Below are 72,089 nucleotides of genomic sequence, written 5' to 3' on the forward strand. Positions count from 1 at the left end.
CATTTCAATGTGATCCCAAACTTTTGAACGGTAGTGTATATATATATATAATCCGGTGAGTCAAGTAAATTCTTTACAAGACAGAACAAGCCTGTTTCATGCCATGCCATAAGCAATCATCAGCTGTGTGTGTGTGTGTGTGTGTGTGTGTGTGTGTGTGTGTATTGTAACGTGCATGGATAAGAAGACACACTGGCCGCTGGCTGGCGGGTCTGACGCTTAGTCGAGCGGTTGGCGATGTCTCCTCCGGTGCAGGCGATACAGGTTCGCGGCGGGGATATTCAGTCCATAAGGGTCAGACCCGCCAGCCAGCGGCCAGCATGTCTTCTTATCCATGCACGTTACACTACCCCCCTCCTTCGGGAAGCGCGTCCCCGCGCTTAAGCATATCAGCTCCTTCACGCCTCAGGGCGCATACGCTTCCGACGGCCTTACGGTCGCTCCATCCCACTTCTGACACCAATGTAGCGAATTCGGGGGGACAACGCAACCACAGTTACTGCCGCGGCCGGGAGGCGAACCCGTATCGCCCGCACCGCAGGAGACATCGCTAACCGCTAGACTAAAGGGTCAGACCCGTTAGTCAAGCGGCCAGCGTGTCTTCTTATCCATGCACGTTACAATATATGTATATATATGTATACACTACCGTTCAAAAGTTTGGGATCACATTGAAATGTCCATATTTTTGAAGGAAAAGCACTGTACTTTTCAGTGAAGATAACTTTAAACTAGTCTTAACTTTAAAGAAATACACTCTATACATTGCTAATGTGGTAAATGACTATTCTAGCTGCAAATGTCTGGTTTTTGGTGCAATATCTACATAGGTGTATAGAGGCCCATTTCAAGCAACTATCACTCCAGTGTTCTAATGGTACAATGTGTTTGCTCATTGGCTCAGAAGGCTAATTGATGATTAGAAAACCCTTGTGCAATCATGTTCACACATCTGAAAACAGTTTAGCTCGGTACAGAAGCTACAAAACTGACCTTCTTTTGAGCAGATTGAGTTTCTGGAGCATCACATTTGTGGGGTCAATTAAACGCTCAAAATGGCCAGAAAAAGAGAACTTTCATCTGAAACTCGACAGTCTATTCTTGTTCTTAGAAATGAAGGCTATTCCATGCGAGAAATTGTTAAGAAATTGAAGATTTCCTAGACCGGTGTGTACTACTCCCTTCAGAGGACAGCACAAACAGGCTCTAACCAGAGTAGAAAAAGAAGTGGGAGGCCGCGTTGCACAACTGAGCAAGAAGATAAGTACATTAGAGTCTCTAGTTTGAGAAACAGACGCCTCACAGGTCCCCAACTGGCATCTTCATTAAATAGCACCCGCAAAACACCAGTGTCAACATCTACAGTGAAGAGGCGGCTGCGGGATTCTGGGCTTCAGGGCAGAGTGGCAAATTAAAAGCCATATCTGAGACTGACCAATAAAAGAAAAAGATTAAGATGGGCAAAAGAACACAGACATTGGACAGAGGAAGACTGGAAAAAAGTGTTGTGGACGGATGAATCCAAGTTTGAGGTGTTTGGATCACAAAGAAGAACGTTTGTGAGACGCAGAACAAATGAAAAGATGCTGGAAGAATGCCTGACGCCATCTGTTAAGCATGGTGGAGGTATTGTGATGGTCTGGGGTTGCTTTGGTGCTGGTAAGGTGGGAGATTTGTACAGGGTAAAAGGGATTCTGAATAAGGAAGGCTATCACTCCATTTTGCAACGCCATGCCATACCCAGTGGACAGCGCTTGATTGGAGCCAATTTCATCCTACAACAGGACAATGACCCTAAACACACCTCCAAATTGTGCAAGAACTATTTAGAGCAGAAGCAGGCAGCTGGTATTCTATCGGTAATGGAGTGGCCAGCGCAGTCACCAGATCTGAACCCCATTGAGCTGTTGTGGGAGCAGCTTGACCGTATGGTACGCAAGAAGTGCCCATCCAACCAATCCAACTTGTGGGAGCTGCTTCTGGAAGCGTGGGGTGCAATTTCTCCAGATTACCTCAACAAATTAACAGCTAGAATGCCAAAGGTCTGCAATGCTGTAATTGCTGCAAATGGAGGATTCTTTGACAAAAGCAAATTTTGATGTAAAAAAAATCTTATTTCAAATACAAATCATTATTTCTAACCTTGTCAATGTCTTGACTCTATTTTCTATTCATTTCACAACATATGGTGGTGAATAAGTGTGACTTTTCATGGAAAACACAAAATTGTTTGGGTGATCCCAAACTTTTGAACGGTAGTGTATATATATATAAGCTTTTAGGAGGTGAGCCTGATGACTAAGCATTTCATTACCACCAGTGTTTGCCACCACTGTATTGTTGCGCATTTGATAAATAAATCTGAACTTAGAAAAAGGTAAACAATCGCCGTACATGGATGGATGCTGTTTGTTAAGATCTTCATAATAGAAATGTGTTTAGACTTAAAGATTTCATGAATTCTTGATACATGGCAAGCTTGGTTTATAAAATATAACTTCCACTTAACATTTATTGGAGTCAGGGTTCTTATAGACCCCATTATTCATCTTCTGGATTGTCACCTTGCCGTGGTGGAGAAGCTTGAGTGTATCAATGATCCCAACAGCTATGCCGTCTGGAGCTTGACTCCTGGTAGGGTCCCCCAAGGTGGATACAGTTAAGGTCAAAATTATTAGCCCCCAAGGAACTATGGAACATTTCCCTAAAATTCTGCCCAATGTTTGCCATGTCTGAATGTAAAATAAATCTTCAGGTTTGCTTTATACCAAATGTAGTGAAAATTGAGGTGGTCAAAATTATTAGCCCCCATGTGATTTTTTTGCTTTCAAAACACACCTGAGCAATCAATCAGCTTTCAAACCTCACCTAAGTAATCAATCAGCATTGAACTTTACTTAAGGGACTCCAATAAACCGGGCTAGTGGCACTTGAACACTTGATTGAGAGGGACTACTCTTAAATTCTTGGTAAGAAGTAATTTCATCATGCCAAAAAAGTATAGACATCAGTCTGGAACTCAGAAAGAAGATAGTGGATGCTCATCTTAAGGGGGAAGGCTATACTCTTATTTCCAAGCGTTTCACAGAATCTATAACAGCTATACGTTGCATCATTGCAAAGCACACGGAGACAAATTCTGTTAGAAACAAACCTGGGCGTGGTCGAAAGTACAAGATTTCAAAAACTTTGGAGGGGAAAATAATCAGAGATGTCAACAACAATCCCCGGATCTCTGCCAAGACGATTGTTGCTGAACTGGCCTCTTCTGGACTTGATGTTTCAAGGAAGACTGTAGTGAGGGCTCTTCATCATGGTGGGCTTCAAGGTCATCGTCCAAGAAAACTCCATTGCTCACACAGCGGCACATCAAAGCTAGACTGAAGTTTGCCCGTGAACATTTGAAACATGGGCATGAGTATTAGAAGTCTGTCCTTTGGTCTGATGAGACTAAACTTGAGCTGTTTGGGCACATGGACGTTGCTTTTGTTTGGCGAAGGAAGGGAGAGGCCTTCAATCCTAAAAACACAGTTGCCACAGTTAAACATGGTGGTGGGAGCATAACGCTGTGGGCACAGGGAACCTTGTTCAGGTGCATGGTGTAATGACCTACTTTTCACTCTCACAGATGATAACACCATTTCTGAATTAGCTGTGGAACTTCGGCATGTTTATTTCGCTTCATGCATAACGTGCACATAATCCGACTGACTCTCGTCTACCTTCCCGCTCCCGTGGCTGCTCTGTTTACTATCCCATAACTCCCTGTGTCCTTAAAGGTGTATTCCCCTAATACTGAACATCACACATGGGATCATGAAGAAAGATTATGTTGACATTTTGAAGGATAATGTAAAGAAATCTGCTGCCAGTCTAGCTTTGGGTCGCTGCTGGGTCTTCCAGCAAGACAATGACCCGAAGCATACATCGAAGTTAGTCCAAAACTTTTTGAAGGACACCAAAATCAAGGTCCTGGAGTGGCCCTCTCAGAGCCCAGATCTCAATCCTATTGAATCTATGGTGGGAGCTCAAGGTTAATGTCCATGCTCAAAAACCACACAATTTGGATGAGCTGGAACAATTTGCCATGGAAGAATGGGCTAAGATCCCTCAAGAGACATGTGCCAACCTAGTTAGGAACTACCATAAGAGGTTGTTGTCAGTTGTGAGTCAGAAAGGTTACACTGTTGACTATTAATTGTCAGAGGGCTAATAATTTTGGCTTTGTCATTTTTGTTTTTTCTTGTTTCAGTTCAGCCCATCAGTAAAATATCTTAATCAAGCTTAGTGGAGATTTTGTCTTTGTTCTTTTGGAAGCAATTAAACTATAAACACTTTTGGTTATGATCATTTCCATAGAAAAGGTAAGGGTTTTGTTTGATTTCATAAAGGGGGCTGATAACTTTGACCTTAACTGTAGGTCAAGTGGGAGGTTCTAGACAAAGTGCAATCCAACAAATGACGGAAGATGTCTCCAGGTCACAACAGCAGTGAAGGCAGATGAAGGCTACAACAGAGGGTGGTCCCCAATCGTCTCGGTTCACCATGCCATTGGACTCTGGCCACCCCCTGCCAAGGGCCGTGTGGTGGCTGCAGGCACATCAGCCACTCTACGTAAAAAGCTGTCACGCACAAGCGTTCTTCCATTACACGGCTCGAGTATCGGCCTCTACACCCACCTGAGGACTGACCCAGAGAGAGGACGGTCATACTCGACTCCGAGTGACTGCCGATGATGATGATGAGACCTCATTATGTGGGCTAATCTATACTACATTTGAGCATTTTAAAGCAAATACTTGAAATACTTGGCAGCAGAGACTTAAGAATTGGTTAAGACCTTCTTTCATGGCCACATAAAACTGCTGCGAGGGGACGAAAATGTGTGCTGACCCTACCCAGTCACTCGCTGCACATTGTGCGTACAAAGAATGGATATGGGCACGTCTTGTGGACCCTATCATTTCCATTGATACTGTGTTTAAGAAAGAAAGAAAGTTACTTTATTTTGTCATTGTACAGTCATTCAGTTACAATGAAAGTCATCCTCTCCATTTAACCCATCCTATTTTATAGGAGCAGTGTGCTGCTGCAGTGCCCGGGGACCAACTCCAGTTCTTCTTTCCATTGCTTTGGTCAGGGGCAAAGACAGGAGTATTAACCCTAACATGCATGTCTTTTTGATGGTGGGAGGAAACCGGAGCACCCGGAGGAAACCCATGCAGACACAGAGAGAACATGCAAACTCCACACAGAAAGGACCTGGGATGACCTTGGGTTCGAACCCAACCCATAACCATCTTGCTGTGAGGCAACAGTGCTAACCACTGGGCCACCTTGCTGTCCATAAATGATGCATATTCCCAAACCAAATTGCATCTTATCAAATAATCCCAAACTAAATGACACATGGCAAACCCGGAGCCTCTGGGACCCAGTCAGCCTGGCCTTCTGTCACATGTTTGTATCCTGGACAAAACATGTTAGCAGTGCTGTTACCTGCTAATATATTTAAAGCCTCAAGTGCCATGTGAAGTCACATATATAAGTCACATCTGACACCTCTTACAGTGGACCTTATAAATATATATATGAATATATAGTAGTATATAAAATTGATGTACTTTTAATTTTCATGGCCTTTTGTGGTTCTACTGAGATGGGAGTATGACCTTCAATCACCCCCCACACACACACACATGCACACACACAAAAGTCAAGCTCCCCATAAACTCTCAAAATCTCCCAAAGCTTAGTTACATATCGTTCCCTGAAAATGAAATTTAACTAAATGTGATCAAATAAAATAAGCCTACTGTATGAGGACATTAAGTCTTTAATGCAGACGGTATTAATACTGGTCATAACCATTTTGCATGTAAAGTTAAGGCTGATCCCGAATATCAGATACTCTTTTGACAGGTGTGGCAATTAAAACATGATTTCAGTATTCAGAGCTTTGATTTTGTTTCTGCACGACCACGTCAGAACTTTTTATACACAGTAGCTTGGCTACCCTGTAACATAGACTATCTCAACTGCACACTGCGGTGGAGATTCTCAGTGCATGTTCACATGATGGGGAGATGAATCGTGGAGGAGGGGGGACACTTCGGCTGAAATGAGAACGGTGCTTTTACACAGCTCACAGTTGGTGAGACACCAGGGCTAGCACCGATACATTGCAGGACCCTGGGGTGTTCTGTCTCTACATATCAAAATTTGATTGGCTGATGAAACAGTCACTAAAGTTGTAATCAGTTTGCAGATTCGGGCTTCGACAAAAGGCTAGCAATACCACTAGTGCTGGTCCAAGAAGCTGTGATGTGTTTAGATGAACACAAGTAATTGAATTCAGACACATTTCAGGAACACTTCAATTTAACTATGAAAAAAAAAAGATTATGATTTTGACAGGGCCAGCAGAGAAGGCCCTGATGGCCCTGATGGTCCTGACAGCCCACCGCTGACTATACTACACTCCACTACACTACACTACACTATACTATACTATACTATACTATACTATACTATACTATACTATTGGCATGGTGGCCCAATGGTTAGCACTGTTGCCTCACAGCAAGATGGTCCTGGGTTGGAACCCAAGGCTGTCCCAGGTCCTTTCTGTGTGGAGTTTGCATGTTCTCCCCGTGTCTGTGTGGGTTTCCTCCCGGTGCTCCGGTTTCCTCCCACCATCAAAAAGACATGCATGTCAGGGTTAATACTCCTGACTGTGTCTCTGACCAAGGCAATGTAAAAAAGAATTGCAGTTGGTCCCCGGGTGCTGCAGCTGCCCACTGCTCCTATACAATAAGATGGATTAAATACCGAGAACAATTTTTTTGTAACAATACAATGACAAAATAAAGTGGCTCTCTTTTCTATACTATACTATACTATACTATACTATACTATATTCTGTTATGCTATACTATACTATACTGTACACTGCTATGCTATACTATATGCTACTATACTATGATATGCTATACTATACTATACTATATGCTGCTATGCTATACGACATGCTACTATACTATACTATACTCAAGGCTCAGTGTTTTCGCTTTTCACCGATTTTCCCCGAAAAATACCCAGATTTTTTAAAAGGAGCAGATCGGTTTAAACTGCTTTTCATCCGGATTTTATGTTTCCAGGGATCCAAAAGTTGTTCCTGTTCATGTGAGGTTATGTAACAGTGTCCTCTTGTGGCGAAATTCGGCATGCTGGATGGCTTTGAAAAATAAAAACCGAAAACGCTGAGCCTTGACTATACTATACTATACTATGCTATGCTATGCTATGCTATACTATATACAGGGGTTAAAGTGGGATTTGGTAAGTGGGGGATCTCTGTATTAGAGAGGTGGGCAAAAGTGCGGGAGTGATAGGTAGCTAGCTAACGTTAGGCTAGCTAACCACTGGTCCAGTAGTCCCGACGTTAGCATTGTTAGCTAATAATAGCTACCGGTAGCTAACGTTTGCTAGCTAGTTAGTTATTTGAATGAAAATATTGAATGGCCAGAGCTAAGGTTGGACAAACATAACCAGCTAGCTACCGGTAACGTTACCGGACGCTACCGATAGTTAGCTTGCCTAGCAGCATTCAAACAACTAGCCAGCAACGTCAGCAACTAGCTAGCAACGTTACCCGGTGGAAGATAGCTAGTTAGCTAGCTAGCTAACGTTACGTTCGCTAACGTTAGTTGCTTGAATGAAAACCACAGCAGAGCTAGACAAAACTATTGGAAATACTATTGGATATACGCTGAAGATACTCACTCTTTATGCCCCCCAATCCAGGATAATAGTGAGGGTAGCAGGTTGACGCTCTCTCGAGTCTTGTCTGCCTGGTGCGGTGAACTGACCCTGACCCGTGTGTGAAGCCAGTCTCTTTTGATGTCAAGTCTGGTGAAGCCACACAGCAGGCAGGTGCGGGTCACGTGAGGACGCGATATCATTCAAACTTTTAGAAAAAGTAAAGTAGTATAAAAATAGAAGAACGACTTTATTTGCGATTTATTTTGTAATGCTTGTGAATTGGCTGCATCATGTTTTTGTTTTAAATTTTATTGTGACAAAAAGGTTGAAATTACTCCTGTCTACAGAGTGCCGGATCTCAGCTCCGGTTGACTTGGGGGAGGAGGGGAAGTGCCGGTGTCGGGATCCGGGTAGCTCCAGCCCACTTTAATCACTGACTATATACTGTTATGCTATACTATATGCTACTATAGTACTATGCTATACTATGCTATGCTATACTGGTTATTTCTTTTGTAAAGCACTTTGTAACATTGTTTTAGAAAAGTGCAATATAAATAAAACGTATTATTATTATTATCATTATTATTATTATTATTTCTTTCGTGTTTCCTGTTTTACATCCTGTAGAGCCGGGTCCTAACTATGGACCTGAGGCACTATAGGACAGATGTCACTTGATTGACAGTACTCGTCGTAATATGTGGGCTGTTCTGAGTAGGGCAATCTTCAGGACTGCATGGATGTTGATGTTGCCTGGGATATGGTTGGTGAACTTTTCTATTCCCTTCTTAGAGATCCGGTGACCACTGGTGTTGTTTTGGTCTTCATACCCCACATCCTGTTGATTTCAATCTCCAGGTCTTTGTACTTGGTCAGCTTCTCTGTGACTTTCACTGAAGTGTTTTTTTCAGATGGTATTGCCATGTCGATGAGCATGCAACTCTTTTCCTTCCTGTCCTTGACAATGATGTCAGGCTTGTTGGCTTTTATCTCTCTGTCAGTGTGGATGGGCATATCCCAGAGGATGGGTACATCATTGTTCTCAGTGGCCATTTTTGGCTTGATGTTCGTACCACTTCTCAGTCATTTTGCTCTTGTAACTCCTGTAGATTTTCCAGTGCAGGTATGCTGCTGTCTTGTTGTGCCTGTAGATGTACCCGGTCTTTGCCAGTTCCAGGCAGCCTGAGACAACGTGGTCGATGGTTTTTTCGTACATTCCACAGATACTGCATTTTGGGTCTGTTCCAGCTTTGATGATATGATGGTGATAGAATCTGGTTGCCAGGCTCTGGTCTTGTGCAGCGATTATCAGGCCCTCCGTCTCTGCTTTCAGTCCGGTGCTCCTCAGCCACTGGTGTGTCTTTTGTTGGTCCACATATGTGTCTCTCATTCTTTTTGGGTACTTCCCGTGCATTGCTTTGTCCTCCCAGGTTTTTTGCAGTTGCTACTGGCCATGGTGTTTCGCCTTCTGCTTCACTTGTTTGCCATCGACTGTAGTTGCCTCATTTTCTGTTGGTGGGGTTTTTGGGACATCAAGCTCTTTCTTGAATTTTCTGGGACATCAAACTCTTTCGTGAATTGTATTATTATTATTATTATTATTATTATTATACTATATGCTACTATCAATCAATCAAGTTGCATTTTATAGCGCTTTTCTAGCTGCAACAGCCACTATACTATACTATACTATACGCTATGATATGCTATATGCTACTATATTATACTATACTATACTATTGTTGCGCTTAATTGTATCATTTTACATTCGTGAATGTATGCTCATGTGCAGACTACCAATTCCTGTGTAGCCTATACAACTGGGGAATAAAGTAATTCTGATTCTGGAGATCAGCATATGCATACCAGTTGTTCAAAAACTGTTAAAACTTTGACTGTGCATATTTGTGATGCAGATTCCCAGGACTGAACAGCTGGGCATGTCATTTGCATGGGATTGGAGTGAAATAACAATCCCCTCCCACTGATCCTCCACACTGCACCGTCAGCCAGGCAGGGCTGAGCTGACTTCAGTACCGCGGAGAGCAGCCACGACACTTCCACCGAGTCCACGGCAGCTCTCCAGATGAGCCTTCACCAGCCACTCATCACTTTGGTTAAAACTGAGGGGGAAAACTCACACTTACTATGTCTTTCACCAGCCGACCAGGGCCACTTGGCTTTTATAGGTAATTGAGCTTTCTTGTTTATTCAATGATGAAATCATTGCCAAATAAAATAAGTTATTTTTCTCTTTCACAGGTCGTTCTGCAACTCGGTGATCCTCAAGTGGACAGATCAAGTTTAGGCAATTTTATACTGGATAGCATGAAGTAGCCATTAAACAGGAAGCGGAAAGCTTGTTGGAAACATGGCCAGCTTTAACCTCACAGATGAAGGAGGACAATCCTTCCAGTATTTGGTTCACAATGTGGAGCCTCTCTACAAGGAATACAAACCTGTATCCAGAGACATCATCCAGCTGCCCAAATCGATTATCTACCTCCTGATGGCCGCCCTGATTGTAGTTGCTGTGGCTTATGCTATTGTTGGTCACCTCATCAAGGACCTCATGCTGGACATTACAGGTATTCACTTTAGAAATGTTGATTAATTTGACAAGTAAAAAGCTTACCAGATCAATGAGCCTTGGAGCTCCTGGTAACAATTATATATGTATATGTTCATTGTGTTTTTGTTGGATTCACCTTTACCTTCATCTTATAAATTTACCTGATGTTCTTACTTGTTGCAATTTGAAATGAGTGAGCAAAACGTTCAGGGTCTTGCTCAAGGACACTTTGATCGGATACACAGGGCCAAAATCAGGGATTAAACCCATTAGCTTGCAGGAATGGTGCCATCTCTAATAGGTTAGGGCAAAGATACAACACTTACTTTAAAAGCACATAGTAAAAATGTCTTTATGCATGCTCAATAATCCAGGAAAGAAAGTAAAAGAAGGTTGATTCAGTTCATCTGGAAACGCTGTATCCAGATGAACTGATTCAACCCTCTATGACACAGTAAAAAGCTGAACCTTTACATTGGCCACATCTTGATAAGAATGTAAGCTATTTTTGAAGGTGGCATGAAGTAAAGCATGTGAATTGTTTGGCATTATCAACGAAATTCTTCATCCTTCTTCCTCTATTGTTCTGCAGACTGCTTGTTGGGCCCCTTGGAAGAGGACCGCATTAAAGCTCGTGAGATAGCTGGGGTCATCCCACTGCACATGCCCCCTAACCTCACCCACTCCCACCCAAATGCCTTCCACGTGTGGGACCAGGACGACGTCATCATCCACATGACCCCTCCATCTGAAAGCCCCCAGGCAAGCCCTCTGATGGCTGTCATCCCGTACATACCCTCATTTTTCCCCACCCACCTCAACATTGGCAGCCCCTCCTACAACCAGCCCATCCCCAAAGAGAGCGAAGCTTGACATGACGTCTCCACACACACACACACACGAGAGCCATTGTAACTCACGGTCATCAAAGACATGCCGCTCCCATCCGGATTCGAATATGGTTTACTTATTCCTAACGACATGGAGAGCCTTCGGCACTTCAACATTATACACAAAACTCTCCCAGCTCTTCTTTTTACTCAGTTCAGTTTTCCTTTTAGCCGACTCACTGGACATTGTGTCACACAGCTGAAAAAAAAACTTATAATTTCTCCTAAGATAGGATTTAATAAAATCAACTTTACTAAGAGGAACTGGAAAAATGAATCGGTTGCTTGGAAGGTTCACATGAAAGTGTACCAAGCAAACAAAGAACTGCACACAGTAACTTCAAAGAAGGTTGAATCAGTTCATCTGGATACAACATTTATTTACAGATACATATCATCATGTATCTGTCAATAAACATTGTATCCAGATGAACTGATTCAAACTTCTTTGATTTTCTTATCTGGATTATTGAGTATGCATAAAGACACACAGCAACTTGCATGTTTACCAGCAAAGTTGCGTGTTAGCATACCAGTTTGGTTGGAGGCAGACAACACTGACCAAAATGAATGTACATGGGGGCGACACGGTGGCACAGTGGTTAGCGCGATCGCCTTACAGCAAGAAGGTCCTGGATTCAAACCCCAGGGTAGTCCAACCTTGGGGGTTATCTGGGGTTGTCCTCTGTGTGGAGTTTGCATGTTCTCCCCGTGTCTGTATGTCTTTCCTCTGGGTGCTCCGGTTTCCTCCCACAGTCCAAAGACATGTAGGTCAGGTGAATCAGCTGTACTAAATTGTCCCTAAGTGTACGTGTGTGTGTGTGTGTGTGTGTGTGTGTGTGTGTGTGTGTGTGTGTGTGTGTGTGTGTGTGTGTGTGTGTGTGTGTGTGTGTGTGTGTGTGTGTGTGTGTGTGTGTGTGTGTGTGTGTGTGTCCTGTGATGGCCTGGCGGCCTGTCCAGGGTGTCTCCCCGCCTGCTGCCCAATGACTGCAGCAACAGGCTCCAGCATCCCGTGACCCCAATTGGGATGAGCGGCTTGGATAATGGATGGATGGATGGATGGAATGTACATGGATGAATTTAATGTTGGGCATTGTTGGACTTATTGGTTACCTCACCTGGTATTTATCTGCTCCATCTGACCAACACAGAAGCTAATAGTTGACATAGTGATGGCGTATGATTTTCAGAGGATGGAGATTTGGGATGGTTCTGTAAAGCCCTCTAGGTTTTCACTTCTTGATAAGGACCAATTGATAGTGGAAAGCTTTACAGGTCTGACAGCATACATGACCACACTTGCTGGTACAGCCAACAGGATGGCCTTCACTCATTAACTTTCCATCCATTGAATCCGTGCCAACTTGGCATCATCCTCATCTTGTTGTGTCATTCTGGCACAGTGTGCTGTCTTAGGCTGTGCTGTTATACTTGTTTGGATGTAAGCTATTTTACATGGTTTGAATAAGTTTTAGGAGTTCATATAGTCTCAGAGGGACAATGTTCAACATAGATCATCAGATTTTTTTGACCATGTGTCATTGAACTTCTTATGAACACACAGACATTAAAAATAATGTCTTAATGATTCTGGTAGTATGATGGAAAATGCTATTGCACATCCTATAGGCACAATCTCAGATATACATTGCAATAATGAACTATACAGCGTATTTATATTTTATTCGAACCACAAGGACAGTGATGGAGGAGGACAGCATATACATATACACCCCACTGGATGTTCATGTATTTGGAATGACTGGACAACTATTTCAACCATTTCTGTGCATTTTGATGACTGATAGTTTGTCAGTTCCCATGTCTCAGTCTCCTTCTGTTCCCAAAGACATCAAAGGAGGACTGAGGCCTTCCATTTGCAGGATTATTTCAGGTGATAGACTGGCGGGATGACCTGAGCAGGGGTGTATATGCTGAGGTGAGCTAGCCTAGCACACCTGAAAATGAGAAATTAAGAAGAGCTTGCATGGACAGTTTTGGACAGCCTCGACTTTTAGATCAAATCATTTATCTCTGTTAAAATCTTAGTGTGATGTTGAAAATGTACATTTAGCATGCAACTGCAGATGACATGTGCCTTTCTTTTTCTCTGTGGGTCTACCATTGCCTGTTAGCTTTGTGGGAAAAGGAAGAGCAGGGTTACACAACTCACACTAAACTGGTTGACTGAAGTCCCCTATTTAATAAAGACAGGTTGACATGTAAACGTATTCAGATTTAAAAACCACATAAAGGCACTGCCAGAACCCAAACATGGATAGTGTGTACATTTGTCTCTGTCTCTAAACAAAAGGATTGATTTTGCCTTTCCACTTCCACTTCTAGCAGAAGGACCAAAGTATTAACACGGTCCATTTTACGTTATTTTCCTCTGATATTTTCTAGGGACATTGGAGTTGAATGGTACAAGCGCTGCTCCTTCCATCTGAGAAGCAGCAGTCTCCTGTATTGTGTGGGAGGCAGATTAGGAAGGGAAGATTACCGCTGCAGCTTAACTTCTAATGCAGCATCCTTTTATTACATTTGAGCCAGGGAATTAGATGATCGGCTCTATCTGAGTGGAGGAGCTCCAGACACTTCACGCAGGATGAGGACTTAGCAAATGGGGAATTACTATTCTAGTTGTGGGAGATTATTGATTTTGAAATAGATCTTTTTTTCTTTTTTCTTTTTTGCCAAGTAAATGATGTAGTGTTGGTGAGGCCTGCCTGTTGACTTGGATTTGAGCCGAAAATAAATCAGGAAGCGTTTCAGTGAGGATTTTCAGGAGAGAGAGAAGAGCTGGTGCAGTAATGATAGCCAGTGCAAAGCACAGGGAGTCAGGAATGTCCTGCAGGTATCAAGGGTGCATCACATCTAGTGGAGGTTGTTGGGTGCAAAACTGCAGGATTGGGCTGTTTGTTGCCGGAGATATATTCTTCACAGGATGCTTGATTATATAGAATCACACTAAGGTTAATAGTGGTCTGGGCAAGAATAACTGTAGCGTTATAATTGCAATAAAGAGGGCTTTTACTGTCCAGGGGAGAACTCTTATGCTTGGGATAAGTTTGGAACAGTGAGGAGACATCAAAATGCAAATATAGGTGTGGTGAAAAGGTAAACCTATAGCAAAAGAAAGGTGGAGTTGACTGACATCAACATTACAATGGTAGATGTAGTTTCAGGTTGCAATGATAAGAGGGACATAGTTCAGAGAGGCAAGAGGTACTGTCACTGCAATAGAAATATAAATATAGAATATAGAATATAAAAACATCTCGGAAACATCTCCGAATAAGAAATCAGAATCAGAAACACTTCATGCACTTGCGCACATGAAATTAAACGAAACATAATTTCCCCCAACCAACAGCAGTGCAACACAAAGACAAGAACATATATATCCAAACTAACACATATATATATATAAACTTAAAAAAAATCACTGTCCAGGAGAATGAATGCCAGCCAGGATGACTGTCGGAACTGCTGGTCTGCATGGGCTAGCAGTTAGCTTAGCCTGTCCCGCTTCCACGTCTGTCAGACCGCCTTCGGTGTTTCCTCCCCAGGTGCAGCTCTGGTCAGGGCCGTGGTCCCTGGGCCCACAGGATGCAACAGACCAAGCCCCCCCCCCAGCCGACCCAACACCAGCTGCCCCAGTCAGACACCTTCGACACACCTCCCCGCACTCCACACGATGACACTAAAAACACAGCCAAGGTTAGGCGAGGCTGCCGCCAGACCGCCCTCGGTGTTATCGGAAATGCCGGTCTACATGGGCTAGCAGTTCGATTATCTCAGTTCAAACTTTGTATTAACAAAACCAGCAGGTGTAATGACAGCAAGCCATCATGCACTGCTGACTCCACTGATGTCCACTTACCAGGAAATAAATAGCACCATACAAATTTATCATCACAACAACAAGTTTTTTTGTTTGGTTTTTTTTTGTTGTTTATTTTGTTTATTTTGAACGTTAAAAAAATAAAATGTATAATAAAATAAAACAAAAGAGAAAAAATCAAAACAAGCAAGCAATATCATCATCAAACATTTGTTTTAAATCTCGGCAGTTCAAAAAGGAGTAGGCAGAAGTTAAAAAAAAACTTTTCTAATCCTACCCCCTTTTTCTATTTTAGTATTTCAGCAGTGAACTGTGTGATTTAAATGAAAACTCAACCATCTACCACCAGTGACCATGACGTCTATCTAGTAAACCAAAACCAAAGACCATTCATTCAACACAACAAGAACAAAGCAAGTGCAGAGCAACATCAAAACAACTCAAGAACAACTCACACAAGATGTCACAGCTCCATCCCATATCTGTTCAAAATATTATTTTTAAAGAGTCTTTTAATTTTGATTATTGATTCACATGTTTTCATTTCATCACTGCAATTATTCCATATCTAGACACCTTTGGTTGTCACACAATGATATTTTGCATCTGTGCTTACTGGGTTTTGTTTAAACGTACATATTCCTCTCAGGTCATATTACTTTCCCTCAGCTGGAACAACCCCTGGATACTGTTGGGTACTTTATGATTTAATGCTTTGTACATGAATTGAGCAGTTTTAAAGTCCACCAGATCTTTGAATTTTAGTGTTTTTAGTTTGATAAAGAGTTGGTTTGTTGGTTCTCTGCAGTTGGCTCTGTTTACTATCCTTATGGCTCTTTTTTGAATAATAAAGATTGAATCGGTGTTGGTTTTATATGTGTTTCCCCACACTTCCACACCGTAGGTGATGTATGGAGGTATGAGGGAACAGCACAAGGTGTAAAGTGAAGCATGATTTAGAAGATCTTTGACTTTGAATAGTTTTGCAATTGATTTGGATACTTTGGCCTTGGTATAATTTATATGTGGTTTCCAACATAATTTATTGTCCACTATTACCCAAGAAATTTAATTTCAGTCACTCTTTCTATTTCTACATTGTTAATCATGACTTTCTTGATTGAGTTAATGTTATGGTTACCAAAGACTATACATTTTGTTTTACTTAAATTCAATGTTAGTTTGTTAGCATCAAACCATGTCTTTAACTTCATCAGTTCCTTTTCCACTATATCCAGGAGTTGATCCAGATGATTCCCACAGCAAAATAAATTTGTGTCATCAGCAAATAAAATGGTTTTCAGAGATTCAGACACTTCTCACAAATATTGTTTATATACAGAATAAACAGTAATGGTCCCAACACTGAGCCCTGGGGGGCCCCACATGTGACTTTCAGTTGGTGAGACTTGAAGTTTTGTAATTCAACAAATATATATGTATACATATAATACTCACCTCATTAAAATGCCTTTTAGTTATTTATGTTTAAAAGAGGATATAGTTTGCTAGTTGTCTTTCTTCAGGCACTTTAAACAGCGGTGCTCTCAGAGAGACACTGCTGACAAAATATTGCTCCAACTAGCAAAAGAGGATTATTGTGATGTTAATAAAGACTTGAGAAAGGTTGGAAAGGTTGGCATCAGGAGGAAGGAGGACATCAGAAGTCTGCAGAAGGAAATGAAAAAAAACTGTCTAAGGTTATCTCACAACATTGACACTGAGTTAGGGATGCTAATTCTGTGACTTTAATCTTATTTCTTGATTAGTCTTTCATTAAAAAGTTAATTATTGGATTTCCAGTTTATCCCACTGATAACAGTTTATGTAAAGGTTACACAGTCAGTGTTTAACATGAGGAACATGCTGCATCTCGGTGTAACTCCAAGTTTATTTTATTTCCTATGAAGACGAGAGTAGAGAAGAACAGTTGGAGCAACTCTCAGAACACATGGTCAGATATCTCACATCTTATATTAAACCCACTTTAAATATACATTGTTCACTATGTACCGTGATGTGAAATCAGCCTTTTAGAGTGCTCAGTGGTATCTGGGACATTTTGGGATAATCTGCAGAGGGGATTTTAAAGAGGAACATGTGAGTGTGGGATTACCGGCAGCAGTTTAGGACATTTGTGGTAGGTGGTAGGTGTGGGCCAAGCATCAACTCTCCAGCCCTTTATCAACCATATCAGCATCTGTAAGAAAGCATGCCACCCTTTTCTGAACTAAATGAGGGAAAATATACTGGACTCTCTGTACATGGTTCACTATATACAAAAGTCACTTTTAGTGTGATCTGAAAAACATCAGTCATTGCAGATCAGCTGATCTGATCCAAGTAATATGATGACTGACCTTCTCAAAAAGTTTGATTGAACCCTGCTTTGATGGTGACCAGTTTGATCCCTAAATCAGCCAATCAGCCTCATCAACAGTCATGCATCCTGTAACATCCAAGTGGGAAACAGATCTGGATGTTATTTTCAAGTTCAATTAAATATCTAAAATGTTTGAATCAAATTCATTTAATAATACAAACTGATCAAATACTCATGTATTTAAAATGTTTCCCCTTCAGTTGTAACAAAGTTTGGTCAGTGTTTGATTTGTTCACATGCCGTACTTGTGCTGGTTTCTTTTTTTAAAATAAATTTATTTCTAGTTTTTCCCCTTATCCCACCCAATTAACCCAATGGATATGGCCGGAACTCTTGTCGAATAACTCCCCTGGCTCACGTTTCCACAGGAAGGAGATAGTCGTAACACCAGCTTCCTTCAAACTCGTGTCGGCTGCTTTCGCCATTTTACACGCTGAAGCCTCGCATGGATTGCATTACCCTCAAGCCGCGAAGGAGGCGTAGGGAGAATGCTTTCGGTTGCTTGGCTGCAGGCGCCCGGGTGGGCCAGAGGGATCGCTGGAGAACGACGAGTCCCCGAACACTACACCGATCTACACCCACTATCCCTCGGGTAAGGGTGGCCTAATGAATGCCTTACCCCGTGGACGCTCTGGCCGTGACCACTTGTGCTGGTTTCTTGCCTGTGACAATAGTGATACGAGTTCTCAAACTGCTGGGGACACCTTGGAGCCCCCAGTCCATGAAACTTTAGACTCTGGGGTTGGAGCTTCGAAGGGTCCTCTTCATACCCTCCTTTGCAAAGATCAAAGAAAGTTGAAACAGTTCATCTGGATACAACATTTCCTCCAGATGAACTGTTTCAACTTTCTTTGTTTTCTTACCTGGATTATTGAGCATGCATTAAGTCCTTTGCAAAGAGTTTCTTTAGGCACCTGATCACAGTTAAACACATTCTGCCCTGGATGTAACCCAAATCTCAAACATGTGTGTGACCATTCTTCACCTTATTAACAATAACGGTTATAATAATAATGGTTGCATCAGTCTGTGTGCGAGTAATCCTTACCTGTCCTTCATCCTTAGGTGACACTTGACCCTTGGCTGATTGGGAGTGACTCAGTATAAGTCTAGCCACCTGTCCCTGTCATCGCGGCTCCCTGTCTGACCCCGTGTAAAACCGACACGGGCTGCAACCCATCCTGATTGGATCAGGAAATCACAGGAAAAGACTCGCTCTTAATCCTACAGTGACAGAGCTGTGACCATGAGAGGTCAAGGACAAGCAGACTTTTCCATGGCCTGTCATGTCATCACAGCTTCGTTCAACAAAAAAACAAAAAAAAGAGAGAGAGAGAGAGAGAGAGATTATCGTAATTTATTTGTTGAGCTGAAATGTGTTGTAAAAAAAAAAACAACAACCATAAATCGGAGCCATAGCCTGAATACCATTGTTTGCTTTTATGCCTAAAGTGTGTGTTAATTTAAATGTTGTACATGGATGAAAAAGTCTCCCCTCTCCAATGCTCAACACCAGATAGATGCATTCATGTTTTAACCAAATGTGTTTCCAAGTAGGGTGGACACATCAGGTACTTTTGCATGAATTCAGAGCCTGCCTCCATGCACTTAAAAGCGTTTGTGGACCGACTTGGACAGGCACGTTCTCACTCTGAGATAAATACCACAGGTGGGCGGGGCTTAACCCGATGATTCTTACTGCCAATCTACTCTCATCCACCTTAAGCCTCTGTTGGCAGGCAAGGTACTTTCATGACAAAAAAAGCAATGTCCATAGATCCTGTGACCTTATGTGTCCCGTGGTAGCCAGTCATTCAAATCAATTCAATTCAATTCAATTTAATGTCATTAAAAACAATGTGCAGGCACATGTAAAAACGAAATGAGGGCTGCAGCTTTGACAAACAGTGCAAGATAGACATAGACAAACATAGCAAACATAGTAGAAGATATATACAAATGAGACTAAAAGCTAAAGATAAAGTGAAAAAAAGAGCACAAGTATAAACATATTTACAGACATTCAGTGGGTAGCCAGGTTCAGGTGGGTAACAGCTTGGGGAAAGAAACTGTTTTTGAGCCTGGTAGTGCAGGCTCTGAGGCTCCTGTAGCGCCTCCCAGAGCGCAGGGGGAGAATAGTCCATGGTTGGGGTGGGTGGGATCTCTGCTGATGCTGAGACCCCTTTGAAGGCAGTGTTTGTGATAAAAGTATTTTATGGCTGGGAGCTGGGTACCGGTGATATGCTGGGGTGCCTTGACGACCTGCTGCAGAGCTTTCTGGTGTGCAGTTGCCGTACCACACTGAGATGCAGCTGGTCAGGATGCTCTCTTTGGTGCAGTGGTAGAAGTTGGTGAGAATTTTGGGGGATAGACGGATGCTACGCAGCCTCCTCAGAAAATGCAGGCATTTTGGGGCCTTTTTCACAAGGGCCTGGGTGCTTGATATCCAGGAGTGGTCCTTGCTGATGTGGACTCCAACGAATTTAAAGCTAGAGACATGTTCCACTTCCACCCCATTGATGTGTATGGGGGAGTGGCTGCAGCTTTTAGACCTCCTGAAGGCCACAATCAGCTCCTTTGTCTTCTGCACACTGAGGACAAGATTGTTGGTGGTACACGATGATGTGAGGTGCTGAATCTCGTCCCTGTAGGCCGTCTTGTCATTGTTGGTGATACAGCCTACAACTGTGGTGTCATCCACAAACTTAATTATTATATTTGAAGGGTGAGTTGGCAGGCAGTCATGGGTAAAGAGGGAGAAAAGAAGGGGCTCAGAACACAACCTTGAGGGGTGCCTGTGCTGAGGGTCAGGGTGGAGGAGGTGTGATCACCTAACCTAACAGACTGAGGTCTGTTGGTCAGGAAGTCCAGGGTCCAGTTACAGAGGGAGGGACTGAGGCCAAGGGAGAGGAGTTTGGTGGTTAGTTTGGTGGGGATGATAGTGTTGAAAGCAGACCTGTAATCTATGAACAGCATTTGGATGTATGTGTTGTTAAATTCAAGGTGGGTCAGAGCAAAGTGCAGGGCGGTGGCAATGGCGTCCTCTGTAGACCTTTTGGGATGGTAGGTGAACTGATGTGGGTCGAATGTGAGGGGGATAGTTTTTGATGTGAGCCAGAACCAGTCTCTCAAAGCACTTCATGGCAATGGGGGTGAGTGCTATGGGTCGGTAGTCATTGAGACTTATGGGTGTTGATTTCTTGGGGACAGGAATGATAGAGGTGGTCTTGAAGCATACCAGGACTATGGATTGGGACAGTGAAAGGTTAAATATAGTTGTGAAGACCTCAGCCTGCTGGTCAGAGCAGTCCCAGTCATATTTAGATTAGATCCAGATATTGCTCTTGTCTTGTCTGAGCAACACACCTGTATGTTACCCAAGCATGCCTTTTGGTTTATAAAATGGATGGTTAATGATGATGATGGATTATATTTATATAATGCTGTATCTAGACACCCAAAGTGCTTCACATTGAAGGGGGTAACTCGCTTCAACCACCACCAATGTGTAGCACCCACCTGGGTGATGCATGGCAGCCATTTTGTCCCAGAACGCTCACCACACATCAGCTTGAGGTAGAGAGGGAGGAATCACTGAGCGAATAACACAGAGGGATGATTAGGTGGCCAGATGGAGAGAGCCAGGTTGGGAATTTTGCCAGGACACCGGGGGACCCCCTGCTCTTTCAGACAAGTGCCATGGAGTCTTACCACAGTGAGTCAAGCCTTCAGTTTTAACATCTCATCTGAAGGAGAGCATCTCCTACAGCAGGGGTGCCCAACTCCAGGCCTCGAGGGCCGCAGCGTCTGCGGGTATTTGTTCCAACCATGCACTACACCACCTGATTTAACTAATTAGCTCACCTCTTGAACCAAGGAGGGGAAGGAATTAGTTAAATCAGGTGGTATAGTGCATGGTTGCAACAAATACCTGCAGACACTGCAGCCCTCAAGGCGGGCACCCCTGTTCTACAGCATAGTGCCCCCATCACTGCACCGGGGCATTGGGATTTTTGTTGATTTTTCATTAGGGCCAGAGTGAAGACTGACCCCTGCTGGCCCACCAACACCACTTTGGGGCAACAACTCATTTTCCCGGGAGGTCTCTCATCCAAGTACTAGCCAAGCCCATACCTACTTAGCTTCCATCATTCACCAGAGGCAGGGTACATGTTGGTATGGTTGCAGGCTTGTTACCCCCCTCCCCATTTGCAGTTATATAGCAAAATCGACAAATGTATTTTGATAGCGATAACATAACACGTACCCGAGTGGATTTGTAACACTATAGTTCCCAGCCAGTTCCATAAACCCTGTTAAACTTGCACAAGTTCTGGCTAGCATGTTAATTTATAGATTAGAATAATCAGTGAGAACAGACCAGGTCTTAGACACCAGACCTGCCCCCCTCCCCATGAAATCAGCTCACCTGGATTTGTGGAAAAACAAAAGCTTGAGCTGGTCTGTGATGTTCATTAACTGCATGCTGCATTTTGTGACTATCAACATACACATCACAACAGTTGAGGATTCATGTTCATTTCATTCGAGTGGAAAACTAAGTTAATATAAGGTAGAATTTTTTGGCTGCCGTTTTATCCTTAATATACATCCATTATGTAAACCGCTTATTCTGCTCTCAGGGTCACGGGGATGCTGGAGCCTATCCCAGCAGTCATTGGGTGGCAGGCAGGGAAACACCCTGAGCAGACCACACACACACACCTAGGGACAATTTAGTATGGCCAATTCAGCTGACCGACATGTCTGGACTGTGGGAGGAAACCGACACACCCAGAGGCAGCCCACGCAGACAACATGCGAACTCCAGAGGACGACCCCCAAGGTTAGACTACCCCGGGGCTTGAACCCAGGACCTTCTTGCTGTGAGGCAATTGTGCTAACCACTGCATCACCCTCATTAACATATCACATTGAGACTTTCTCTCAGGTGGAGCAGATTAATGTCCCCATCTCCTGTTAATCATAACCAGTACAGACAGGACATTAGCAATTGCCTGCAAGATGATCTACGAGGTATGACAGCCACATTTTGTATCAGTACACCATATCAAGAACAGTGCAGCAACCGCCTACCATCATACTGGGATTAACACAGGTTAATTTAACATTAGTGCAGGGAGACTGGTAATTGTATGAGGGTAAACCCAAGTTGTGACAAAATTAGTTTAGTCAAGGGCACAAAGCTTATTTTTTACAAACAACTTTTATTTTCTTTACATGATAAAATCTTGCACATACTTTTTAAAAATCACAACTGATTAAGTGCCAATGCCTTTTTTTTTTTTTTAAACCCACCATCTTCAACCAGGTGCATACAACACTATAAAAATGCATTTCTATGTCTGGCCAGTCTGCTCCATATCGCGTTGGGGCAGGACGGTGCGGTAGAGAGATGTGCCTTTAGCCTGGATGAAGGTTAGGATCAGCTTGTCTTTTGTGACCTCTGCATGGACAAAGCCACCCATTGTTGAGGCTTGGCCAGTGAAGAATTTTATTGAATCCTTGGGAATGTGGTGCCAGTGACGAACATCAGGATCCAGGAAGTTTCCAGCACCACTTACCACATAGCCCACACCAGCTTCTTTGATGTACTAAGAGGGGAAAAAAAAGTCAGTCCGATCTTAAAAATCAGCAATAGAGCATACTTGCCATATGAACGTTCCACTTGATAACTGACCTGCAGGTTGTGGTCATGACCACAGAGGTAGGCAGTGGCCTTGTACTTAACCAACAGGGGGCGGAGTCTCTGTAGCAGGCAATCTGTGGGGCCGTGCTTTGACACAGACCACACCGGGTAGTGGCCGGCCACCAGCAGGAAGTCTGCCTTGGACTGGGCCAGTCGGCCCTGTAGCCAGGTCAGCTGACGGTTGGCATCCACCGCGTGCAGGGGGCCTCTGGGCTTCTCATCCTCATAGTCATCAGAGTTGCCACACAGCATCACCGTATCCAGCATTATGATGCTCAAGGTTTTCTTGGTGTTGGGGATACGGAAGTTCAGCTCATAATAGTAATAAGGGAAACGCCTGAGGGAAAAACCAAGAGCACATATCTGGTTCATTGACATTTCAAGCCAAAACTCCAGGAGTTTGAGCAATACAGCACTTCTCAGATCAAGTCAGATGAGAACTGACAAGTTCTTGAAGACGAGAGCTCAGAGTCAGGTCATTAAGAAGCTTTTGGCTAATGCAAAGTATTTACCAATACACAAAATGTCATATACACTCATGTGCTCTGAATCAGTCACATTAGTAGTTACCATAGAACATCTGGCTACACTGCCAGTCAGGTTGCCTGCCTCCATGTAGCACCACATGGTAACCTAGCTAAAGCTGTTGCGAGTACCGATCATGTGAAGAAGCTACTTCCCCTTCATTTTAAACATGGAGTTGGGCACAAAGCTACACATTGCGAATGGGCCCCCGCCCTACAGCTGTGTACAATTTATACACCGAAACACTACCTCACATGAGCTTATAAGCCAGCATCCACTATGATGGTGTACCTATGGCTCAACAGCAATTGGTATAGGAAACACTAGCTTGATTTGGAACAGGGGAAGAAAAAACAAAAAAAAACAAAACTGGTTGCATTACAAATGAATTGCCCAGCGACACTTCAATGCAAATAGTGCACATTTTATTAGATCTTGCATTGTCCTCAAGGTCTATTCCATTTTACACAGATGTTAAAGACAAAACTCAGGAACTGTTTTTTTTTTTTTTTTTTTAAAAGGTAGATTTCAGGATAAATCTCACCATCTACTAGACTTGCGGCTGTACTCCATTTGAGCTCTGACATTCCCCGCGTGGTCATGATTGCCAGCAATCACATACCAGGGGACCTGGAGAGACTTGGCTGTATACACAGACTCAAAGGTATCCTAGGTAGAAAGAGCGTTAAGACATCTTACAAAGTGTCTTCACTGGGGGGGCAGGATTAGCTTGACAGGAGACCTTGACTGACCTTAAACCTAGGAGAATCCACACTGCCCACTCCTGTGTAGTAGAAGTTATCGCCAAGGGCCAGAATAAAGTCTGCTCCCATCTGCTCCGCTACTCGGCCCATTTCCCGGGCCGTAGCCTTCTCCACAGGAGTGATATAAGGTGGCTGAGGCACACCACCCCAGTCTCCAACTGCAAGGAACTTTATGGAGCTTCTGTTTTCTGTGGTTGGGGGGGGGTACAAAAAAAAAAAAGAAGAAAGGCAAGACCTTACCAGCATTTTATTTGATCAGGCATGCAAGCATCTTTTAAAAAAAAAAGAATTAAAAGTCCATTAGAGGAAAAAAAAAAATCTTACTGGGGCCATTTAGCTCCAGGTCCTGAAAGGCAGTTGGATAACAGTAAGCCACTGGGATAGCAGTCAAGATGGTTAACAAGGCAAGTGCCATCCTTCTACTATAAAAAGAAAGAACAAAATATAACAGGAACATTTGAAAGATAAGTGCATACATACTTCAAGCAAACCCAAAATACTAGACAACACACCCAAAAGCAGCTAAACGCCAGCAGCTCTACCCATTCAGCTGGCACCTCAAAGCCTGCAGTCTTTCCCTACAGAGCACACCCACACTTTCTGCTTTTATGTCTCACACAGTGATTGGTGATTGACTGCAGGTGGAGCTGGCAGCTGCAGATAACAGACCCATCAGATGAAGAACAGACCCACTAGTGCTTTACATCTAACATTCATCATTTTAACTCGGGAAACTGATGTTCAGTGTCAGTGTATGGAAGGCCAGACAGGTTATGGGTAAAAAATTATTAAAAAAAAAAAAAATCATGCCGGTTTCTCGTAATCACAAAAAAATGATTTTGTGATCTCAACATGACAAGTTTTTCTACAGATCATAAAGTATTTTGAGAAACTGAAAACTGAAGTCGCAAGAAGATAACGTAACTTCCTATGATCAAGTGATTTGCTGTGATGACTAGAAATTAAAGCTTGTTATGTCAAGATCACAAAATTTTAGGAGAAACTTTTCTCGTCATATATTTATTTCGTTGTCATGTCGAGAAAAAGCTTGGTTTGAAATCAACAAGTGAACCTTTTGTCTTTTGAACTCAAGAAAAAAAAACTTGTCAAGATGATTGAATATTTTTTCTTGTGATTACAAGAAAAAATATGTAGTGATGAAACTAAGCTTTGAATGTGAGTTTCCCAAGCCAACAAAATGAATGAATGCTGGGTTTAGAATCCATTTCTAATTCATTCTCTCATCTTACCCAAACGAATCAAGCAACAACAAAACTGGCTGACAAGCTAAGCAGCCTTGCACAGGTCAACAGACAGTGTCAGTGTCAGTAGATAGCAGACTTACGTTAGATGGTGTTGGACAGTGAAGGGTCAGGGAGTCTTGATGGTGTCCGTCTCTGCCTTGCTCTTCATCAGCTCTCCTATATGAAGGCTGCTGAGGAAGGAAGGAGCATGAGCATGGCTCACACCCTGACTCAGTCCTGGGACTACAGGGTCATCCGGGCCCCACGTGATCCACACTGGTTTATAACAGTTCAGACTCCCACTTTTTCCACTGTGGTGTTAATCAGTTTATTTTCCTTCGCCATTTCCAGCTCCTTTCCTCTCTACTCTTCTCCAATAAATAGGCTCATATCAGGCCATGCCAGTGGACATGACATTATAAGGTGATATGGAATAGGCTACATGGCCAAGTTTGCAGCAAGGGATCCACTCTTCCAACACACAAGGTTGTGATGTGCAGCTGCTGTTGGTCTTCTCCACAAATAAAAAGTCCCCACATCCAGTTTTGTTTATAATCACAGCACTCCTGTAACTTTTACACCATTCTGTCATTTGGATGTAAATATTTTAATCAATAACACTTCAATTCATCTACCTCACCTGACCTACTACATACTTGTCATTGCTCTTAAGTACTGTAATTGCAGTTAGCACAGAATGCATCCTATTGTAGCCAAATTTGTACCTGTGCTTATAAGGTCCATAACCAAGATGACAGCTTTATTTCCCTTACCTGCCCTACAGCTTGTACTTGAGATGCAAGCATGTTCAGTAAGAGTGATAACCAATTTACTACTTGCACCAATAACAACTAGTCTCAGGGATAGACGCGAAATACAACTATACCGGTTGCATCCAATTGTCGCCAGTGTTGTAAAACGTTAGCCATTTGGGCCTCACATCCACTCAAGTGCTTCCGTAACACCAATGTGAGGAATATCTCTGGCATCTTTTAAGGATGAACAAGCTGACCCAATTATGCAGCCGCCATAGGCACTCTTCAAATGTAACAAGCCCCTGCAAGGATGGCAAGCTGGGACAGCAAAACACGGTGACAAACTGACGTCAGCCGTTAAACTCCATACCAAAGCCATCTGAACGCAGCACAGAAATTACTTGACGGATGGAAGAAAAAAAAAGAAAAAAAAGTAGAAACTTTGCTCAAAACTAAATTTATTCTTCTTTTTTTCCTTTTATCTTTTTAATAAAGAAAAGATTTAGAGCAATTAACGATCTGAGAAATGAACTTGTTTCAGACTTATGGGGATCTTAAAAGTCTCACAACAACATACTGATAGTACAGAGTAGAACTTTAATAAAACTAACAAACTTATACATATAAAAAAAAAACTTTCACATCAACTTTAGGAACAGGGAGGGACCGTTAAAACACAAGACTATGACCCAAGACAGCCTTATGATTAGCACATTCATTAAAGAAAAGAAGCAGAACATGTTCCACAGTTGGTAAATAAAAAAAAAACAACTAGCTTGTCTTTTCTATGAAATATGTTTAACAACAATGCCAGCACAACACCTTTTTTTTTCTTTTTTAGGTAAGTAAAAACGGCTTTTTCCTCCTTTAAAAAGTAGATTAGCAAAGATGGCCATTCTCGGGGCGTAGGTCAAGCGACTGGGGATTTGGGAAGTGGGTCTGGATGTAAAAGTGACATGGTCAGATGACAAAGGCTGTACATTAGGTAACATTTACTAGTAGTTTCCGTATCCCGGGTAGGCAGTCTGGTCTTGTTTTCCATAGCCCTCATACATGCCATAGCCCTGCTGGTTCCCCCAGGCTGCCTGGTTCCCCCAACCTGTGGACGAGTCAACGATGGGATCACAAGGACAGCCTCCATCAGATGTTTTTAGAGAAGTACAAGGCTTATGACATTAAATAAAAGCGAATAGAAAAAAATGTTCTGAGGAGTGTTGATCGGATAAGATGAACTTTACTGAACCTCGTCAAAACGGGTATCAAAATAGATATACATTAACATTAAAAATAAGGATGAAAGGGGCGCCCGGGTAGCGTGGTGGTCTATTCCATTGCCTACCAACACAGGGATCGCCGATTCAAATCCCCATGTTACCTCCGGCTTGGTCGGGCGTCCCTACAGACACAATTGGCCATGTCTGCGGGTGGGAAGCCGGGTGTGGGTATATGTCGTGGTTGCTGCACTAGCGCCTCCTCTGGTCAGTCGGGGCGCCTGTTCAGGGAGGAGGGGGAACTGGGGGGAATAACGTGATCCTCACGTCCCCCTAGTGAAACCTCTCACTGTCAGGTGAAAAGAAGCGGCTAGCGACTCCACATGCATCGAAGGAGGCATGTGGTAGTCTGCAGGCCTCCCTTAATCGGCTGAGGGGGTGGAGCAGCGACTGGGACGGCTCAGAAGAGTGGGTAATTGGCTGGGAACAATTGGGGAGAAAAAAAAAAAGGGGGGGGGGATCCACCAAAAAAAAAAGAAAGAAAAAGGATGAAATTTATAGAACAAGGAATCAAAACAACTGGAATCAGCCCACTAACAAGAGTGCATGGATGAAGATTAGACACTGAAAAAATGTTTGCGAAATGACAAAACGAGGTCACAATCCCTTGTGTACACATATGTATACATTGTGGTGACCTTATTTCAACTTGCTAAAGCTTCACTTACCCTGATTATACATTTGTCCTCCTGTCACAGAGCTGGGATAGGCAGTGCTATACATGGAGTAGTTTGCCCGACCCTGGGCCTCACCGTGGCCCCCTGCCTGATTCCCTTGGGTTAGCATCTTCCTCTTCTCCTCTCCATAACCGTAGCTGTACGGGCTTTGCTTATCAGTGGATGGGTGCATTGAGTGGTAGCTCTCAGCTGCCTTATCAGCAGACGTAGGGGTGACTGTGGCTGGGACTGCAGGGGAAGAGTAGGTGTAACCTTCGGGGTAGTAAGTGCCATAACTGCTGGACCCCGCAATGGAGCCACCACTCTTGGATGGAGTAGCAGGGGTGGTTGAATTATTTCCATAGAGCTTGTCTGTAAGTGGTTCAAAAAGAGGTTGGAGTTATTTTATGCAATAATACGAGAGTTGGGATCGCTCCGATCCAATATCAGTATTGGGTGCCAAAGCTGATGTAATTCACTCATAGTCCGGTGTTTTTATGAATTAATAATACCATAGCCAATAAGTTTCGGTAGTATTAAGTGTTTTTGAGTGCAGAGACTTGGTACACAAGCGGGAGTTAACAAAGCTGATGGACGCGGGAAAACAAACGAAACCCCACAAAATGTAAACCTGGAGTCTCCTAAACTCCATAGTAATTCAGAGAAAAATAAAATGGCCGCAGATGACGTGGTAACTGTATCGGAGGGACCCAGTGTATGTGGAGTTAGTGGCGCTGCTGCATGAATAACCTCCCTGGCAGCTGCTGCAGCCGAGCCCGGGCAGGATACGCAGAGTGATGGGGAGAAGGCAGCGGCTGACCCGCCTCTCACCGAGATCCACGAGAAGAAGGATGACAATAAAATGGAGCACGATTCCAACTCAGCTGGCACGGTAAGATTTTCAGTGACCAACCAGTGAACTCTACACTTAGGAAGAAATCAGTGTTTTTTTGGATGAAACTTTTGGCAATCCATCCATCCATTATCCGAACCGCTTATCCTGCTCTCAGGGTAGCGGGGATGCTGGAGCCTATTCCAGCAGTCATTGGGCGGCAGGCGGGGAGACACCCTGGACAGGCCGCCAGGCCATCACAGGGCTCGCTCGCTCGCTCGCTCGCACGCACGCACACACACAGGAACAATTTAGTACGGCCAATGCACCTGACTTACACATCTTTGGACTGTGGGAGGAAACAGGAGCCCCCAGAGGAAACCCACGCAGACATGGGGAGAACATAGAAACTTCACACAGAGGGTGCCCTGGGATGCCCCACCAAGGCTGGACTACCCCAGGGCTCGAACCCAGGACCTTCTTGTGTGAGGTGACTGCGCTAACCGCTGTGCCACCGTGCAGTGGTTAGCGCGAGTCTGTCAAAGTAATTGCTTTTTTTCCCCTAACACAACTAAATTTCTCAAAACTGTCACAGCATTGGAAAAATATGTAGGGTTTGATTTATTGGATGCAAAGAAAGCATTATTTAAGAAAACACGTCTCCACCTTAAGAAAAAAAGAACCTGTTCACAAGAAAAGGAAGGACACTAAAGACAACAAAAAAAAAATCACAATTATAATAAATCACAGGGTGTTATTATTTTCATTCCATCCATCCCATTGATTTGTTTTTCTGATTTTCTTGTCTTTTTCCCTGTGCATACTTTTAAGTTTTGGGTCTTGAAACATTAATGGAGGGAGAGTTAGGCAGATGAGAGCCATACTTTTTGAAACACACAGACATGGGTGTGGACTAGAACTGGACAGGACATGTGAGGAACTACATTTACGATCTTGTTTAACTTTATCCAGGTCATCGTCACAATTTGATTTAACTGATGCTTGGAGAGTAAAAAATTCTAACAGCAGACAGTACACATGGGTAGAGGTCTCAGGGAACAGGATCAGTGGTACCAAGCTAGACAGGGTGTACATCATCAGACACCGTAACATTAGGTTAGTCAGGAGCAACATACAGTGCATCCGGAAAGTATTCACACCCCTTCACTTTCCCCACATTTTGTTATGTTACAGCCTTATTCCAAAATGGATTAGATTCCTTTTTTTTTCTCATCAATCTACACACAATACCCCATAATGACAAAGTGAAAAGGGTTTTGTAGAAATTTTTGCAAATTTGTTAAAAATAAAAGACTGAAATATTGCATGTACATAAGTATTCACACCCTTTGCTATGACACTCAAAATTGAGCTCAGGTTCATCCTGTTTCCACTGATCACCCTTGAGATGTTTCTACATCTTGATTGGAGTCCACCTGTAGTAAATTTAATTGCTTGGACATGATTTGGAAAGGCACACACCTGTCTATATAAGGTCCCACTGTTGACAGTGCATGTCAGAGCAGAAACCAAGCCATGAAGTCAAAGGAATTGTCTGTTGACCTCCGAGACAGGATTGTATCGAGGCGCAGATCGGGAAGGGTACAACAAATTTCTACAGCTTTGAAGGTCCTGAAGAGCACAGTGGTCTCCATCATTCGTAAATGGAAGAAGTTTGGATCCACCAGGACTTTTCCTAGAGCTGGCCGCCCAGCCAAACTGAGCAATCAGGGGAGAAGGGCCTTGGTCAGGGAGGTGACCAAGAACCCAATGGTCACTCTGACAGAGCTCCAGCGTTCCTCAGTGGAGATGGGAGAACTTTCCAGAAGGACAACCATCTCTGCAGCACTCCACCAATCAGGCCTTTATGGTAGAGTGGCCAGACCGAAGCCTCTGCTCAGTAAACGGTACATGACAGCCCACTTGGAGTTTGCCAGAAAACACCTAAAGGACTCTCAGACCATGAGAAACAAGATTCTCTGGTCTGATGAAACCAAGATTGAACTCTTTGGCCTGAATGCCAAACGTCACGTCTGGAGGAAACCAGGCACCTCTCACCTTGCTAATACCATCCCTACAGTGAAGCATGGTGGTGGTAGCATCATGCTGTGGGGATGTTCTTTAGCAGCAGGAACTGGGAGACTAGTCAGGATCGAGGGAAAGATGAATGGAGCAAAGTACAGAGAGATCCTTGATGAAAACCGGCTCCAGAGCACTCAGGACCTCAGACTGGGGCGAAGGTTTACCTTTCAACACGACAATGACCCTAAGCACACAGCCAAGACAACGAAGGAGTGGCTTCAGGACAAGTCTGTGAATGTCCTTGACTGGCCCAGCCAGAGCCCAGACTTGAACCCCATTGAACATCTCTGGAAAGACCTGAAAATAGCTGTGCAGCGACACTCCCCATCTAACCTCGAGAGGATCTGCAGAGAAGAATGGGCGAAATACCCCAAATATAGGTGTGCCAAGCTTGTAGCTTCATACCCAAGAAGACTTGAGGCTGTACTCACTGCCAAGGGTGCCTCAACCAAGTACTGAGTAAAGGGTGTGAATACTTACACTCACCGGCCACTTTATTAGGCACACCTGTCCAACTGCTCGTTAACGCACATTTCTAATCAGCCAATCACATGGCAGCAACTTAATGCATTTAGGCATGTAGACATGGTCAAGACGATCTGCTGCAGTTCAAACAGAGCATCAGAATGGGGAAGAAAGGTGATTTAAGTGACTTTGAACGTGGCATGGTTGTTGGTGCCAGACGGGCTGGTCTGAGTATTTCAGAAACTGCTGATCTACTGGGATTTTCACGCACAACCATCTCGGGTTTACAGAGAATGGTCCGAAAAAGAGAAAATATCCAGCGAGCGGCAGTTCTGTGGGCGAAAATGCCTTGTTGATGCCAGAGGTCAGAGGAGAATGGCCAGACTGGTTCGAGCTGATAGAAAGGCAACAGTAACTCAAATAACCACTCATTACAACCAAGGTATGCAGAAGAGCATCTCTGAACGCACAACACATCGAACCTTGAGGCAGATGGGCTACAGCAGCAGAAGACCACACCGGGTGCCACTCCTGTCAGCTAAGAACAGGAAACTGAGGCTACAATTCGCACAGGCTCACCAAAATTGGACAATAGAAGATTGGAAAAACGTTGCCTGGTCTGATGAGTCTCGACTTCTGCTGCGACATTCGGATGGTAGGGTCAGAATTTGGCGTCAACAACATGAAAGCATGGATCCATCCTGCCTTGTATCAACGGTTCAGGCTGGTGGTGGTGGTGTAATGGTGTGGGGGATATTTTCTTGGCACACTTTGGGCCCCTTAGTACCAATTGAGCATCGTGTCAACGCCACAGCCTACCTGAGTATTGTTGCTGACCATGTCCATCTCTTTATGACCACAGTGTTCCCATCTTCTGATGGCTACTTCCAGCAGGATAGCGCGCCATGTCATAGAGCTCGAATCATCTCAGACTGGTTTCTTGAACATGACAATGAGTTCACTACTCAAATGGCCTCCACAGTCACCAGATCTCAATCCAATAGAACACCTTTGGGATGTGGTGGACCGGGAGATTCGCATCATGGATGTGCAGCCGACAAATCTGCAGCAACTGTGTGATGCTATCATGTCAATATGGACCAAACTCTCTGAGGAATGTTTCCAGTGCCTTGTTGAATGTATGCCACGAAGGATTAAGGCAGTTCTGAAGGCAAAAGAGGGTCCAACCCGGTACTAGCAAGGTCTACCTAATAAAGTGGCCAGTGAGTGTATGTACATGCAATATTTCAGTTTTTTATTTTTAATATATTTGCAAAAATTTCTACAAAACCCTTTTCACTTTGTCATTATTGGGTATTGTATGTAGATTGATGAGAAAAAAAATGAATTTAATCCATTTTGGAATAAGGCTGTAACATAACAAAATGTGGGGAAAGTGAAGGGGTGTGAATACTTTCCGGATGCACTGTATCTCCAGTTGGTTTTCCAGATCACCACTTAAGTCAATGCTGTTTTATGTCTTTCACCACCAAAAAAATATAAATCTTTCTTGCATTTTAACGCGAAATCCAGTGGAGGAAGATGGCGGTGCAAACTCCTGTTTGCAGCAGCCTCACCCAGTAACAACTATGCAGTGTCTTTGTCAACGTCTAAGTTTGTGTCATCGCGTGAAGTTTTTATTTTGACCGTCAGTTTTTTTCATTTAATGGCTGGGAGCACTGGCGCTGGATCAGCTGGGAGAGCTTGGTCTGCTGCGTCCTGTAGGCCCAGGGACGACAACCCTGCCCGGAGCTGCGCCCAAGAGGAAACACCGAGGCAGTCTGGCAGCAGCTTTGCCTAGTGTCAACTGTGCAGTGTTTTGTCTGTGTTTGTGTTGTCGCATGGAGTGTGGTGAGGTGTGTCGAAGGTGTCTGGCTGGGAGAGCTGGCGTTGGATCGGCTGAGGGAGCTTGGTCTGCTGCACCCTTTGGGTCCAAGGACCACAGCCCTGCCCAGAGCTGTGCCCGAAGAAGAAATACCGAGGGCGGTATGACAGGATTCGGAAGCGGGGCAGGCTAAGCTAGCTGCTAGCCCATGCAGACTGGCAGTTCCGACAGTCATCCTGGCTGGCGTTCATTCTCCTGGACAGTGGAATTTTTGGACTATGTTACACTGAATGGACTGTGTTGTTAACTGTGGTTTTGTTGCTTTATTCTCTGTTTTTGTATGTTTTTGGTGGTGTAGTTTTGGGAAATTTTGGATACGTTTTTATCTTTTGTGTTGCACTGCTGTGGGCTGGAAGAAACAAAATGTCGTTTCTTTTGTGTACGCAAGTACATGATTGAAATGACAGTAAATTGTTCCCTGATCCCTGAAATGGCTACAGATGGACAGCTGATGAGTGCTGTCTGTAGCATGAAACAGGCTTGTACTGTCTCATAGAGAATTTACTTGACTAACTGGATTATTTTGTTCCTTATTTGTTGAGCACTTTCCCTACCGTTGAGTGTTTCCTTTAACAAAGTTATATATGTATATATATATATATATATATATACATATATATACATATATATATATATTGTACTTTGGAGAGAGAAAAAAAGCACAGTTTAACTCTAAGTCAATTCAAACATTAAAGGAGTTGCCATAGCAATTTGTACTTCTACATGTTTGTATGTGAAGCCTATTTTAACTACAGTTCAGATAAATTGCTTTGGAGTACATTTAAATTTAATGCATTTTTGTATATATTTTGCTCTTTTAATAAGAAGTGCCGTGCCATAGCCTCATGTAACCTTACACAACAATAATAATGACAATAATAATAATATTGAGAAAAAAAGAGCTCTGGTATCGATATCGGTCAGTATGGCTATCAGCAGATACCCAAATTCAGGTATCGGATCGGAACTGGAAAAAAAAAAACAGTGGATCAGTGCCTCTCTAAATAATACTACATCAGTTTTTGGACTTTAAAAAGGTTTATATATAGTATATATATATATATATAATATTTTAGTTATGTCTGTCTTGTTTGATAGGTCAGAGAAGAGTGACAGGAAGGACAAGGGATAACCAGAACCAGATCTGAACATGACTTGTTGTCATGTTTATGTCGAAAAACTGACATAACAGGATAATCAGTTGTTGGTTCTAAATGACACATTTCCTGTACATGGTAGAATATTTTTGAGTCACATTTAGATACAAACGTTACAGTCACAAAGCCGAATTCACAACAGAAATGTTTCATGGCAAGTATTCCAGAGAAGAATAGGGGAAACATTTCCTTTGTTTTGCTCATCTGTTAGTTGTTCTTTCCAAATCTACTTGTTCTTAGCTTGTTCAATCTTAACTTTCACAAAATAAATAAAACCTTAGTCAGAATGCAAACAGCCAACGGAGACAACAAGAGAAACTTACGATAGCCAGTGCCAGCACTGCTCCCATAGTTGTAGTTGGCTGTTTAAAGAAAGGAAACTAATCAGTATTCCCATCAATTTCACACAGATGTATGAGGTGTCTTAACTTTTTTTTTTCCCAAAGGTCCCACTTTAACCTGTTAAAGAACCAAAAACTGCCGGAAAGCAAGTGAGGCTTGACCAAGCTCAAGTTCCTTACTTTTGTTATAGCTGTTTACTCCAGAGAACGGCTTGCCTCGGCCCCTTCCACGACCCCTGCCATGACCCCAGTTGCGAGAGCCAGGGTCTGAGGGAATACCACGGATAGTCCCAAATCCTGGGATGTGCTGTTGAGCAAGAGTTCACAGGGGTTAGCTGTCAAGACCAAAAACTTCAAAACAGTATTCACATATTGTTTGCAGTGTTGCAGACATCATTGTTGGGGGGGGGTAGCTGATGTCACAAGTTTGTGTTCATACAAATGCCTGTCAAATCTTTTGGGACTGATTTAATTACCATGTCAGTGTAGGTGACCTTCTTCTTCGGATTATCTCGGCTGATTGTCGACCCAGTAGAGTCGTCTGGGAACAGCTTCTCTAGGGCAGCAAGGGCAGCATAGGCCTTTGCCTCCTTTTTATTGGAGCCCCGCCCCTTGAACTTTTGGCCGTCAACGTCCACCTGAGAGATGAATGAGACAGCAGGCAAAATGAATATGGACCAATGCAAAGAAAAAAAACCCAAAGAGATGACCCTACTGGATACTGGGTTTAAAAGTCAAGGAGTATACAGTGTTACAAGTTCAATATGATCATGTTTCCACAACTCGAGGAAAAAAAAAAGAAAAAAAAAAGAAAATGAACAGACTTCACCCAAAATGTCTTCTTGGAAAAAAAAGGCTTTGTCATCTGCAAAAGCTGCTGCGAATCAGATGGGAAGACAAGGTGCCCAACGTGGAAGTATTGAGACATGCTGGTATTGTCAGTGTTGAAGCCCTAATACAGGGGTGGCTAACCATTTGCCATGGAGAGCCATGTGTATGCAGGTTTTCCACACCTGGTGATTTCACTGATTAGCAGCCCTTCAACCAAAGAGGAAGAATGGATCAGTGAAATCACCTGGTGTGGAGTCAGGCTGGAATGAAAACCTGCAAACACATGGCTCTCCATGGCACATGGTTAGCCATCGTTGTATTAGAGGGACCGCTCGGGTTGGACGGTTTGGAGACAAAGTAAGAGAGGCAAGATTGAGATGGCTTGGACATGTGTGGAGGAGAGATGCTGGGTATATTGGGAGAAGGATGCTTTAGTCGACTGGTTAACATTGTCGCCCGCGATGCGGGAGATCTAGGTTCGCGTCCCGGATGTGGCGGTCCATGACTGCCGCCCGAATTCGCTACATTGGTAGCGAATTCGGGGGGCAGTCTCTTTTCCTTTCCCTTGGACCTGCCAAGGAAGAGGAAAAGAGGAAGGCCAAAGAGGAGGTTTATGGATGTGGTGAGGGAGGACATGCAGGTGGCTGGTGTGAAAGAGGAAGATGCAGAGGACAGGAAGAAATGGAAACAGATAGTCCCGTTACTAATGGGAGCAGCCGAAAGTAGTAGTAGCTCACTGAAAGAAATACACTACAAATATTATTTTCATTTCATGGAGACAGAGTAGCTCTGTAGGGTGAGTTAGGCCACTGGCTCACCTCCATGATGAAGCACTTTTCATGGGAGCCGCCTGTTTCTGAGGAGAGCTCATACTTCAGGCTACGGCGCTTCTCATTCAGTTCCATAACAGGATTCTTCCCATTCTTGGTCAAGAGAGGACCCTGGACAATCTGTTCATAAGTTAAAATGAAGCATTCTTTAAATCAAAATGACACAAGCTCTCGACCCATTAAGCCACATTCAAAGAGTATTTAGTCTGAGTAAAAAGAAAAAAAGGAATAGTTATATATTGGGCATGATGAGGTTGATGATAAGGATATACAATGCTGAAAACTGAGTTGAGAAGGAGGTGCTTACTTCTTCTAGTGCAGTAGAGTCTGCTGTTGTGCTGCTGCGTGATGCCTGATTTCCACTGCCCCCACCAATGGATTCTGTTTTAGATTCTGAACCTGTAGGAAGCCCAAGTTCCTGCAGGACCTGAGAAAGACAAGAGTTAACATGAAATGTGATCCCAGATGAAGTCATTAAGCCTGCACTCAATTTACTTCTTAAAAAAAAAAGCAGTGAGAATCATGAAAATCATGAAAACTCACTGCATGGTATTCTGCAAAACCTTTGTGGCATGAAATGGAATGCAATGCAGGCAATTAGAAATTGAAGATTTGAACATGAATGTGGCTCAGTGGGAGGAATGGGCACAAGGCAAGCCTTACCTTGGTTGCTACATTAAGCTTGGCGGCTCGTTTAGAGGGCCCAGTGGCTTCATAGGTCTTCCCAATTAAATCTACAGCCATTGTGAAAACTGGCTCATGGACTGGACCCGTCTGAGATATAAGTCTATAATCCACACCGGGTTTGTACTGGTTAAGTCGCATCACGGCATTCATACACAAGTCATCTACAACTGTGAGAGGGAGAGAGAATAGGCACTGGTAAACATGAATACATAAATATAAATTAAAGTGGATGATTTGAACTGCAGAAGGCATTGAGCAAAACGAACATGACTTCTTCTGTAAACGCTGATGCTTCTGGAACTTAAGAAACTTCCTCTGCTTGCTGTTGAGTGGGTTGTCATCTCGCGCTTCATCCACTTCCGTGTAAGGTCTCTTAGCTGGCAGCATAACATTCCCAGAGGAAGCCATCTGAGCTGGGAGACACATGAATGGCAAACAGATCTTGACAATGGATGTTTTCATGCATGTTTTATTGATCCTCACATCAAGCGCATCATGAAACTTACATTTCTGTCACACCACATCCAAGTGGCCATTAATGATGGACTTTCAAATATTCAAACATAAAATGGTCCAATTAACCTTGAGTTGAAACCAGCAAAGGGAAATAAGAAATTAAAGTAGTGGTTGGCTACCTGTGAAATCTTTAGGTTTTAATGCTCTGTTTGGTTTAGCTGGCAGCATGTCCATCCCAAGCACCTTGTGGATCTGTCCAAATGCAGCCAGCCTCAAGGCATGCTACAGAAAGTATCACAGTTAAGGCAAAATTCCACGAGTACTTTGAATTAGCATCTATCATCAGTCTTGCCTTACCTGAGCACTACGTGTGATGTCTTCACATTGCTGTGGTTCAAGATGGACAATGGCGTCAACCATCTCTTTCTCACATGGATCTTTAATTCCCGGGCCATCTTTGCACAGGGCACAGTCAATTAGTCTGATATGGTTATGTAAAGTCTCAACATTTATGTTGATGACCCCCCCAAAATTTTTTTAAAATAAATAAATAAATAAATAAGCTTACCTTTCAAAAGGATTCCAGAAGCAACACACTCTAAAACTCTGCGAAATGCCTCACCGGCTTCCATTGGCCTGTCAGATGTCCCAAGGGCCTTTTCAACTAGCAGTTCAAGAGGCTAAGCAGAGACAATATCAATAATTCAGAACAGAAACACAATTTAAATGATCTTGCTCATTTCAAAACATGGCTAGTTATAGTCATTTGTTTCACTTGTCAGGGTGCAGAAATGAGATAAACTCCATAGGGTGAATGACGATTAGGTTTCCACTTCGACATTTCTGGTGGTTATGAAAATAAATGAATTAATACCACTGAACTATCAAGAACTTCTGTCTAGTAAACTTTGTGACTGCCATGTTTGTCCACTCCAATAAGACACTTCCTAGTAGCCAGCATTATTTAAGCATCTTACTCAATTAAATCTAGTCAGTCATTTCAATAAAGTATCTTAGAAATAATTGAAAGAAGGCCATCTGGGTGGCATGGCAATCTATTCCGTAGCCTACCAACACGAGGATCGCCAGTTTGAATCCCCGTGTTACCTCCAACTTGGCTGGGCGTCCCTACAGACACAATTGGCTGTGTCTGCGGGTGGGAAGCCGGATGTGGGTATGTGTCCTGGTAGCTGCACTAGCGCCTCCTCTGGCCAGTCGGGGCGCCTGTTTGGGGGGGGGGGCTGGGGGGAATAGTGTGATCCTCCCATGTGCTACATCCCCCTGGTGAAACTCCTCACTGTCAGTTGAAAAGAAGCGGTTGGCGACTCCACATGTATCGGAGGAGACACGTGGTAGTCTGCAGCCCTCCCTGGATCGGCAGAGGGGGTGGAGCAGCAACCGGGATGGCTTGGAAGAGTGGGGTAATTGGGGAGGACAAGGGGGCAAAATCCAAGACAAAAAAAAAAAAGTTAAAAGAACTTTCCCCTTTGGTTGGTAAATAAAACCGATCACTAAATGGAAAGTTGATGTGGTTGACGTTAAGGACAGTCATCCCATTGAAAAGGAACTCGTTTGATAAACTTTCTGTGGGGTTCATATCAATATTCCTGCCAAGCTTCAGGTTCTTTTTCAATTCTCAAATTCCACATGCCAGTAGGTTTATGAGAAGCCACGCAAGAAGAAAACATCCCATGACAACAAATGTTTCATAAACATCAACAAATATTTTCATTCATACTCAGGATGACACAAAAACGTAGAGCAGAATGGGCAGCAACAGGTTTTTAACTGCATCGGCTGTTATGCAATTGAATCCTCACCCATTCTAACAGTGGAGCCCAGGCAGGAACACGGTTACACAAGTCCCTCATGATCCTGATCACAATGACTGCAGATTTCAGGTCGTTGAGTTTGGCCTGTGGGACACACATGAGCCAGTTAAATTAGAGAAGTCATCACCTCTGAAAGGTAACATCTCTTGGTGTTACTAGACTTGTCTAGATACAATATTCCTGAAGAGCATTAGAACAAACGAGGGATAGCTTTATGTAATGAGGTAGTATTCACGGCAGTGGTGCAGTTGAAATAATTTTTTTTTAAAAAAGCTCTGTCACATAGATAATGTAATGGAGGACATTTTCACAAGGCTTCTGAGAAGGTCACACTTCATCAGGAATACTGCATCAAGTAAAAGAATGGAGACAGTGTTGTATCCCATCAAAACCCAATGGCTAAACCAATGAATTGTCTAAATCTTGTGATACAACCCAATGGTATTGACCTGCTCAACAATCTCTACATCAGTCAATGAATAAGATTCCTTGAAATTGCAAAGTAAAACTAAATTGTAATATAATTTTAATGATGAAACTCAGACCTGCGTTTAAAAGTAAAATGCAGTCTGTAAATGCAGGGAGCAGAAATAGTCAAGAGAGGTATCAAAGAGTTAAGGACTTGAACTTTATGTACAAGTAAGGACGGGGTTGCAAACCTGGAACCACTTTGCGTGGCGGAGAGACGCCAAGGCAGTTAGGCATTTCTGCCTGTCCAGAACATCCGGCGGATCGTTGACTGTTCGCGTTTCTATTGACGTGGTGGGGTAAGAAGACAAGGTACAGTTTGACCAAGGGGGTTGGTTCTGTCTCGCAGCTGAGGGAGCAGCAGCTTCCCCCAAAGCACCAGCAGATAGGAAAAGGGGGTCTGTGTACCTATTGTAAAAAATCTATGGTCCCAAGGAGTCAGACAGTCACCCATCAGACTCAACCTAAATTTTACACTGTGAGTGTACGTGAGAGCATCTTGTGTATATGGAGTCCTACTATAAATATTAATGACTTTACAGCCTCTCTCATTGCCGTTTTGTGTCCAATGTCATTCATTTACAATAAACTACCCTTTCCTTTACCCCTTAGCTTGGGTTTGCTGCTTAGCTCCCCTTCTGAGACAGTGTGTCCAGTTGGTCAAAGGTCCAGCGTCCCTAAAAAACTTGACACACTACAAGGCATTAAGTTGTAAAACAGAAGCATTTCAAAAGTCTGGAAGTCTTCTCCACACTGCAGCAAAACTGAAAGAATCCTTGACCTAAATCTGGCTAAGACTCTGACTTAGACTTAGAGTAGGCCTCTTGAAGATTCAGTAAAGCTTAACTGGCTTCAGTGTCATCTTGCTGACCTTAACAAGTGCTCATATTAATTTGTTTCTCAAATGCTCCTTCACACAATAAAACTAAAACTCTTAACAACACTCAGATATTTTCAGAGAGACAACATTTACTTGCACCTCTGATTTCTTTGTTTCTAGGTGTATTGAGACTTTTCCTGGGAGAGCAAAAGAAATGCCCTTTTTGCCAAATCAGTTTTGCTGCAGTAAGAGCCAAACGTACAACTTCTGCATATTACACATGCACTGCGCGGTTTGACTTGTAGTTCTTAAGAGGCCTTCAATTTAAACTTGACTAAAATCAACCAAGAATAAAGAAGTTGACTACGACAGACATTGTCATCAAAACCATTTACAAATGCACCAATGAAAACACAGCCATTTTAGTCTGGCAACTGCCATTTTGTTGCAAAGCGACGACAGAACTCTTGAGCAAGTGAAGAACCAATGTTCATCGTTCATTGGTTGTTCACTTGTATACGGTTTAGGCAATCACTGTACAGCTTCACTGATTTCTACATATCATGAATGAACAGCAGCGACAACTTTTACATCGTTGCAGGGAGCAGAGTTACGAATTAGTGGAGCAGTACAGGGCTTGCTTTGTGAGGAGAACAAAGCTCAGTTGTGGATCTATACTATGGCCTGCTGGGATACAGGACTTCGCCAGTGATACGTGGTTTCTTTGAGGTCAGGTCATGATGCATACCTTCTTGTTCATTAGTTTCACCCTTTGTGTCCACCCTGACCACAGGTGATGTCAGGTGGATGGTGAGTGTCATCACAAACTCTTTGGTGCTTGTTACAACAATGGCTGCATCCTCTGGCTTTTGGATTATTTCATATTTATCCTCTGTAACATCCTAAAAGACCAGATTAAAGACAAAGCATGAAAAACTGATATTTTTTATATCTTACAATTTGACAATCTCTACATTATTCTGATGTCAACTGACTGAGGAAAATTGACATTCTGTTGAATTTCTGGTTATCAAACTGCTCAGACATCAGAGAAGGGGCAAATTTAGTCTTACCTTTAATTGACTAGCGAGCATTTCAGCCACTTGACTGAGCAGAGTGACAGTGGGCTTGTTGGCGCAAAGTAGTACCAATTCCAGGTCCGTGTCCCCCTTCAACAGCAGCCCTTTGGCAACCAGCCCTACCCTCATGACTCCAAGCAGGGGACGCTGTGACTTTTCACCACTTAATGATGTAAAGCGAGGAGGAAAAGTGGAATGAAGATCAATTGTTTTCGGGAAAACAGCCAAAATTTGCTTCTCTTAGAAAGACAAATTCTTCGGAAGTTACACAGCCAGCAAACACACCCTGTGCATCCAACCCTCAACCATCTCACCGACATGTGGCTTTCCCTAACATCACCATGCTCTTCTCATTATAGCTACAGTCTAGCTGCTTCCATGTCTGAAAACAGCATTTGGATGTTTCATTTACCTCTTTTCCTCTGGATTTTCTTGAGTGTCCTTTTCCATAGTCCCCTTCTGCTCATCCAGCTTGTCAGAGACAGCCTTGAGAGCACACTCCACATGGGAGATAACAGTTTGTATCACCTCCAGTTCTTCTGCAGAGGGGTACACCGCAGTATGTTTGGCCATTATGTGGCGGTCGTATGGCCGCAAGGGCGCAGGGCGCATTGCAGGGACCTTAAAGGGGAATCAGCGAGTAGGTAAATCATGTTTACAAAGGTGTAATGGGAAAACGTTATAATATATTCATGTATACAATTTTATAAACAGGCTATAATCAGATGATAATTATAGCACCTAAGTAGCTGATGGAAGCCCTTTGTAATGAGGAAAAGCATTTTCAGAAATCGTTTCTGCTTTTATTGTCCACTTCAATGTTATGCTCAAAATGTTCCAGTGGGGCTTAGTCATCTGGGTCAACAAGAGACCATAAAAGGATGTGGAAACTATAAAAGGGACTGGAAGGGGAAAAACAATTTGTTGGAAAACAGCATATGGAAGGTTCTATTTTGACGGCACTCTGGTAAAAAGGAACATCAGACATTATGGGCAAAAATGTGGAGATATGGCTGGAGGAAAAAAAAAGTTGCTCAAACTTTGAATTCTGACTTAATGTGGGAATTTGAACATCAGAGGTAAAAACCAATAATGGCTCAATGGTTCATATGGTGAATAAGTATCTAACAAGCAAAGCAAGAACCTCATGATGCTGTGCCTCCTCAAACTCTTCAATGGCAGCGATGTAGTTATGGAACTGCCTAAGCTCCTCCTCATAGCATAGGCAGTCATACCAGTAACGCAGATCTTCATATCTATAGGGAAAAGGATTCAAGTTGAGGAAAGTAAGTGCTATTTTTCAGTAAAACCAGGGCCTAAACAGGCTGTATACATCATCCTTCTAACTTAACATCTCATCGGCATTTTTTTGATCGTTAATCCAATCATGCAGTGATTTAATAATAATAATGCATTTTATTTGTGGGCACCTTTCAGAGCATTCAAGGACACCTCACAGAACACAGTTAAAAAAAAACACAAAAAAAACAAGCAGCACTGTATCAGACAGCATAAGATCAAAACAAAGCAGGGTAGACAATAAAAATGTAATACAACAGATAAGTATAAAATCATCATCTGCACAAAACTCGATGAAGCGTGGATCAGACTGAATATGCCAGTTTGAAAAGGTACGTTTTGAGATGGGATTTGAAGGTTGAAAGAGAGTCAATGTTGCGAATGTCTTGTAGGAGACAGTCCCATAGGTGGGGGGCAGAATGACTGAAGGCTCTAGACCCCATGGTAGTCAAGCAGGCCAATGGTGTAGTGAGTTGGAGAGCAGAAGAGGATCTGGGAGTGCGGGGGGGCGTGTGGATATGAAGGAGTTCAGAAAGATATGAAGGAGCTAGGTTATTAAGGGCCTTAAAGGTGAGAAGCAGGATCTTGAAGTCAATACGGTATTTAACAGGGAGCCAATGGTTTTGCTGAAGAACAGGAGTGATATGATCTATGGAAGGAGTTCTGGTAATGATACGGGCAGCTGAATTCTGGACCAATCGAAGTTTATGAAGATACATGAGGGGAAGACCAAAACGGATAGAATTGCAGTAGTTAATACGGGATGTAACCAGGGTATGAATGAGTATGGTGGTGCTGTTAGGTGTAAGTGACAGACGAAGATGATTAATATTGCGCAGGTGGAAGTATGCAGACCAAGTAACATTGCTGATGTGAGCTTCAAAAGATAATGTGCTGTCCAAGATGACACCCAAACTCTTAACCTGAGGTGATGGAGGAACTATAGAATTGCCAATAGTTAGAGAAAAACTATCAGGTTTAGCCAAAGTAGATTTAGTACCTACTAGGAGGACCTTGGTTTTGTCACTAATTTTGAGGAAGTGGTAGGAAAACCAGGATTTAATTTCTAGTAAGCAGTCAGAAAGGGAAGTGGGTGGAAGAGTGGAGGTAGGCTTGGTGGATAGATAAAGCTGGGTGTCATCCCCATAGCAGTGAAATTTAAAAGCCAAATGATGAGGCCTTCTTTATACTGTCTGGGCCAAAATGTATTTATTTAACCCAGCAGGCTAACGATGTTGTGAGAACAAAACTAGGGCATGATATATAGACTAGTTTCAGCCTTTGAAAGGAGTAATCACAAGACTATGCGAAGAGGGAACGACCATCCCCATCTTACAATGCTGTGATAGCAAACATTCCCTCTGTGAATAGTACACATGGCAATTGTAACTATAGTTATTGGTCACGCCTATATTTGCATATGAAACTGGTCGTTGGTTTCGGTCGTTATGCAACTGCATTGTTTATAAGGGGTGGGGATACCTGCAGTCAGTTTAGACTGAAGAGGTCACTTAGATGAGTGATGAAACATATCTGTCAATAAACGCATTCAGATGATCTGATTCAACTTTCTTTGATAATGACATGACAATTGCTGGGAATTCAGGTATGCAGCTGTGGCCTATTGTCTGTTGAATTTATCTATGTAAAGTACACAGCATAAATGAGTACACCCGCTCTCAAACCAAACAAATTCCGCTATCTCTCTTTACAAATAATACATATTTGGGGTTGCTATTAGGGATGTTGATGATTAATCATCCGGAAAATGGTGGATTGCTCCCTCCAGGTTGGGGATGAGTTGTTGCCTCAAGTGAAGAAGTTCAAGTATCTTGGGGTCTTGTTCACGAGTGAGGGTAGGATGGAGTGGGAGATTGATAGGTGGATTGGTGCAGCATCAGCAGTAATGCGGACGTTGTACTGGACCATTGTAGCGAAGAAGGAGCTGAGCCGGAGGGCAAAGCTCTCAATTTACCAGTCAATCTTCGTTCCAATCTCACCTATGGTCATGAGCTTTTGGTAGTGACCAAAAGGGTGAGATCACGGATACCAGTGGCTGAAATGAGTTTCCTCCGTAGGGTGTCTGGGCTCAGCCTTAGAGATAGGGTGAGGAGCTCGGACATCTGGAGGGAGCTTGGAGTAGAGCTGCTGCTCCTTCACATCGAAAGGAGCCAGTTGAGATGGTTCGGGCATCTGATTAGGATGCCTCCTGGGCGCCTTCCTTTGGAGGTTTACCGGGCACGGCCAACTGGGAGGAGACCCCAGGTAGAACTAGAACTCGCTGGAGGGATTACATGTCCAATCTGGCCTGGGAACGCTTTGGGATCCCCCAGGAGGAGCTGGATGGCATGGCTGGGGAGAGGGACGTCTGGAGTGCCCTACTTAGCTTGCTGCCACCGCGACCTGACCCCGGAAAGTGGCTGAAGATGAGATGAGATGATTAATCAATCCATTAACTGCTGTTAAAATTTGGTTAAATCCTTATTACCAACAATGATTATTATTATTATTATTAACATATGTTTTGTGCACCATGTCTCCAGAACTCATATCTATTAACTTTTATACCACAAGAGGGCGTGCTTCACCTTTGCAGTTCAGAAAAACTACTGGAAGAACAGAGCAAGGGGCAATGACGTGTTCATTTTCTTAAATACAAACCAGAAGGATTTGAGTTTATTGTGGAGAGGTCTGGAGTATTTTTCTTTTCCTGTTATACAGCAATTTTGGTTTGATTTGGCCTGCCTTGTTAGTCTACTAATGGCAGTAATTGTGCCCCATTTGACATTGTTTTGTTTGGCGGCGCCAATTGTAATAAGAACAGGCGGACAAAAGCAGCCGCTTCGAGGGAGAGCCTTATATATTCTGTTCGTGCATTATGAATTAATGTTTCACATAACTAATGTGCCGTAGGAATTGTTTAAATAAAACAAACTGAGAAACAGACGTGCATGTGTATCTTATTGATGATTAATCAATTATTGATTGTGAACGTAATCGGCTATCGGTTAAGGAAAATACACAAAATCTGCAAGCCTAGTTCCTATATTTGATGTAATGTTCCAGCAACTGATTTATCAGTTACCAATGAAACATGTCAATACTAAACAGGAAAATGTGATTTTCTTATCAAAATGATAAAGGCCATGTTGCAAAAAAGTACACCCTCCTGAAAGTTACATAATAAAACTTAATGAAAACGTTTTTCTTATGCTAGTTAAGGGCAACTGATTAGCAGATAAGTCTGTTGAACCATCACACTCAAATAGGTGTAATTGGTTGACAATTAATATTGGTACTTAACCCATTGAATCACTCTCAGGCATAATGCTGACAGCAATGGCACCACATTGGAGAGAATTGCCTGAAGACTTGAGAAAGAAAATTATTTTATTGCACAAAAGAGGACAAGGGTACAAGAGGAGTAGCAGAAGTGATACAGAAATTCAAAAATGATAAGACTTGGAGAAATTGAGTCAGTGATATGTATGGAGAACTGGAGGGTAGGTTCATTACTGGATCTTGAGGCACTAATGTTCCGTCTAATGGCAATTTGTTACTGAAGAATGCAGCGAATTGCTCACATTTACATGGAGATGGTGGATTAATAAGACGATTGATAGTAGATAAAAGCACTTTACTATTGTTAATGTTTTCATTAATGATTTTAGAGAAAAAAAGACTGTCTGGCCTGTTTAATTTCTTTGCTGTACTTGTTCAATCTATCCTTGTAAATTTCACAGTGAACCTGAAGTTTAGTCTTTCTCCACTGTTGTTCTGCCTTGCGATACTCTCTTAAGCTGCCCAAACCTCCCCATCTCCAAGGGGTTTTTTGTTTTTCTGTTTTTGGTTTTAACAGGTGCAATGTTGTCAAAAGATATTTCGTATTTTTGAGTTGAAGTCGTTCACAAGATCCTCAGTTTGTGATGCCATGAATGGCGACAACTCATTTACAGTTTTCTTAAAGGCTTCAATTGTATCATCATCAATGATGCATTTTTTGATTATTCAAGTGCTCTTCTGTTGTACAGGAAAAGCAGACATCAAAAAATATACAACAGTGATCTGAGATAGCAACATCCATGACACAGGATACAGTAATATTAAGTCCTTTTGATATGTCTAAGGTCCAGAGTATGCCCCTCATTGTGAGTCGGTCCAGAAACATGCTGAGTGAGAACAAATGCCTCTAGTAAGCTAATTAGGTCTCTAGTATCGGGGTCTGTTTGATTGTCAACATGAATATTAAAATTACCTAAGATGATGAAACAATCATAATCAGTGGAAATCATAGACAGTAGCTCCGAAATTCATCAAGAAAGCCATGTTTAAATTTTGGTGGCCAATAAACAGTAATTATTAAAATCACAGCATTACAATGTATAGTAAAGGTAAGGTATTCAAAAGACATGAATTCCCCAAGGGAGATTTCCTTGCAGCTATAGGAATCAGAGAAGACAGCAGCTATTCCACCGCATCTCTTATCAGATCTGGTGGTATGGATGAATTTGAAGCCAGGAGGTGCAATCTCAATGAGTGCGACTCTGCCACTTCTATCCAGCCAGGTCATTAGGGTGAGGTCCAAGTTGTGGGTACTCATACGATCATTAACTAAAAATGACTTATTAGTTAGTGACCTGACATTTAATGTAGCCATTTTTATTGTCCGAAGTGCATGGCTTTGTGGGGGACTGATAATTGAAATCGAACTGGTACTAAATTGTTTAGATCCCTGTATGTTACAGGGAGATTACAGGGTCTGTGTCTATGGTTTATTATTACAGGAATTAGTATGGCAGAGTGACAGTCATTAGTATGATGGATTGAACTCACCAAAGGACTTGAATGGGTATGGCTTACTGTGGAACCAAAATTGAAAGCACTCTGTCCCTGTGGACGTCAAATAGTGACGAAACTGTCCACACCTGTGTGCGGGTACCAAATGTTGTTGTCCATAGCACAAACACAAGAGTTGGAGACAATGGAATAAAACACATTTGCAGCCAGCAGTCATGAGCCTGCTCAATTTGGATGGAGTCCACCACATTAAAAAATAGAAGAGCACTCCCAGAACAGACTAAAACTGTCAATAAAACCAAATTGTAAATGAGAGTACTGTGACTGAAGCCATGTGTGAAGCTGCAAAAGTCTGCTAAAACGACCAATGCCACAGCCGGAATTGGGAAGTGGGCCAGAGATAAAAACTTCCTTCTTGTTAAGATTTAGAAGGTTAAAAAGACACGTGAAATCTGATTTTAAACTCCAACTGCTACCGTGGAATGTAATTTGTGCCAACGTGAATAACAACCTTCTCAACACAGATACACTGGGATAGCAGACTAGGAAGTTCTACCAGAATGTCATTTACCTTGGCACCTGGAAAGTAGTGTGTTGCAGCCCTGTTGGACCTGACATCCCTGATGATAAAGTCACCCAGAACCAGAACAGAAGGTGGCTGTGGAATGGGTGCAGTAGAAGAGTGCACCTGACCATCATACACCAGTGGATGGGGGCTCTCAGTCAGTGTGGGGGATACAGCACCAGGGGGATGGCACGGGTGACCAGTTTAGAGCTGGCAAAGTTTGGACACTGCCTCCTTCAACTTATGTTGAACAGCTCAGGTTTCTTTTCAGGATCTGGGGCAGTGAGCAGTAGCCGGCGATGGTGAGCATTCCGCTTCTGGATGCAACACACTGGTCAGCAGAAGAAAGTCTTTGGTGTCCAGAATGTCAAATCCATTTGCTGGAAGGTCAGGAGGGGCAGCTGAGGAAGGACAGCCAGCCAGATCAGGATGCACCAGGGGAATTGGGGAGGTAAGATTTTCTAAAACTTGAAATTTATTTCCAAGCTGGAAGGCCTCATTTAAAAGTGGGTGGAGGCGGTGTTTACCCTGGCAGGGTTTACTGTTATTAACCTGGACCTAAGGCTCTAGGATGGATGGCATTGAGCAAACTTGGGTCTTAGGTTTTGCTCCAAGGCTGAGCAACACATCCTCCCCCAGGGTAGAGAGGCCTGCAGAGTGGATCGCTTCACCTCCAGACCACGGAATAGTGGTATCATTGACCTGTGCCAATGCTGTATGGTCTGGGAGGCAGAATGGCCTGGCGCCCCTCTGATTGCCCAGGAGAGAGAGATGTTTTGACTGTGCTGTGGCAACGGATGATAGGTCCAGGATTAACTTGTCCTTCTCCCTGAGTTCAACCTGCAGTCGGGTAATGTCAGTCTTCAATTTTGCAAAGGTAGGATGGCAATCCACACACACGGCCATGTTTGTTGTCAGGCAATTAGCAGGAAAATTGGCATAAAAATCTGTAGAAGTACAAAACGCTTAAAATCCTAAATAAAAGCAACCGGCTAGCCTAGCCACCAGGCTAAAAATAAACCTAGTGAAGCTAGCAGCAGTCGAACTTAAGATCCAAAGGTCCAATGACTAAAAAAAATAAATTAAAATATATAGGTAAAACAACCAGGATCTAAAAGTGTAGCCAAAAATTAGACAAAAATGTCAATTTACAACAGAGCCCCTACAACACCGATGGTCCACATTAACGCATGCCTAATCCCACAATGACAATCACCCTAAACATTCTTCCAACACCACTACTGCATTCTTAAGGAAGAACAAGGTTGAAGTGCTGCAGTGGCCAAGTATGTCACTCGACCTCAACCCTATTGAGCACCTGTGTGGAATTTTGAAGAGACAAGTTGAGCAGCACTCCCTATCAAACATCAAGGCACCCAAGGAGGTCATCAGGACTGGAACAGGATAGATGTGACAGTATGTCGTGAGCTTGTACATTTGATGCCAAGAAGGGTGAGTGGTGTACTAAACAGTAATGAGGGACACACTAAAATATTACATATTTGTAGAATTTAATCAAGGGTGTACTCGTTTTTGCAAACCTTGATTTAGGCAAAGTTCCTTAATTTACTTATTTTAATTATTGATGGCATATCTTCCCATGTTGTTATTACTGTTGTTATTACTATTTTCTGTTATATATTGTAACGTGCACAGATAAGTAGACACGTTAGCCCTTGGTTAACGGGTCGGACCCTTTAGTCGACTGGTTAACGTTGTCGCCCCCCTTATTCGCTGCAATATATTATGCTTACTATATTTCAGCTTTGTCATCTTTTCATTGTAATGTGATCATTCAGAAACAGAACTATATCTTTATGTTCAGAGAGAGTTTACTCATTTATGCTGTATACTACAGAATGTTAAGTTGTGTACTGTATCTAAGATCCCATCACCCTTGTACCATGTGTGTCAGTACTATGATTATGTTAGCGGTGTATGTACCTGCATTGATTTGATGACGTATGCTAATTATTGTCCTAGAAGATTAAACAGGGAGAAAAGCCTATAGAAAAATAAGCAGGTTTGATGATTTGGTATGCAGCAAAAAAAAGTACCGCATTCTGGAGAGTAACCTGCCCAAGAGAGCCACAAATGTTGGTAAAGGTCTAATTATGGAATAACTTGCAGCTATGTCATTACTTTAAAATATGCATACAGTCTATGATCCACACGGTGTTATAGAGTCGTTTTTGCAACCTAGTTTTTGCTAACCTGTCAAAGTCATGTGGAAGGAGTCGATGGCCATGCTGTATAAGGCTGTCCCAGTAGAGGAGTTCCTTGTAGGCCTCATGCTCGTCCCACATTGGTGGCGGTACACCGGCATCCATGGTTCAACGATGTCCCGTGCTGAGCGTGCCGACCTGTTAAAGTACAACAATAACATCAGCAGTCTAATTGGCGAAACAGTAAAGTGTTTTAAGATCGCGTTTGGCGAGTATATATTTCAAATTGCCATTGGTCGGACATTGAACTTTCTTAGGCGGGCTGAGTCACGGATTAATGTATGCCCAACAGACTGACAGCAAAAGGTCAACAAGATATCCTAAAATACCTTTACTTGTGAATTATGATGTCTTATAAAATTGGAAAGACGGATTAATTCAAGGGGTACACATAGTAAGCTAAGAGAAACTGGTGAGCTGGAAGGCCAAGCTAACAAACATTACTAACACTGGCTAGGCCAGTGTGTGGGAGCTTCGTAACGATGCTAACGCTAGCTCGATTGCTGGATATTTTGATAACGACAGACCCGAATTTGAAATGCATAGTTAGCAAACAAATAAAAAATACATCCAATTTACAATTTTTTTCTATAGACTCGTCTACCACGTAGTCAACGTTCTAACAATTCCCGTCGAAAAAGCTGTAATTACTCACTCTGCTACAATGGAAGTTGCTGTGCTTCAGGCGTATCACGGCGCTGCCGCATAAATATGACAAACTGTCGCACATATGTGACGCATGACGCAGTACCATTTACGTAACAGAAAAGTGGTTAAAGATGGCACCCCATTTAGACTTCAGAAACACTCCATTCCAGCTGATGGCGGTAATGCACCATTTCGTTGTTTGCCAACAGCCAATAAACACCAGGAAGAAGAAGAATCACGTCAGTTATGTAGTGTTTTGACCCTCAGGGCCACCGTACAGAACCACATGAAATAAGCAAGGCCGCCGTAATCAATTAGCCCAGTGTTTCTCAACCAGGGGTCTCAACTAGTGGTCCGTGGTGTAATTGCAAGGGGTCCGTGAAAATAAAATATCTTTAAAAAAAAGATCCTATGACATTTATAGAAATAGGATTATTTTACTCAAATGTGACTGAGACCTTTATCTACCTAAACTATAAAGGGTAACAGGACTTTTTTCTCTAATTACATCTGTTTCACAAGTGTAATCTATTGTATTTTAATAAGAGATCTCGCTCCCGTTTGCATTGTTAAAAGTTACTGCATAAAAATTCTGTTGTTACATATATCTGAAAGTTACTGAATACATATTCTGTTTTGTTACATATATCTGAACGTTACTGCATAAGAATTCTGTTTTGTTAACTATATCTAAGTTACAACTGAAACCTCTTATTTTTGCCCCAAAGAGTGAATAAATGCTATAAACCCAGCCACTGAGGATGCACAAGCCAGTGCATCCTTAGTGCCGGTCCCAAGCCCGGACAAATGGGGAGGGTTGCGTCAGGAAGGGCATCCGGCGTAAAATCTTTGCCAAATGAAATATGCGGATCATAAATAAGACTTACATACCGGATCGGTCGAGGCCCGGGTTACCAACGACCGCCACCGGTACTGTTAACCAGCAGGGTGTCGGTGGAAACTATGCTACTGTTGGGCGAAGGAGAAGGAGAGGGGGAAAGCATGTCCAGAGGCAGCTAGAGACGAGGAAGGGTAGGCATGTGGAGGTGAGAGTTGGAACTTTGAATGTTGGCACTATGACTGGTAAAGGGAGAGAGCTGGCTGACATGATGGAAAGAAGAAAGGTAGGCATACTGTGTGTGCAAGAGACCAGGTGGAAGGGGAGTAAGGCCAGGAGTATCGGAGGTGGGTTCAAACTCTTCTACCATGGTGTGAATGGGAGGAGTAATGGGGTAGGGGTCATTCTGAAGGAAGAGTATGTCAAGAGCGTGCTGGAGGTGAAGAGAGTGTCAGACAGAGTGATGAGTATGAAGCTGGAAATTGAAGGTTTATTGCTGAATGTTATCAGCGCATATGCCCCGTAAGTTGGATGTGAGATGGATGAAAAAGAAGAATTCTGGAGTGAGTTGGACGACATGGTGGAGAGGGTACCCAAGGAGGAGAGAGTGGTGATTGGAGCGGACTTCAATGGACATGTTGGTGAAGGGAACAGAGGTGATGAGGAGGTGATGGGAAGGTATGGAGTCAAGAAGAGAAATATGGAAGGACAGATGGTGGTCGATTTTGCGAAAAGGATGGAAATGGCTGTGGTGAATACATATTTCAAGAAGAGGGAGGAACACAGGGTGACGTACAAGAGTGGAGGAAAGTGCACACAGGTGGACTATATCTTATGTAGAAGGCGCCATCTAAAAGGGATTGGAGACTGCAAGGTGGTGACAGGGGAGAACGTAGCTAGGCAGCATCGGATGGTGGTCTGTAGGATGACTTTGGAGACCAAGAAGAGGAAGCGAGTGAAGACACAGCCGAAGATCAAATGGTGGAAGTTGAAGAAGGAAGACTGTTGTGTGGAGTTCAGGCAGGAGTTAAGACAGGCACTGGGTGGTAGTGAAGAGTTGCCAGATGGCTGGACAACCACTGCAGAAATAGTGAGGGAGACAGCTAGGAAGGTACTTGGTGTGTCATCAGGACAGAGGAAGGAAGACAAGGAGACTTGGTGGTGGAATGAGGAAGTACAGCAAATTATACAGAGGAAAAGGTTGGCAAAGAAGAAGTGGGATAGTAAGAGAGATGAAGAAAGTAGACAGGAGTACAAGGAGATGCAGCGTAAAGCAAAGAGAGAGGTGGCAAAGGAAAAGGCGTATGGTGAGTTGTATGACAGGTTAGACACTAAGGAAGGAGAAAAGGACTTGTACCGATTGCCTAGACAGAGGGACCAAGCTGCAAAGGATGTGCAGCAAGTTAGGGCGATCAAGGATAGAGATGGAAATGTGCTGACAAGCGAGGAGAGTGTGCTAAGAAGGTGGAAGGAGTACTTTGAGGGGCTGATGAATGAAGAAAATGAGAGAGAGAGAAGGTTGGATGATGTAGGGATAGTGAATCAGGAAGTTCAGTGGACTAACAAGGAGGAAGTGAGGGCAGCTATGAAGAGGATGAAGAGTGGAAAGGCAGTTGGTCCCGATGACATACCTGTGGAGGCATGGAGATGTTTAGGAGAGATGGCAGTGGAGTTTTTAACTAGATTGTTTAACACAATCCTGGAAAGTGAGAGGATGCCTGAGGAGTGGAGAAGAAGCATACTGGTACCGATTTTCAAGAACAAGGGCGATGTGCAGAACTGTAACAACTACAGAGGTATAAAGTTGATCAGCCACAGCATGAAGATATGGGAAAGAGTAATAGAAGCTAGGTTAAGAGGAGAGGTGATGATCAGCGAGCAGCAGTATGGTTTCATGCCACGAAAGAGCACCACAGATGCGATGTTTGCTTTGAGAATGTTGTTTGAGAAGTATAGAGAAGGCCAGAAAGAGTTGCACTGTGTCTTTGTAGATTTAGAGAAAGCTTATGACAGAGTGCCGAGAGAGGAGGTGTGGTATTGTATGAGGAAGTCAGGAGTTGCAGAGAAGTATGTAGGAGTGGTGCAGGATACGTATGAGGGAAGTGTGACAATGGTGAGGTGTGCGGTTGGAAAGACAGATGGGTTCAAGGTGGAGGTGGGATTACATCAAGGATCGGCTCTGAGCCCTTTCTTGTTTGCAATGGTGATGGACAGGTTGACGGACAAGATCAGGCAGGAGTCTCCATGGACGATGATGTTCGCGGATGACATTGTGATCTGTAGCGAGAGTAGGGTGCAGGTTGAGGAGAGCCTGGAGAGGTGGAGGTATGCACTGGAGAGAAGAGGAATGAAAGTCATTAGGAGCAAGACGGAATACCTATGCGTGAATGATAGAGAGGACAGTGGAATGGTCAGGATGCAAGGAGTGGAGGTGACAAAGGCATTTGAGTATAAATACTTGGGGTCAACTGTCCAAAGTAATGGGGGGTGCAGTAGAGAGGTGAAAAAGAGAGTGCAGGCAGGGTGGAGTGGGTAGAGAAGAGTGTCAGGAGTGATTTGTGACAGAAGGATACCAGCAAGAGTTAAAGGGAAAGTTTACAAGATGGTTGTGAGACCAGCTATGTTATATGGTTTGGAGACAATGACACTGACGAAAAGACAGGAGGCGGAGCTGGAGGTGGCAGAGTTGAAGATGCTAAGATTTTCACTGGGAGTAAGGAAGAAGGACAGGATTAGGAATGATTATATTAGAGGGACCGCTCAGGTTGGACGGTTTGGAGACAAAGCAAGAGAGGCAAGATTGAGATGGTTTGGACATGTGTGGAGGAGAGATGCTGAGCATATTGGGAGAAGGATGCTGAATATGGAGCTGCCAGGGAAGAGGAGAAGAGGAAGGCCAAAGAGGAGGTTTATGGATGTGGTGAGGGAAGACATGCAGGTGGCTGGTGTGACAGAGGAAGATGCAGAAGACAGGAAGAAATGGAAACGGATGATCCGCTGTGGCGACCCCTAACGGGAGCAGCCAAAAGTAGTAGTAGTAGTGAGTAAATGCTATAATGCAATTTAAAATGCAGTTTCTACTGTTTCTATCAAATCGCAACCCCCCTCCCCCAAGATCGGGTGGAGGGGTCCTCAGGGTAGAACAAAAATACGCAGGGGGTCCAGGACCCTAAAAAGGTTGAGAACCACTGAGTTAGCCGGTCACAGATACAAAGGAGAACGTATGACATTAACCGAGCAATTTATTTATATTTTTCCTCGTCATTAAACACTTTTGTGATGTAAAAATGGAAACAAGAGAACTAATTTCTGAGCTTTTTTCCCACTTTTTTTAGAATTGCAAGCTATAAAAATAACGTGAAAAAAATAAATTTTAGAGAAAAAATTGAAATAAAAAACTTAGTAGCCTGGTTGCATAAATGTGGATACCCATAAACTATCACACTTTGTTGAAGTACCTTTTGATTTTATTACAGCACTGAGTCTTTTTCGGTTTTACCACCTTGACACATCTTAACAGTACTGAGGGGAGCCGGCGTGAAAGAATGAGAAGCAGAGAGCTGTTATTTGCAACTCCCATGTCCCATACCCGACAAGACCCCGGGAGTGCCGTTTAACTTCAATACGCAGCCAGAAACGAACTGAACTGGCACGAGAGGAGCGGCAAGAGACAAAAGATTCAATTATTGACAGCTTCAGTGTTCCATACACCGCACGACCCCTGGAACGCCACGTAAATTTGCCTATTCTAATGGTGATGACTATGGCAACAAGGTGACTATCGACAACACCAGTCTTAGTCACGGTCCTACAGTCAGTCAGTAAAATGGTCTTCTACCCAGTCCGAGTCGAACCCCCAAACAAACAATAATCACAACATGAATAGACGTTATAAAAACACAATTTTAACACGAACGTTAACAGTCCCATAATCTCTTGCGCTTCACCAGCGCATAGGCGTCATCAGTCCAGTGACCGTCTTCCACGATCGCTGTATTCACCCTTTGCAGACGCGTCACAATTATCACGTGACGAGGGAGACTGCGCCATGACGGACGGCAGTAAGTGATAGACCGGGAAATTCAAAAGCGAACAACAAAAACAAACAAAATATTGCGACGGATGAGTAGCTATTATAGTTTAAATTTAAGTGATGGCTACCAATAGTCAGAGTAATGTTGTGGAGTTGTCCTGTGAAGTGAGTCACCTTGTAGGAAGCTAGCGATAGCAGGGTTAGCTACCGACCCGTACCTTTTTCCTACCGATGTGTTCACGGATCTAGCAAAATCGTCCAGTCTGCCCGAGTTCAATCCACACGATCTGTACCACTATGTTACCAACGGAGTGTCCCCATACACAGGTGCTGACCTAAAAGAATACAAAAGTCTGGATGCTTACCAGTTCTTTGTAGCTGGTTGGGTTACAGAATCGCGGTGCTACACTCACAGCAGGGGGATGTACCTCATAATGGCAAAGGTAAGACATAGCTAGCCAGCTGTGTATGTTTTTAACCTGTTTCCCCTAGGATGCCATCAAAACTCAAATCGACTGTAACCAAAAGCAGCTCATACTTTTCTTGCCATTTCATAGTAGGTTACACAGTCTTGCCATCTAGCTAGGATTTGGGTCATTCCATAGAAAGTGTTAAGTTTGAGTCCACAACATTCAAAGGGGACAAGGAGGCATAAGAAAACTGTCAGTAATGTTTTCAGTGTCTGAAGCCACTGATTCAATTGTACTGGTTAGCATGAAGCAAAATACAATTAAATAATAAATATACAATTTGTATATTTTTAGCTGTTTTTGTTAAATTACAATCATTTTCTCATGTCCACTCCTACCATTTCTCACATTCATGTAAGGTAACACTTAAACAATATCACATATAAATCTCAGACTTTTATTGTTCTTATGAGCAAAAATACTTCCCTCTTCATATGAAATGTGTTAATTAAATTAAAAATGCATAATTTTTGGTTAAAATATATAATATATAATATATATATATATAATATTTGGTTATGATCAAAAACCTCAAACTTCCAAAGTCTAATCTTAACACTTTCCATGGAATGACCCCCCTGCACTATGTAATTTCAGGTCCATCATAGTCAGGCTCTGTCTGCGACCCAGCTGAAACCATGGGTGTCTGTGAAGAAGGATGGAACCGTTGTGTGTGGCCACTGCACATGTAAAGCAGGCCTTGGAGAGGTCTGCTCCCACATCACGGCTCGGCTGTATGCACTAGACTCCGCCGTGAAACACCTGGAAGACAGAAGCTGCACTGATGGGTCACGACAGTGGGGACAGCCTCCCTTGAAACCAGGCAAAGCTCTGTTCGAGGAGGCGAAATCGATTGATTTCTCAAATCCTGCTAAGAAGCACTGCGGTGTACAGTACAAACGGGTCAGTTCAGGTTCAGGTCCATCTGGGAAAAAATTAGGTGTGTCAACAGCAGCCACAGAAAAATTCGACAAGGAGCTGGACAATGCAACCCCAAACCCTTCGGAGAAGAGTGGTCTCCTACGCATATTGCCACAGTACAGTCACCAGTTCCAACCAAAGGTGGTGTCTCTGGGTCTACCACAGCCTCTATCTGAGTTGTACAGCGCTCAGAATCGTAAGTCGTCTGCCGTCCGTCATGGCGTTCATATTCCCCGCGAGTCGGACGTGACGTCACGTGCAAAGGGTGAATAGCCCCCACCTGATGGGTCAGTTGTCCTTGACGACCTCATCACCCAGACACAGTTCCCTCAAATGTCCAGGGGGCTGTCGCTGGTGAACAGGCCGCCCAAAGCACCGTGTGCCATAGGCCCTCTTCCGCCGCACTTCGGAGCCCAGCAGGTGCAGGAGTCGCAGCAGTGCACGTGCAGCTCCACGTCGCATCGACAGCCAGGCCAGTAGAACCGCCCCCGGAGGCGGTGGAGGGTCCCGGCATTCCCGGAGGGCCCCGCCCCCAACGAGCCATGGACCATCTGGAGAACCTGGGGACAAGGGTCACTCCCTCATCCGGGAGCTTGCTACCTCCGGTACACCAACCCGTCATGGAGCTCAAGGTTGCCCCACTGCGAGTGGTTGGCCCCCACCCCAGGCCCCAAAGCGGACACCTCTGTCCATTCGGGGCGCCGCCCTGTCTCCAGCCAGGCCTTCACCTGCGCAAGGGCCACGTCTGCCTCCTGCCGCTGCGTGGTCAACGGGAACAACCTCTCCTCGTTGCTGGCGGTCTAGACAGCTGCCACCGTCAGCGTCATCTGGCCCCGTTCCTCCTGCCACGGGCAGCGGCACTCCAATGCCGCACCAGGATTCTGAGCTTGCTGAACGGCGGTAGCTCGCCGACCCCCAGGGAGCGATAGATGGTGGCGGGAAGCTGCTCTCCGGCGCTGATCCTCCTGGCCTCTTGGGGGCGATCGGCGGCGTCCGGCACTGGTCCTCCTGGCCTCCAGGGGGCGGTGGAACTGCGGTGCACTGGAGCCATTAAGTTGGGCTGGAAAACCTCTGGTCTCTGGCGGACTCTGTCTTTTGCCACGCCAGGCTTTCCAAACGCCAAAGGGTCTGCTCGATGTCCCGCTCCAGTCTCTGGATCTCCGTCTCCATTCTTTCTCACAATCTCACTTCTGACACCAATGTGGCGAGCCGGCGTGGAAGGAGATAGAGATCTCTTATTCGCAACTCTCGTGTCCCATACAACGCACGACCCCAAGAGTGCTGTTTGATTTTAACACGCCGTCAGAACCGAACGGAGCTGGCGTGAAAGGAAAGGTAAGAGACAAAGAAGAGTGTATGGGACACGATCTGTGTCCCATACACTGCATGACCCCAGGAGTGCGCCTTCATTCTGCCCCTCCCCATGGCGAACATGGCTTCCCCTAACGAGGTCACTATCGAGAATACCAGTCTTAGCCACAGTCCTACAGTCAATAAAACGGTCGTCTACCCAGTCGAACCCCCAAACAAACAACAATAATCACAACATGAACAGAACATTATTAACACAATTTGAACACGAATGTTAACAATCCCATAATCCCTTGCGCTTCCCCAGCGCATAGCCGTCATCAGTCCAGTGACCGATCGCTACAATATTTTCCCAATTTACCTTGTAAAAGTGTTCTAGATTCATCAAATTGCGAGGGCATCTCCTATGCACAGCCCTCTTCAACCCACAGATTTTCAATTGGATTTGGGTCTGGACTCTGGCTGGGCTACATTGATCGTCCTTTGGTGAAGCCATTCCTTTGTTGATTAGGATGTATGCTTGGGTTGTTGTGGCCGTGCTGAAAGGTGAAATCCCTCTTCGTCTTTCCAGCAGACGCCTGAAGGTTTTGCAGCAAAATCGACTGGTGGCTGGATCTATTCATGTTTCCCTCTACTTTAACTAATGTCACAAGTCTGGCTGAAAAAAAAACAGGACTTCCCAAAGCATGACGATGCCACGACCTGCTTCACCATAGGTATGGGGTTCTATTGGGAATGTGCTGTGTTGTTCTTGTTTTTGTTTTTTTTGTGTGCCAACATACCTTTTGGAATTGTGGCCAACAAGTTAAACCTTGGTCTCATCAGACCATAACACAGTTTTCCACATGGTTTTGGGAGACTGGCATACCACGAAAGAGCACTACAGATGTGATGGGTGCTTTGAGAGTTTTGACTCAGAAGTATAGAGAAGGTCAGAAGGAGTTATACTGTGGATTTAGAGAAAGCATATGACAGGGTGCCGAGAGAGGAGGTGTGGTGTTGTATGAGGAAATCGGGAGTAGCAGATAAGTATGGAAAAGTGGTGCAGGATGAGGGCAACAATAACAACTTAGTTTTGTATAGTGCCTTTCAAGGAACTCAATGACACTTTACACTAGATAAGAAAAAAAACTACAGACCATAGGCCTTAGTAAAAAGGTAGGTTTTCAGTGGTCTTTTAAAATTGTCCAAAGAAGTAGTGTTGCAGATCTCTGCTGGAATAGAGTTCCAGCAGGTGGGGGCTGCCACACTAAAGGCTGTATCCCTAAAAGTCCACAGGCTGGTGTGAGGGATGGAAAGCAGGCCTGTGTCTGTGGACCGCAGATTCTGGGATGGAATATAGGGGTTGAGAAGGTCTCATAGGTACTGGGGGTATGGGCTTGGAGGGATTTATAGGTGAGGAGGAGGATTTTAAAAGGAATGCGGGATTTGACCTGGAGCCAGTGAAGGTGGACAAGGGTGGGAGTGATGTGTTGCCAGGGCTTGGTGCTGGTGAGCACCCAGACAGCTGAATTCTGCACACACTGAAGCCTGTCTATGTACCCCAGACAGGACTCCATTGCAGTAATCCACATGGGAGGTGATGAAGGCATGGGTGAGGGTCTCTGCCACGGAGTCTGAGAGTAATGGCCAGAGTTTCGAGATGTTTTTGAGGTGGCGAAAAAAAGCAGATTTGGTGACAGATTTTATGTGTGACTGGAATGAGAGGGTAGAGTCCAGAATGATACCAATGTTGCGGACTTCTTGGGATGGGCAGATGGAGCAGCCATCCACGTTGAGGAGAAGATCCCCAATCTTCCAGCGCAGCGCTTTGGAAGCCACAATCATGAGCTCAGTCTTATTGGTATTTAGCTTGAGTAGATTTGATGACATCCAGATTTTTATTGGATGGAGGCAGTTAACAAGGGATTGTGGTGAGAGCTGAGATGATGGTCTAGTGCTGAGATAAAGCTGCGTGTCATCAGCGTAGCTATGGAAACTTAAACCATGTTGGAGGATTATCTGACCAAGGGGGAGAATGTAGATGGTAAAGAGGAGGGGGTCTAAGCACGGAGTCATGTGGCACACCTTGGTTGACTGGGGCTAGGTTGGAACTGGAGTCTCTGATGGTGACAAACTGTTTTCTGTTGGTGAGATATGACTGAAACCAGGAGAGAGCTACACCAGTGAGGCCTAGATATTCAGATAAGTGGTTGAGGAGGATGGTGTGGGAAACAGTGTTGAAGGCTGCAGATAGGTCCAGGAGAATGAGAATACTGATGTGGCTGGAATCAGCAGCAATGAGGAGGTCATTTGTGATTTTGATAAGGGCAGTCTCCATGCTGTGGTGTGTTCTGAAGCCAGGTCGGAGGGGTTCATAGAGCTCATGGTTGCACATGTGCTGATGGAGTTGGGCAGCGACTACTTTTTCCAGGATTTTACAGAGAAATTAAAGGTTGGACATCGGCCGGTAGTTAGAGAGGTCATCTGGGTCCAGGCCTGACTTTTTGAGGATGGGGGTGACTGCAGCCATTTTGAAGCTGGAGGGTACCGTGCCAGATTCCAAAGAGGAGTTGATAATGTCCACAATTATGGAGCACAGGGTAGGTAAACATGCCTTGACCAGGATGGTAGGCATGAGGTCCAGGTGGAAGCCTTGGCCATGGTGACCAACTTAGCAACTTGAGGAGCATCCGCAGGGGAGAAAGCAGAGAGGCAGCACTTAGGTAGGCACACAGCGAGGGGAGCAACATCCTACAACTGAGGTGCATGCGGGGGGGGATAGGTACCAGAAGCTTCTGGTGGATAGAATCCACTTTGGCCTGGAAGAAATCAAGGAACTTGGTGCAGAGGTCAGGGGCACCTGAAGGGCAGGTGGGCATCAAGGGGGCGAAGTAGTCGGTTGATGGTGGAGAACAGCATTCTGGGGTGATTTTGCTGGTTGCCAATGATAGTAGAGTAGTAATGCATTTTGGCCTGGGAGAGAGCTTCTTTATAGGTCTTACATGATCTTTAAAGGCCTCGAGGTGGACAGTGAGGCCAGACCTTTTATACAGCCTCTCCAGTTGATGACCAGTGGCCTTCATGATGTGGAGTTCGGTGGTGAACCAGGGGGAAGGATGGGAGAAGGAGACAGACTGGGTTTTGAGGGGGGCAAGAGGGTCAAGGCTGAGGGATAAGGCGGCATTATAGTGGGCTACCAGGCCATCCATCGTAGTGTTGGGGGGGAATCTGACATTAGATTGGACACTATCATGTTGGTAAGGGCTAGTGCATTCACTGTCTTGATGTTCCTGAATGTGATGGTAGGTTTTGTGTGCTGCCTGGGCAGGGTGACAGGAACAGCAAAGTGGATGGCATGATGGTCTGATACCGCAAGCTCCAGGCACTTCAAATGGAGGGGAGTTGTACCAGTAGAGCACACCAGATCAAGTGTGACCTTTGGCATGGGTGGGACCTTGAACAGCTACTGGAGTCCACATGGATATTGAAATCACCTAACAGCAGTGTAGATGGAGACGTAGAGCAGACAAAGGTGAGTAGCTCAGATAGCTCAGACATGAAGGTAGTGGAGGCTTTAGGGGGGCGGTAAACAAGGACCACCTGAAGTTGTGCTGACCCAGCTAGTGTGAAGGCAGCACACTCAAATGAAGAAACATTGAGCATTGGAAGTTCTTTGACCAGAGTGTCAGCTCGATGTATAATAGCCAACCCACCAACATGACCCATGGAGTGAGGTTTCTCTATGTACACATAGCCTGGAGCAGTGGCGCCCCCAGAAATTTTTCATAGGGGTGGCCAAATCGGGCCACTGAAAATCTTGGGGTGGCACACCAAAACCAAAAGCCATGACTGAATTTCAGGAATTCTATTATGCTGTTGTAGTATACTGTATAGGCTAGTTGAAAACTATCAATATGAGAGTTAAGGAATCGCATACTGAAATACTTTGGTTTCTTTTTTTTCTTCTTTTTTTTTTACAGTTAATGTTACTAAATATCTGATGTGCATAGACTAATACCGGTACAGTTAACATTTTGAGTTCCACAACAATTCTGTTTTAATGTGTTATGTATCTGAAAATATTGTAACGTGTTAGACGATTCATTGTTATATTGTATATGTGTGACGCAGTGACGGACGATCAAAAGTGTCTGGCTGCCTGGCTAAGCATTTGTTATTTTCTTTGACATTAATTATTATGAAAATATACATTATTGATTTAAATGAACAGCACCGAATGTAAAATATCAGATAGAAGCATATTATGCATAATCAGAAGCATATTCTGCATATTCGACTCGTGGCTGGGGGGGCCAGCGGGGGGGCCAGGGATAGTATCAGGGTGGCCGTGGCCACCCCTTGGGGCGCCACTGGCCTGGAGGTGTGGCTTGATTTAGTGTTACAAAATCCTGCTGATTTTGCCATGTCTCAGTTAGGCATAGAAAGTCAATTTTCCTGTCCATGATGATGTCATGGATGAGTAGTGCTTTATTGTTTAAGGAGTGAGTGTTCAGTAGCATGAATGTTGCAGTGTCATTCATAGATGCTGAGGCAGGCGCTGTGGGAGGAGTAACACTGTCAACACAAACCAGGGGCTTCAGATTGCCAGAGTGAACAAGTACAGGTAAACCCCAGGTTACAAACTAGTTCTAGTTCTGTTTTTGAATCTGCTCTTATGTCGAATTTGTATGTTTGGAACAGTTATGTACAGTTCACATCTAGCTTCAATTAGTCAAATGTTTGTCTTAGTATATAGTATATATATTTTACTTAAAACATCATAAATATGATAATGCAGTAATAACAAATGTTACTACAGTACAGTATTTATAATCGAGAAAGAGAATGTGTGTATATGTGTAAAAACATCAGTTAGTCAAATGTTTATCCTAGTATATGGTATATATTGTAGCATTCACTGCTATTAAAAAAAAACACACTTCAAAACTTACAACTGAGCATTGCTTTTATTCACAGCTGTTGGTGGCCACAGCCACACCATACAGACCGCCATTAAACCAGACTCACAGGTCATCTCTCTCCAAAGACCCGACCCACTAACCCTTGACCCAACAACAGTGTTCCCCCCCCCCGTGAACCTAAACATGCAACAAAATTTTACCTAAAACATCATAAACATAATAATAAATGTAACTACAGTACAGTATTTATAATTGAGACAGAGAATGTGTGTATAGGTATAAAAAACATTAAAGAAACATGTCTTTATGCATGCTCAGTAATCCAGGTGAGAAAATCAGCATACAACGTTGTATCCAGATGAACTAATTCTACTTTCTTACATTTCAAACTCCCCTGCCACTGTCCCCAGAGCGGATCACCAGAAACAAAAGCCCGCTCAGGCTCGCCTTCCCGCCACACCAGGTAAGTGAAAAAACGATAAGAGCGTTTGACCTCTCTCTGAACGCTTTATTTCCACTTTCATGTCAATCGCGATCAATTTCCTTTTCTTCGATGCATCAGCATCACTTGCATCAGATTTACACTTTGAAGCCATGATTACGAGGGTAAACACACTCAAAATATATATCAAAACACACCGCATACAACAATGTTTACGCCAGTGGTTCCCAACCTTCTTTGAGTACTGTATCCCCAAAGCATTTCAAGCCAACCTAAAGTACCGCCTACTACGCAATCAACTGTGGTGATCAACGGGATATATCATTAATGTATATAATTTATATATACATATACAGTATTTTATTTAGCCCATATATCATTACTTTAATTTTCCCTTTTTATAAAAAGACTCAATCTTCCCAATTAATGTGACTCTAAACATATTCAATCATAACTAATCATATTACTTATAATAGCCATTGTTTATAGACTTTTAAAAAAGTAAGGCTCAAACTCACCAATTAATGTGACACTCAATGGGACACTTGAGCCTGTTTCTCACTCATCAGTTTTGTGAGTCTGGGGGAGATTGTTGCAACAGCTGTGACCAGGTTATTCTCCCAAGTTGAGCCTGTTCCTATGTTTAGTTTTGATGTGGGTCATGGCAGAGAATGTCACCTCACACAAGTATGTGGATCCAAAGCGCAACAGTTCATTCAGGGCATGTTTCCACCATTCAGCATACTCCTTCTCCACAACACACCAGAACTGTATCAGTGGTGTGCTTGAGTACCTCATCTTCAGGCTCCTATCTGAGGACACATCGATGAGGTTTTCTTGCAGTCTGTCAGGAATGCTGCTGTTAATGTCCGTCACAAATGGATTACGCACCCAGTCCAATTTGGAAGACTTGTTGACAATGTCAGGGAAGTAGGAGTTGAACTCATTCTTGAGCTTGGATAAATGTGTGTGTACTATTTTCACAATTTTCACCACCAGTGGCAATGTATGTGTTAAGCTGCTGGAAACAACTTGTATCCCAACCTTCACATTTGCTGTGCCAGAGCTTGATCTTCTCCATGAATCCACATTCTTTATCATACAAGCTAAGAACATGTGTGTCTTTACCTTGAAAAGAGAGATTCAGCTGGTTGAGTCTGCACCTGAGCCAGAAGGCAAAGCTCTCAATTTACCAGTCAATCTTCATTCCAATCCTCACCTATGGTCATGAGCTTTGGGTAGTGACTGAAAGGGTGAGATCGTGGATACAAGTGGCTGAAATGAATTTCCTCCGTAGGGTGTCTGGGCTCAGCCTTGGAGATAGGGTGAGGAGCTCGGACATCCGGAGGGAGCTTGGAGTAGAGCCGCTGCTCCTTTGCATCGAAAGAAGCCAGTGGAGATGGTTCAGGCATCTGATTAGGACGCCTCCTGGGCACCTTCCTTTGGAGGTTTACCGGGCACAGCCAACTGGGAGGAGACCTCGGAGTAGAACTAGAACTCGCTGGAGGGATTACATGTCCAATCTGGCCTGAGAACACTTTGGGATCCCCCAGGAGGAGCTGGATGGCATGGCTGGGGAGAGGGACGTCTGGAGTGCCCTACTTAGCTTGCTGCCACCGCGACCCGACCCCGGAAAGTGGCTGAAGATGAGATGAAATTAGATGAGATAAAATGGTAGGTCTATGCATGTCAAAAACTTTGTTTTATAATTTATGAAAACTTGATGGTAGAAATTTCAAGCCAAATACAAAAAAATAAATCACGTTTCCTAGAACAAACCCTGTTTGCTGTAATTAAAGTGTTCCCCAGTCACATCCTGACTTAGGTTTCTGCTGCCATCTGGTGGGACATAACACTGATGAGTTCGGGTGCAGAGAAAGGAAAGGCTGGATCTCCTTGATGTAAAGTCTTCAATAACAGATACACAGGAAATAACATAACTTACAACACTTACTATTCTTATGCTAAAAAATTATTTATTGCTGGAATAACAGTAAGCAGTAGTCGAAAAGTCTCACCAAGAACTAAATATGTGAGCTTTTGAACTCTGAAAATCATTAAGAAATTAAAATAACGGGATTTACCAGGAGAAATAGTAGTTACCCTGGATGTAATGCCAGTTCTATGAGTACATGTGTAGCCCTCTAACGGGCTTTTTATTGTTATTGGTTATCTCGATTGAACGACAGTGTTGTCAGAGTTGAATTGTTCAGTGATTCTGGCATGCATACCCAGTGCTACAGTGAAATAAATGCAAACTTTACAGAGGAATAAATACACAGTGGGGCGTCAGTTCTGCTCTACCGGAATCAACGTAGAAAGAGAAACTTTATTGACAGATGCACACTGTTATATATGCACAGACCACATATCAATCACAGCGCATTTCATTGGCTGTTATCATTGTCCATCATACAGTACCTGCATGTACTCATTAAGTTTGCATGTGTTAATACAAAAATATAGATTTACTTCTACAATGAGAGCACACTTATTTCATATATACCAACACCCCCACTTGCTCTCATGTTATCTTCTTAACTCAAAACATCATAAGGTTTTCTATCTTGCATCATTAGTGTAGTTCAATTTTTGTTCACAGGGTGTTGCTCTAGGTTTACAATCTTGCATGTCAAACCTTTCTAGCATTTTCTCCACATACCTCTTCTGTGACATTTTCACACACTTTCACACTGGTCAAAATTAATACCAAGAAAATGTTTCAATTTACCAGTCTTCCATCTTGAGTTTTGCTGTGAGCATCTCCTTTACAACCTTCAGTGCATTTTCATCACTGGCAGCAATAATCAAGTCATCAACCCATATTATAATTATCACTTTCTGTTTCCCTTGTGTAAACACAATGATCAGCTGGATTTTGCAAAAACTCATTTTCATTCAGATACTCATGCAACATTTTGTTCCAGTTCCTGCCTGACTGTTTTAACCCATATAATGACTTTTCTAGCTTATACACCAACTTTTCATTTGTACTAGATTTCACCTCGTAACCCTCTGGTTGTTCCATGAAAATTTCACAATCTATTGGTGCATGTAGGTCGGCAGTTTTGACATCCATCTGATGTAAAATCAAGTTTTCCTGCGCTGCTTATCGCATCAACACTCTGATACTGGTCAAGTTAGCAGTAGGAGAAAGTGTCTCCTCATAGTCTACACCCATCTTTTGACTGTATCCCTTAGCTACATACCGTGCCTTGTATTTGTCAGATACGTCAACATTGTTCTTAATCGCATATACCCATCTACCCCCCACTGCATTCTTACCCTCAGGTAAGTTGGTCAGGGTAAATGTGTCATTTTCTCTATGCGATTGCATTTCGTCATCCATTGCATTAATCCATTCCTTTGAGTTAGTTGAGGTTACCGCTTCTCTGAATGTTAGGGGTACATTACACATCAGTCTGTAACAGTAATCTATGTTGGTCAGTACCTGATCATCACTTTCCTCATCAGATACATATTCACTTAAATAACCTGGTTTCTTCCTCACTCTAGAAGGGTATCATGTAGGCTCATGGCTGGGCTTGCCTGTCTGTTTGGCTGTTCACCTCAGGCATAGTTACTGGGACCTGGCTCTGAGTACATCCTGGACTCACATCAGTATTTTGCCTGGTATTGCTAGCCCTATTCTGTACCTCGAAGTCATTGTCATCAGACGTCATGTCAGTCTGTGTCTGCTGCTCTACAATAGTTTTTGTCACAAACTTAACCAGTCTGTGCTTCTGCACTTTCCCATTGTCAGTATAATACTCCATGTAGGCTGGGCTATTCTTGTCGTACCCGACAAAGATTCCTTTCTCCCACCTCGAGTCTAGTTTTCTCTTGTCATGCTTATAGGCGTAACACACAGACCCAAACTTTTGCATCCTAGAAATGTTAGGCCGTTCTCCTGTCAACATTAAGTAAGGCGTCTGTTTTGTACGATTGCAAAAGCATCTGTTCCTCACCACAGCTGCTGTCTGCACTGCATAGGTCCATAACACTTTTGGCAACTCACTCTCTATTAGCATACACCTTGCCATGTCAAATAGGGTTCGCCCGTTTCGCTCAGCTGTACCATTCGGTGAGTATGGTGCTGAGGTCTCATGCCTAATTGCATTTCTACTGAGTAGTGCCTGGCAATTCTTTCCCATGAATTCTGTACCATTGTCAGATCTGATACATTTAATTTTCCCGTATGGGGCTGTGTCAGCAAGAAACTTCTCTGTTGCTTGCACTGTGTCACTCTTATTTTTTAGAAAGTACACGAGCACTGCACTGAAATAATCATCAGTGAATGATAACGCAAACCTATACTCGTCTCTGGACTGTGGGTCTGTTGGTCCCGCTCGATCTGTGTGTACCAACTCTAGAGCTGCTTTGGCTCTCACATCAGGCTCACTATTCCTAGGTTGGACATATTTTCCCTGAGTGCACACTTCGCAATGTAGGGTAGGTTTGCCCTTGATTGTCATACCATCAACAACATTTTGTAATTTCTGAACATCATCATAATTACAGTGCCCTAGAATCTCATGCCATGTCTGTATATCAAAACACGCTTTACATTGGTCATCACATTCATCATTTAATGTGTGCAAGTTGTATAGTCTGTTATGCTCATGAATGTGGAATTGGGTACCGTCTCTATCTCATAGAACGTTTTTTCCTTCACTGAAGATTATGGTCACTCCGCTGGCAGTAGCTGCTTTCTCCTAAAAGATGTCCTGCAAGTATGTGGGGATGTACTACGCCTGTCTCAGCGTCGTGTTGTGGCGTCTCCCTCTGCTGTCGATCAAGCACACCTCCACATCTCCTCTGTGCTCTGCGATTCCGTTGCTCCTTGTGCCATCAACATATTGATATCTGTCTTTTAGATAGCTGGTTAACCAGGAGAGTGCAATTCCTCTAATTCCATATGATTGTAGTTTTTTCAGTAATAATTCATGGTCTACGATGTCAAATGCTTTTTTTTTAGATCCAGAAATACCCCTATTGCATTTTTTTTTCTATCAAGTCTATCAAGCGCCAATCGCGGTCCCACTGTCCATGATGCCTCCCTGCCAGACAAGCTAAATCATTTCTATGCCTGCTTTGACAAGGACAATACTGACCCAGCCACAAAAATCCCCAGTCACCTAGAAAACCGGGTGCTCACTCTATCAATCGCAGAGGTCAGAGAATCACTGCGCAGAGTGAACACACGGAAAGCTCCCGAACCAGACGGCATACCGGGTCGGGTCCTCCGGGAATGTTCCGACCAGCTGGCTGAGGTCTTCACAACTATATTTAACCTCTCACTGTCCCAATCCATAGTCCCGGCATGCTTTAAGACCACCTCTATCATTCCTGTCTATAAGAAATCAACATCCACATGTCTGAATGACTACCAACACAAAGCACTCACCCCCATTGCCATGAAGTGCTTTGAGAGACTGGTTCTGGCTCACATCAAAAACATTATCCCCCCCACATTCGACCCACATCAGTTCGCCTACCGTCCCAAAAGGTCTACGGAGGATGCCATTGCCACTGCCCTGCACTTTGCTCTGACCCACCTTGAACTTAACAACACATACATCCGGATGCTGTTTATAGATAATAGCTCTGCTTTCAACACTATCATCCCCACCAAACTAGCCACCAAACTCCTCTCCCTTGACCTCAACCCCTCCATCTGTAATTGGACCCTGGACTTCCTCACCAACAGACCTCAGTCTGTTAGGTTAGGTGACCACACCCCCCCTACCCTGACCCTCAGCACAGGTGCCCCTCAAGGCTGTGTTCTGAACCCCCTCCTTTTCTCCCTCTTTACCCACAACTTCCTGCCAACTCACCCTTCAAATGTTATAGTTAGTTTGCGGATGACACCACAGTCATCGGCTGTATCACCAACAATGACGAGACGGCCTACAGGGACGAGATTCAGCACCTCACATCATGGTGTACTACCAACAATCTTGTCCTCAATGTGCAGAAGACGAAGGAGCTGATTGTGGACTTCAGCAGGTATAGAAGCTGCAGCCACTCCCCCATACACATCAATGTGGTGGAAGTGGAGCGTGTTTCCAGCTTTAAATGCCTTGGCGTTAACAGCAGCGAGGAACTTTCCTGGACATCAAACACCCAGGCTCTTGTGAAAAAGACCCAACAACACCTGCATTTCCTGAGGAGGCTGAGGAGCGCCCGTCTATCCCCCAAAATTCTCACCAACTTCTATCGGTGCACCATAGAGCGTCCTGACCAGAGCATCTCAGTGTGGTTTGGCAACTGCACCTCAGTAGACCAGAGAGCTCTGAAGCGGGTCGTCAAGGTGACCCTGCATTTCACCAGTACCCACCTCTCAGCCATAAAAGACATTTATTACAAACACTGCCTACAAAGGGGTCTCAGAATCAGCAGAGATCCCACCCACCCCACCATGGACTGTTCTCCCCCCTGCACTCTGGGAGGTGGTACAGGAGCCTCAGAGCCCGCACTACCAGGCTCACAAACAGCTCCTTTCCCCAAGCTGTTGCCCACCTGAACCTAGCTACCCACTGAATGTCTGTGGATATTTTTAAATATTTTGTACTCTTTTTTTTTTAAACTAATTTTTATCTTTTGGTCTTCATAAGTGTATATCTTATACTGTGTTTGCTGTGTTTGTCTATGTCTGTCTTGCACTGTTTGGTGAAGCTGCAGCCCTTATTTCATTTTTAACATGTGCCTGCACATTGTTTTTAATGATAATAAATTGAATTGAATTGAATTGAAATTAACTTTGTTGAATAGCAAGCTAAGTCGTGGAATCGCAGGCTCTACCACAAGGCTCTACCAGTATGCTTCTTCTCCACCCCTCGGGCATCCTCTCACTTTCCAAGATTGTGTTAAGCAATCTAGTTAAAACTCCACTGCCATCTCTCCTAAACATCTCCATGCCTCCACAGGTATGTCATCAGGACCAACTACCTTTCCACTCTTCATCCTCATTATAGCTGCCCTCACTTCCTCCTTGCTAATCCACTGCACTTCCTGATTCACTGTCCCCACATCATCCAACCTTCTTTCTCTCTCATTTTCTTCATTCATCAGTCCCTCTAAGTACTCCTCCCACCTTCTCAGTACACTCTCCTCGCTGGTCAGCACATTTCCATCTCTATCCTTATCTCCCTAACCTGCTGTACATCCTTCCCAGCTCAGTCCCTCTGTTTAGCCAATCGGTACAAGTTCTTTTCTCCTTCCTTAGTGTCTACCCTCTCATACAACTACCATACGCCTTTTCCTTTACCTTTGCCACCTCTCTCTTTGCTTTACGCTGCATCTTCTTGTACTCCTGTGAGTCCTGTCTACTTTCTTCATCTCTCTGACTATCCCACTTCTTCTTTGCCAACCTCTTCCTCTGTATACTTTGCTGTACTTCCTCATTCCACCACCAAGTCTCCTCGTCTTCGTTCATCTGTCCCGATGACACACCAAGTACCTTCCTAGCTGTCTCCCTCACTATT

The 72,089-nt window shown here is 43.6% G+C and overlaps 2 protein-coding genes across 3 annotated transcripts; both read right to left on the reverse strand.

The window, feature by feature from the left end:
• Positions 1-22,685: 22,685 nt before the first annotated feature.
• On the reverse strand, positions 22,686-26,723 carry acp5a (acid phosphatase 5a, tartrate resistant). The gene is made up of 6 exons (XM_056280829.1): positions 25,804-26,723; positions 24,783-24,880; positions 24,447-24,646; positions 24,239-24,363; positions 23,161-23,506; positions 22,686-23,074 (listed from the first exon to the last, which is right to left on the reverse strand). Exons 2-6 carry the CDS (start codon positions 24,871-24,873, stop codon positions 22,820-22,822), a joined length of 1,017 nt encoding a protein of 338 aa, XP_056136804.1. The 5' UTR covers positions 24,874-24,880; positions 25,804-26,723; the 3' UTR covers positions 22,686-22,819.
• Positions 26,724-26,908: 185 nt separating this feature from the next.
• ilf3a (interleukin enhancer binding factor 3a) lies at positions 26,909-51,755 on the reverse strand. Of its 2 annotated transcripts, XM_056279746.1 has the most exons (20): positions 51,691-51,755; positions 51,025-51,173; positions 43,294-43,405; positions 42,562-42,770; positions 42,144-42,312; positions 41,819-41,972; positions 40,442-40,533; positions 39,771-39,866; positions 38,519-38,630; positions 38,308-38,405; positions 38,130-38,232; positions 37,761-37,907; positions 37,471-37,661; positions 37,115-37,234; positions 36,796-36,927; positions 35,623-35,784; positions 35,327-35,453; positions 35,129-35,167; positions 28,397-28,756; positions 26,909-27,556 (listed from the first exon to the last, which is right to left on the reverse strand). In XM_056279746.1, the coding sequence occupies exons 2-20, from the start codon at positions 51,138-51,140 to the stop codon at positions 27,453-27,455; spliced, it is 2,643 nt and encodes an 880-aa protein (XP_056135721.1). In that variant the 5' UTR covers positions 51,141-51,173; positions 51,691-51,755; the 3' UTR covers positions 26,909-27,452. The 2 variants fall into 2 exon arrangements, with proteins under 2 accessions (XP_056135721.1, XP_056135722.1); XM_056279747.1 differs by lacking the exon at positions 35,129-35,167.
• Between the last annotated feature and the right edge of the window lie 20,334 nt (positions 51,756-72,089).

Source organism: Lampris incognitus, chromosome 5, assembly GCF_029633865.1.
Source record: "Lampris incognitus isolate fLamInc1 chromosome 5, fLamInc1.hap2, whole genome shotgun sequence".
NCBI classification, from domain to species: Eukaryota; Metazoa; Chordata; class Actinopteri; order Lampriformes; family Lampridae; genus Lampris; species Lampris incognitus.

What these genes read in the sequence shown, in the direction of transcription:
- ilf3a (XM_056279746.1), bottom strand. Translation starts at nt 51,140, where the DNA reads ATGGATGCCGGTGTACCGCCACCAATGTGGGACGAGCATGAGGCCTAC. An exon ending in TTCTGGAATCCTTTTGAAAG is followed by an intron (nt 38,406 to 38,518) that starts GTAAGCTTATTT and finishes CCCTGTGCAAAG; the next exon opens with ATGGCCCGGGAATTAAAGAT. An exon ending in AGTAAACAGCTATAACAAAA is followed by an intron (nt 35,168 to 35,326) that starts GTAAGGAACTTG and finishes TTCTTTAAACAG; the next exon opens with CCAACTACAACTATGGGAGC.
- acp5a (XM_056280829.1), bottom strand. Translation starts at nt 24,873, where the DNA reads ATGGCACTTGCCTTGTTAACCATCTTGACTGCTATCCCAGTGGCTTAC. An exon ending in AGCCGCAAGTCTAGTAGATG is followed by an intron (nt 23,507 to 24,238) that starts GTGAGATTTATC and finishes TTTTTCCCTCAG; the next exon opens with GCGTTTCCCTTATTACTATT. An exon ending in GTCATGACCACAACCTGCAG is followed by an intron (nt 23,075 to 23,160) that starts GTCAGTTATCAA and finishes TTCCCCTCTTAG; the next exon opens with TACATCAAAGAAGCTGGTGT.